This window comes from Emydura macquarii, unplaced genomic scaffold (assembly GCF_026122565.2).
Source record: "Emydura macquarii macquarii isolate MOO-44397 ecotype Brisbane River unplaced genomic scaffold, CSIRO-AGI_Emac_v2 contig_431, whole genome shotgun sequence".
Lineage (NCBI taxonomy): Eukaryota > Metazoa > Chordata > Testudines > Chelidae > Emydura > Emydura macquarii.
This window is the reverse complement of record NW_027130568.1, coordinates 12525331-12590750: the sequence shown is the minus strand read 5'-3', so window position 1 is coordinate 12590750 and position 65420 is coordinate 12525331. Positions and strand designations below refer to the sequence as shown.

Sequence of the window (65420 nt, the reverse complement as noted above, 5' to 3'; positions counted from 1 at the left end):
CAGCAGTGACCTATAACAATCACTATCCTCAAAACCAGAGAAGCCAGATTAGCCAGAAGTTCATCAAAATCTAAAGTGCCACTGCATCAGTTTCTGAGGGGATGGCACATAAGGAATGTAATTTCATTCTCTCTCTGCAGGCTGCTTCCATATTATTTAAAGCCTCCCCCTCCCTGAAATCTTGTAAGCTTTTAAACAGAGAAATACCTAAGGGAAAGCAAAATGCCTATTTCTTGCCTCCCAGACCATTCTGACTGCAGATTTAACACGGGGGGGAAGGGAAGAGCAAACAGAGAAAAATCCTGAATTACATAAAAGCAAATCCTTGACACAGGGACAGAACCAAGAGTACCGCAATTAGATTTACAAACAATGTGCTGCAAAGCTTTCACAGTAATTAGAGCAGCAGTCTGCCGGGATGTTTACAATTCTGTTAAAGGGCTCGGGATTGGCTGAGCCTCTCTAATTGGTTCACTGATCTTGATGGTTCACTTGATGGTTCATCTTCAGTTCCCGGGTTGCCAGGATCCCTGTTTGTTGCTGATAAGTACGGGGGGGGGAAGTAGATGGATTTGCTTTCTCCCTAATACTCTATTGGGCATTTGGTGACAATCTTTCCCTGCTGCTGTGCTTATACTCTGGGAAGGAAGAAGCTACCTACTCCCCTCATCCCCAGTATCCCCACATAACACTGGGCAGGATTTTGGGAGACATAGGTCCAGTTCTCTGCTCTGTGACTGATTTCCGATGTGACATTAGGTAAATCACTCATGGTCTCTTTGCTTCAGTTTCAGTTTCTTGACTGTAAAATGGGGAATAATGGTACTTCCCTAACCCACACAGTGTTGTGAAGATAACTCCATTGGAGACTGAGAGAGGCTCAGATAACATGATGGTGTTGGGTTGGGTGGGGTGGGATATAAATACCTTAACATAACCTCCTGCCCTCCCACTTTTTTGGTTGACTTGTCAGTAATTCATTCAATTTGAAAGTCACAATATGTCCTTATGGTAGGTGCTGTACAAAACCCACAGACAAAAGGTAGTCACAGCCTAAAAACCCATAGACTAAGAAGACCAATGCTGCAGAGATGGGACTCACTGTGAAATCCAGAGGAGGAAATAGCTTAACATGCAGTTCTGTTCTGAAAAGTGTGCTGCGAACTCACAGCTTGTGGGAATTGCAGGAAGTGTGTTATTAAACAGAGAAAGGGGGATAGCACCTTTGCAAATGGCATTGGGAGGTTGTTAGCCCTTATAACAAAAACACAAAGACAGTTTAATCTCAGAACAAAGTACCACAATGTGAATATGCAGTAGCTTAATACTGCGAGTCAGACACCATAGCACCTCTGAGCTTTATTACACAAGTAGAACTGAAATACAAGAAAATGATTTTGTAAGATCTACTGTGATGCCAGGTTGGAGTATGTGTCTGCAAGTGCACCATATTGAATTTAATCCAATATGTAGCATTGTAAACTAAACTGTTGTATTTATGATGGTAACCAATCCATCCTGTCTTTATCCATCCCCCATTTCAGTTCAGCTGAATGGCATTTTATATTTATATGAGGTATAAATAAATAAAGCCAATTTTGGAATGCATTAGCACAACCACTACTGGTAGTTAGAGTGGTCAGAATAATTTAGACCGCATTCAACACACAATGATTTTATCAATTAATGGATTTATATCAGTAGCATTAGACTATATCATAATAGACTGACACACACATTTAGTGAGATACAAGGAGAAATTATAAGATGCAACTAGAGTTTCATGAAGTCAGTTGACCCAAGCATGGGAGGTGCAAAGTGTCAAAGGCATGACACACTGTGGTGCTCGTAAGACATCGATACTCATTGCCACACCTGGCTCAAGGCTCATTACATTAGTCAGTGTTACATAAGGTCACAGGGCAGAGGTCACAACCCAGTGACCTCAGTGTCTGCTGTTATATGTTCCCCTTAAAAAAAATGCTCTCAACAAAAAAACAGCTACCCCAAAACTAATACAGTCAACTAACAGAACCATCTAGTGTACAGATCAGAGTTGCCCATCTCAAAGCCTTTGACAAAGGAGAGGACAATTCTGCCTCTTTTTTTAGCACCTTCCAATAACTATTCTCTCAACCTCAGTTTCTCAGGTCTCTCTCAAGCATGCTGCATCAAGCCCTTAGCATGCAAAATCAAGTGAGCTAGTGAAAGAGTCAGCACAGATACCAAAGAACTTGATTTAAAAAAATAGCCCTGGAAGACTTGACGAATCCATGCTTAGGAGTCTTAGGAAAATGCACAATTCTTTACTAGGATCACTAGTTCAGAGAATCATGGACAGAAAATCCAAAAACTTTAGCACAAACATTGAACAAGCTTCATGAGCCAAAGACAATCCACCTTGGAAGAGTTACAAAAGGCAGAGGGAGCGTACATTTTCTTGTTACAACAAGCATCTCTTGGAAGATGCTGAACACCCTCCAATTCAACTGGAGTGCACGGCCTCTTACAGAACCACACTCTTACTGAACTGTTTCGGCAGGATATTGATAGAGACAGTGCACCAGTATGTTCTGCCAAAGTAAAAGGAAGTGTGCAGGGAAGAGAAGGGAAACGATCAACATAAAAGGCTGTATGATAACAAAATTCATTCACCCCTAATTTACTGTTTGGAACTACTGCCCTAGAAACAGAAAGGGACTTGGAACATATACCTTAACACGTGAGAGATGAGTAACAGGTTTCTTTTGAAAAAAATTGAGACATGGTAACAAGACAAAAATCAATGAACAAGTCTTTTCAGATGTTATGAAGGACTTTTCGGCCCAGTAATAACTCACTAGAACCATTATTAAACAAATCTATAATTTGGTAACTCTTTTTATGAGCCAAATTCATTATTCCTTAGGCACAAAAGTCTCCCACTGAAATTTTCTTCATCCAAGAGTGTAAGTATGGGCCATGCATCAGGACTTCAAATATGGCTCAATTAGAATTGACTTCATGAGAAGACACACACATCTACTGTTTACTATACAAAAACAGGCATACCTTCCCCTCAACAGATACATAGTAAGACAGTATTACAAAGGACCATTCTAAATTCACTGCCAAAATATCCTGAGGTTAATACCATCTCATTCCCAAATTCAGCAGTCTTTTTAAATCTAGACATATTAGCAAGAATCTCCCTTATTAAACAGCTAATCCTACTTATACATTAAGAGATTGCTGGAGTCCAAATAATTCTCTATGAAGTTACTGAATTCCAATAAAATAGATTCTGCTAGTATCTCCATAGCCATAATTCCAACACTGTTTGTCCACTGGCAAAATAAAGCCTTAGTATGTGCATTTTACCTTTGTTCTGTTGTGTCTGTCTTAACACTGCCAACATTAGAGTTAAAACTACTGATGATAAACAGGTGGTATTGAGAATCTATACCATTTGTCATTTGCTTGCTAAGAGTTTAAAAAAAAAGTCTCCTGTGATGGTTGGGGGAGGGAGAGAATTGGTGGCATTTGTCTTTGAAAAGAAATTCTACTTGCCTGAAAAAAAAGCATTTTTATTTTCCATACGCTAGTGGTTTGATCAAGCCACAGCTGTGATGCCTGGAAGCACTCATCCTTCAAAGTACTATGCCTTTCAAAGGCACCTGTAAGGACCTGCTCCACTTAAACAACAGGTGCAGTCAGTGCTTTTCTCTACCACAGTGCTGCTGGTGCACATGAGCCTGCCCCTACGCAGAGATGCTTCCTATAGTGTTCCATTCCCTTTGCATTCCCCAGCACCTGTAGCTAAATGGCTAACCCAGAATAGATAAGATAGGGACAAGGAAGGGTTTCTTGGAACATTTCCTCCACTCCCATCTGCTCCATGCACTCTATCCGGCGTGGCCATAATTTGGTCCTACAGAAATCTGTTTTGAAAAGCCCCTGTATAAAGTCCTCTTTTTGCTATCTATCAGTTACAGAGTTGTTATGTTAGAAGAACTCCTCTTAGTGAGGAACAGCCACAGTCTCCTTTTCAAAGCCTACTCCTATTACAAAATCAGTAACATTTGCTTCATTCTCTGTGCATGACTCAGATATTAATGCAACAAGTAAACTCCTACCTGTTATTGCCCACAGCAACAAGAACAGAGCACGGAGTCCAAATGCCATTCTACACCAGGCAGGCAGCGACAACCACGCTTCTGAGCAGCTGTTTGGAGATGATATGACCTTAATGTAGCTTTCCTCTAATACTGTTTAGTATCTAGCTGGAGCCTTGAAGGGCTGTAATAGACAGCAGAGGAAGAAATAGATCAGACGTTGGCATTCACTAGAATGTCACCGCACAAGCAGATAGGATAAATGTAGGCTACACAATTACTTCCCCAGCTTCTGTGTAATGGATGAAACAGGAGATTGGGCAAAATGAAGATAAAGAACAAATTACTTACCTGTAACTGTTGTGCTTTGAAGGTACAGAAATATCCTATACTCTTGGGTTCCTTTATCTACAAAATACCAGTAACCCCTCTATGCACTTATTTAACAAAGGGAGTTTATTTCTGTTTAAGTGGAAAGTGAAATGCAACCTGAACTGCAGAGTCATAAAAAAACACCTTCAATATTAAAATTCCAGGTTTCAAAGATATATCAGTTAATTTATGGGACTACTTGTGTGAGTAAGGCAAACAAGTGCCTCTTTGGAATTTTCAGGAAGAGACCTTTCTTCTCAGGATAGTCAAAGTTCCCCAACGAAACCCGAGCAACTAACATATAGGTTTAATGGGGAAGAACTAATTCAAACATCCCCTGCTTGAGAAGGAAAAGCAAGTTTTATTTAGCTAACTACTTAGCTACAGTCTACCATGCTTACAAGAGATACGCAGGCATACCCCTTTAGGAAAGGGAGCTGAACCTTTGGCTTGGGTATAGCCCTTTCAGTATAGAGAATCACAGCTTCCTTTGATACTCAGTGAATGACTGGAGTTCATTACATTACAAGTCATTCACTGAGCTGGTTACTGTTGCTGATGCGCCCCCTCCCTTATAACATGGCCTTTTATATGACAAGTGACTGGCCAGCTACAAAACAAGGAGACATACAGGAAGAAGAGAGCTGTTTTAACATGGTTCTTTTACGTAGGCTGATCTAAACAGAGTAGATATTGAAAAGGCTCCAGATTCCAGCTGGACTTCATCTGTTCAATACACAATCCAAGAAACCATGCTGCGCCAATTCATTAGGAAAGGAAGAATCTCCAGGGTCCCTACACACAACCTGCAGTTTTGGAGATGCCTTAAATGGGAAGGTAAAAGTAGAAAAATATTTTGCTGAGAATCTCAAGTTCCAAATGTGAAAAGCAGTGAATTTGGCAAGCTGCCTGCAAAACAGTGAAAATGTACTCACTTTTCAGAAGCCTGACACTCATTTTAAAATATAATTTGACAGTCATAAAACTAATCCTACCAAACAAGCAATAAAATCCCTTTTTGAGACTCGCCATTACAGAGAATCCAGGACACCATGCAGCAAAATGGTTATCTTGATTTATTCAAATGATACAAAACCAAGGAAAGAACAATTATCTGACTGTCACAAAACAAGCAACACTACTTTCTGCTTGAGAGTGTTTTGATATTTGCAATTACAGATCCCCCTCAAAAATAAATTCCTAGAAACAGGATGAAAAAATGTATTAATCCATTTCTTCTTCCCACTTTTACCCTACTTTGATAAGCATCAACAAAAAAAATCTTTAGTTTAATCTAGCACTGCAAAGCTGGGGTGGTTTGGGTTTTTTGTAACTATTCAAATAGACTAAATTCAACTCAGGTGTAGCTCCACATAGCTCAATGAAGTTACGTTAAGAATAAATCAGGTCCAACATGCTTAACTGAGAAGGAAAATAAAGATACTTTGTTCTTATGCAGCACCTTTCCCAAAGGATCTCCAAACTCTTACAAGCATTAGTTAATTCTCATAAGACACCTGTAAATTAAGCAAATATTATATTATTAAATCCATTTTACAGTTTAGGAGCTGGTGGTAGAGACTCCTATTATTAAAGTTGCCAACCACTTCCTATTATAACCTCAAAATTCAACTACTTATAACTTTGTCACACTTCAGTTGTTTGGTGTGAAACTCTCCATGTTTGGTCTCTATTTCAGGTTGAAGTTCTTAGGAATGTTTCAGCTGTTTTTCAGAATAACGTTAGGGAAAAACCAGGAAGTTTTCGTCATCCATTTTTTTCATCCATTTTTCTAACTTAAAAAAAACCCCAGCACCTCATGTTTGAAACAGGAACTTGAAATGTGGCAGAGGGACAGGCTCCTACAGCCAGAGAAATGTGCCTTTTCCTGTGCCTGTAAAAATCCATTCAGAACTGGACGAGTCGTAAGCCACTGAAAGCATCCATTTGCACATGTACAGAAGAACTTACTAGGGGCTTGATCCTAAAATCTCTTAACATCTGCACTGGGCATGCTCTCCAACCCTCAATGATTTCCTGAAGCAGTCCTGCAAACCAAATGGGTCTCCTTAGGATGGACCACACACATATACTCCTCTAGCCTAAGGGAAGGTGCATTGGATTGGGAACCAAAACAGTATGAGGTCAAGTTTCACCTCTTCTTCTGACTGGAGTTAATAATAAGGATTGTGAAAGCATACACAGTTATTGAGCAAGGCCTTATATCCTTGCCACTAAGGGGAGGCAAGTATCAGCCCCTTCATTTTTACAGAAGAAGTAAGTAAAGACTCCACAAAATCATATCTGGCAGAATCGGGAACAGAATTCAGGTCTCTAATACAGAAGACCCAAGACTCGGCCACTTAATTACACTGCCTCTCATAAATAATATGCCAATTCTAAGAGGGCTTCAAAATGGAGGTTCTCCTGTATACATAACCCATTGTTTCATTGTCTTAATATGTCCCCCTTTAGCGGTTGGTTCACACAGGTTAACAGACTGATACTGATGCCAACTAATATTGCTTTAGTAAAAATGTGGTTAATTTCTTTGTACTGTTGAATATCTCGGGTTCAAACGCCTACTGATGATGCCCCTGTAGAACAAGGGGCTGTTACAGTCATACGTGATAGCATTTGTATTTTTCTAGAAAATTAGGTTTTTATAAACCTGCATTAAAAGAATGCAAGTAGGATGTCAAAGATAAGCATTAAAAAAGCAACTAAAGCCTGCACAAGCTTAATTTCACCCTAGTTCCATATGCATTATGATACCGACTATTTTTACCCTACAGGACCCCTGCCTCATTCAATGTTTTTTTCTGATGACACGTAACTGTTTTTATTTACTTTCTATGTAACAAAAGGCCAAAGCCTGCTCCCACTGAAGGCAATTGTGAAACTACCTTTGATGTCAGTCGGAGCAATATCAGATCCAAAATAAGTATGCTAATCCTAAACGTGCAGCCTTTCCTCCGTTAAAAAAATATAAAACCTGTTTAAAAATAATTATGACATTAAACGTCTAAAGAATTGGGTCCATGAACACTCTCCAGAGGGAGGCAGGGTGTATCCCTGGGGAAGAATTCCGAGAATAAGCAAGTTCTGCAGACATTTGCCACCAAAATGTAACATTTGCCACTAAAATGTAACTATTTCCTTTCATAGCAATGTCATGTATCCTCCCCCTGTCTGATTTATCCCACTATATTGCACTGTTTACATACACAGGTGACATCAGACACATTATATCAGAACCCGCTTACCTTGATGTAGTTAAATCAATAAATACATATGTTTAAAAAATTACGTAGATAAAAGGTCTGGTTTAAATCAACCAAGCCAGGAGATCTGGTATTCTAGCTGAATCTCTGTCCTTCACTCACATTACTGAGCCTTTTTATTTTCATCATGACAGAGGAGATAATGCTGCTGGCATTAACTTTGAGTTTTCTTGGCTTTCATCAGTTGAAGGCAGACCTGTAATCTTATTCACATTTCAGAGGAAGAGCTGCTTAGAATGGACTGTATGCAGGTTTATATGACAGTAAAAATATATATTGCCGTACATTGAAAACTGCTTTTCTTCCCCCTGAGCCAGCTGTCAGCTTTGCTTGAGCCAAATGGAATTCTCTATCTGGCAGCCAGAGACAAATATTTCCACTTCGTGATTTTTAACATGCTCAGCAGCTGGGCAGACCCCCAGCACCGGACTGCGCAGAGGACAAAAAATAATAACTGCATTTCCCTCAGAACCTTTCTCTGTATTTCAGTCCACCTGGGTTTTAATATAGACTAAAGTCATTTTCCTTGTGAGAGAGAGAAAGGGGCCAGCCAAGCAGTAATACATTAAGATTCTGAACACATAAAAGTTAGCCCAGGGTTAGACTAATACAAAATTGTACAGACTGGTTTACCTAGATTAGGGACTACATCTAAATCCTTCGTCTTCAGAGCGGTGAATATAGCATAAAATAGCACATCAGGGTCTTCTCTTCCTCCCATTGACATTAGTGGCAAAAACACTCCCACAGGGCTCAGTCAGGCCCATGTAGGAAAGCTCAGAAAAAACCTTCAAATGTAGCTCAATCTTGGTACCGATGGTACTTGCATCAGCTGCAAGAGCAATTCACCTTTGAGGTAAAATAATCAAAAGCTCGAAAGGATGTGTGGTTAGGATAGCCAGAGAGCAGTTGTGGACAGCTGCAGACCACCAGTGCAGTGAGAGGATTCTGAATACTTTGCCCTTTAGCAACATCACCTCAGGGAGGATATTCCACTGCCAGGAACCCTGCACACTTTGGATTATGCTGCCAGGAGAAGAACTGGTAGGGGTAATATCTGAAATGCTTTTTTTTTTTTTTAACTAACTAGATTTCTTGTTGATGGTGTCCTGATTTATTTTAAATAACAACAACAACAAAATTAAAACTCAATTTTTCCATTAAATACAGCATTAAACAACCCTTCAAAAAAGATTATCCCAAACAGAGCTTCTCCAGCAATTGCACTAACACAGAAGGGACGGAAGAAAAACCATGACAGTGCATTTGCCACTAGTATCACCAGGAAACTATAAGGGGCACTGTAATTCTAATGCCAAAGGATGGTGTAACGGTGGTAAACATTTCCAAACTTAGGTGTCTAATATTAAGCATCTAAATAAAGGAGCTAATTTTCAGACTATCCACAACAGTTGTTGAAGACAATGAGATTTATTGGTGCTCAAAACCTTTGAAAATCAGCTCCCTTACGTAGGTACCTAACAATAGGCTCCCACTTTTGAAAATGGAGACCCATGGTAATAGACAAAACCTTCTTTATTGCAATTCCAACATATTTCTGTGATTCTGATCCTTTCTCTATTCACTTTGTATGGTGTTCTGGATGCTTTGTTCAATAACTGCTGCAAGTAGTCATCTCTTTTGGTCTTATAGCCTAATTCTAGTCAACTTCATCAGTCAACTTCAGAACACAAACAAAAAATACTTATTAGAAAACAACCAACTATCCAATTAAAAAAACCATTACGTTATACTGAAGGACTGCAGAGCCACCTGTCTGTGTGATACACCACATGCTCATCACTGCTAAACAATACAAGTAACACTGCTAAAGCAGAAAAGTCATGATTCATGTAAACGGTCATTTTACTATAAAATATTTAAGCAGATATGATAGCTGCCTGAATAAGAAATGACTCTGTTATGATTGCTGCAGATACAGCGAACAACAAAGGAATTCCTAGCAATGAGACGCTTTAAAAGATTAAATACTCCCAAGAGCAGTTTACGGTACCAAAAAAATAAATAAATAAAAATCAATGAACGGTGTAATTGTTCTACTGAAAAATTAAAGTGCCATTATCAGCACCAGAATTTACACCATATTGTGACATAAATAGTGACTGGAAACAAGTTGAAATTATTCAAGATTACTGCCACTTAAATTGCAATACAGAAATCATTTGCATAGCACTTAGCGTATCCACATGCCAAAGCACTTCATGCAATGTGGTAAAAATGAGCTGAACTCAATAAATGCATCAATGTAAGACTCAAAAATGCCATATATCTCAGCACTTTGAATTCTCACTTGGCAGATGGGATCTTAAAAAGGAGAAATCCTAGTCTTAGAAGGGATGCACCTGAAGACCAAACCAGTGGATTATTCCTGTAATTAACAGATACTTTGGTTTCCACACATTCTTGATTTTTTTGTATGAAAGTGGTATCTCCTATTAGTTCTATCATTGCTGACTATCCATTCTGAAGGGGAATACAGTTGTCAATTTTCAAAATATAGTGTCAATATCAAACTAAAAGAAAAGGACAGATTTCAGTGGATTGCTAATGGGATAGACAGCTTCAAAGATGTTGGTATGAATCCAGCTCATATTTGCAGTGCTGAAAGCCATTAGTGTCTGATGGCTGATCAGTGGCTTCTCTTATGAGGCTGCATGGTCTCAGTCCAATTCTTAGTGGATGTGTCTTTAGCACACAAAAAAAAAAATAGCCACAACTGGCTGCTTCTCTCAGCATAGAGACCAAAATCTGAATGAGGCTGGAGAATGAAATACCCTTTCATATTAGAGGTCAGATAGGGACACTTTGAAGGTCAGATAGGGACACTTTGATGGGGCGGGGCAGGGCAAGGGATTTTATATATTAAACACTACCTCTGATCAGAAGAGTTCAGATTATATATAATCTCACCTAAAGATATATATATAATCTCACCTAAAAGCAGCAGTGCAAGCTTCCCTTGCTCTGTCCCACTAAAGTATTCCAATCTGACCTGCAAGACCTCTGATATGAAAGGTTAGTTCACTCTCCAGCCTCATTCATACTTTGGTCTCCATAATATAGAGATATATATATAAACACAACACCAATTAGATTAGTTTAGATTATTAATTTTAACGGTGTTTTAATATATATTTGATTAGTGTTATATCGCTATTAAGAAACACTACCTCTGATCAGATTAGTTTAGATTATTTTTGCACTACTTTTGTTGTGCTTTTATAATGTCAAAATGGCTTTCATGGTCTTTTATTTAATGCAATCAAAACTTCACTTTTAGGGGGACAGACTAAGTTGCAGCTAAAATCATATTTTTACAATCAAGTTTTAAAACCTTAAAAATAAAAGCAAATTACTCGATGATGCCAACTCTCATGATTTGATCACGAGCCTCATGATTTTTGCTATTTTTCTTAAAGTCCTAGCTCCTGAAGTCAAGTGATCTTGTGAGAATCTTAGCTTTCATTCAAAAGAGAAAGAAAAAGAAGAAGAAAGTTTCTAGTTCCCCTGGTGGCAGAGAAAAGTTTGCAAACATGCACCCTAAAGGCTCAAAATCTAGAAAACAAATAAAAAGAACCCAATATTTAATGTCTTTTCAAAAAAATCTCAGGGGAAGAAATCCTGGCCCTATTCAATCAAACAAGTGGCAAAACTCCTATTGACTTCAATAGGACAGGATTTAACCCATGATGTTTAAGCCAATGTCATGATTTTTTGAGGCCTGAATCATTTGAACACTTAGGGCTGGTAATACTTTTATATAATGTCTGATTGTGACCTCAAGAACCACTTAATGCCAATTGGCAAAGGGTTCACTGATCTGTAACAGTATCTTCTGACAGGCTTGACAAACTCACTACATCTAACACATTGTTTTTATAGTATTTATCCAAAGAAGGTCAAGAAAGGTCTCTAATAAAAGCTTATTGTAGTATTTATCCTCATAATTGTTATGAGATGGGTGTATAGGTGATATTTAAGGAGTTGTGTGTATATATACCAGAAAATATATTTTAAAGTCTGAATCAAAGCAGGGTTGTCCAGCAGGTTTTGACCAGACAAAGAATGTATATTCACCTGTCTGCCTCGGTTCACATGTGAAATAGGCCTGGTAAGCCAACACAATGAAAGTCTGTTTGCATACGAAGTCAGCATGAGCACGTGAAGGCAACATGGAGGCAGCACACCAAGGAATAAACCATCCTGACTCTGGGGACAAAACAATGAAATTTGGGGGATATAAGAAGAAGGCAAAAAGACACCTCTTGATCCTTCACTGAGGAAGCAAAAAGGACAGCATATTGTGCATTCATGAAAGGGGGATCCCAGCCATGTTGGTTGGAGATGCTGGGAGATTGCTCTAGGGGAGATAAGCTACTTTAGATGAGGGTTTATCCTGTTAAAGTTAAGTTTAGACTCTAGGAACAGTGTTATACTTTTTGTTGATATGTAACCATTTCTGTTTCCATTTTTATCCTTACTCACTATCTCAGCTTAAATCTTTGCCATTGATAATAAATGAATGGTTGTTTTCACTATAAATGTATCTCAGTGCTGTGATGGTGCTGGTCCTCAAATGAATCACAGAAGCTGGTGTGTGTGCACTTTTCCTTTGGGGACAGCTTACCTTGTAATTTCTGTGAGTGTACAGGCAGAGCATTAAGGGTGGACACTGCAGGGGTTCGGAGGCTGGGGTGCGACTATTGTTAACCTGCAAGGCAAAGTAAGGGCTGGCAGAGTCCTGAGGAGATGGTTAGGGTATCTAACTGACTGGTGGCATCAGGGAGCTCACACCCAGTAAAGATGGAGCAAATATTTCTCTCACTTAAGGCAGGGGAGAGTTACAAGGTGACTCACCATCCTGGGCATGCTGAGAAAGCATCACGCCAATCAACTACTTATCTCAAACCTACTTTTTGACTGGCGCTCATTATTACCTGGCAAGGCCAACATTTTCAAAAGCAGTCACCGCTTTTGGATTACCAAGATTGTGATCACCCTGTTTGAGACTCCTAGACCCTGATTTGCAGAAGTGCTGAGCACCCAGAAAACCAGAGGGCGAGTGCCCCAAAATTGAAGCACCCAAAATCACACACTTTTAATGTTTTAGCCTGAGAGATAGTGATCACAAAGCCAAAAAGCAAACAGTTTTATTTATTTTATTTATTTATTTTAAGATGTCTGGTTCAGTTTGCAGGGTCAGCAATTAAAGCAAATTCTGGCTTTTAGTTTAAAATTGTATTGGTAATAATGCTGCAATCATTGATGGGATTTACATAAGAAACACTTAATGTTAAAATGTCGGTTTTACTGCAGAAGTTTTCTAGCAATTATCTCATTTTAAATGTAAAAGTGAGGTTCCCCTTTTTTATGGGCATAAGATGATTTATGTGATTTTTATTATTTGACAGCATATCGGACAACATATAGCTTGCTCAACAAATAGAAACAACAGCTATTTGGTATTCAAGGTCATATGCACCTGACAACTAATGACTACTTTAGGGAATATTTTAGGGAACCGATCTTTTTATATTAAGGGAGTGCACTGAAGGATTCATGTTGTAAAAAATAGACTCTGAAGTTATATAAGTACTTTAATACACATATTTATTATAGCCTTCAATGGTCAGGCACAATCTGACAGGCTCATGTGACCAAGGTCGGGTTAGGTACTATTGCCTGCATAGCTGATTAATTATTTTTTATGCTAAAAATATGGACTATCTTGCCATTGAGTGAGATTGAGTCAAATGATCTGGAAGAGAAAAGCCTCAGTACAGGACTGCTTTGATATTGCAGGGTATTGCCAGCAAAAACAAAATCCTGTAGCTGAGACATATATACTTATACCATCCATAGTTCCTTGCAGCTGCTTTTAGATATGACTCCTGTCTCAGGGGGACTTCATATATACCTTTCGAGCTCTGAGTCTGTGTTTGAGTTTGTATATGGACAGAGGGAGAGAGATTAGATACATTATCTTGGCAAAAAAACTTTTATTCACCCATTTGACCAGGGCAAGTATCTTTTGTTTCCTTCTGTTGTAAGTAAGTAAAATATCACTATGATATTCATTATATCGCCAGTCATCTTGGTAAAGGCCAGAAAAGTGTATCTCCTGCCTGAGCTAGTAAATTTTCTGACAATTTTTCAGGGCTAAGATAGACAGTATTCCCCATTATCCCAAATCTGGAACATGAAACACAACATGGAAAATGTTATATGCAATGTGATCCACAATCATATTGCCTGAAAGAGTAAATCACATCATGTGCAGTTAATAGAGGGGTGGGCAACTGGCATGGAGCTTGCTGGTCCTAGGACGTTCTGCAATTTATTAAAAGGCTGCAAAAGCTACAATAAATGTGGCCAACGGGGACTATCAGAAAGAGCACATGAAGGGTTTGATTGACAGGCTAGACATAAAGCATCATCCACTACCGATAAGTAACACAGCACAGCAAAAGAAAATGTTCTCCATATGTAGTTAATAAGCAGTTCCAAGAGTGGCCTTAGAGAGGTGGTAACATACCAGTGGGTTTTGGGAGGTGCTGTAGAATGATCTGAATGATTGACTCCACTGGCATTGGTCTTGCACGTCAGGAGATGCACATCAAAACAGCATTTAGAGAAGCAAAATGTAGAATATGTGGTGTTCTGAGGTTAGGCAAGGAAGAAGTTGATCCATATAGTCAAACAACTGAAGCAAAAACGACATTCACTGCACAAATAGCCACAGATACGAATGATTAACAGATGTGCTTATTTGAAGACAATTTGAAGACAGATGTGCTTATTTGAAGAAGTTAAAGGAAGGGCTATATACAGGTACAGATCACACAGCACCAAACACCACAGCTGGGTGTGCCCTTGGCAGGAATTTTAAAAAGAAATTTTTTTACTTAACACCTAATTAACCTGTGGAATTCATCGCCACTTTATATAACTGGGGCAAAAATGTCAGTAGTGTTCAGAAAGCGATTAGACATTTGAATGAATAACAGGAATATATATGCAATTAAACTAGATAAAGATACAAATGTATTAAGGAATATGCATCAGGACATAAACCAACCACTACTTGCCTCAGCTGAGGAAGGAACTTTCTCCATGGACTATTATGGGGGCTCTGTACTTTCCTCTAAAGCAGTGTTTCTCAACAACTGGTCTATGGACCAGCACCAGTCCCTGAGATCTCCCTGACACAGTACAGGAAGCCTGAGATCTCCCGGATACAGTATAGGAAGCTGGTCCCTGGTATCAAAAAGATTGAGAAACACTGCTCTGAAGCATTTAGTACTGGACACTGTGGGATGCAGGATATTGGACTGTTGTCCTGATCCAGCATGGCAATCCTTATGATCCTAGTAAGGACGTACATGCAGTAACAATACCAAAACAATCAACCCCACCATGCCAACTAATGGCAACACATACCTTCAGAAAATAACTTCCTCCAAGCAATGCCATACAGCGAACATGCAATGGAACCAGCCACAATGCCCAGCATAACCAACAGCTGGGCCCTCCAGGTTGTCCAAATGGACAGCCGCTCTCCACAGATGAGACAGGCCAGGACAAGAATTCCACTGGATACATAGCAACATTAAGTCACACACAATAGCACCGGTAAAGTCACCAGTAGATATGCACCCCACACAGTTGATTAGGGAACACACACAACCAACAAAGGTAAGATAGAATCACATCCAAGCATGTTCCCTGTGGAAATCAGAGCATCAAGTGGCTGTTGCTTTATTCGCTGCTTGCATGTCCAACACTCATTGTTGGGGGAGGATGGGGAAGAATAAACTGCAAGGGTGCTTTCCAGAAGACACCCCTCTTCCTACATACACCTTGCAGGGTTGATCCTATGCTCACTGAAGTCTATGGCAAAACTCCCATTAACTTTAATGGTGTAGAATTAGGGCCTTACTATGTCTCTTCCGTTGCACTCAGGGACAGCACATCAGCTAAGGGCTTTGCGTGTATACTCTCCACCTCTCACTTACACCACCCTGTCACACAATTTGCCCCAAATCCCATCCTTTGTGAGGTGCGCAGCTCTACACACCTTGTCTAAACTACTAAATTAATCTAAACTTGTTACAGGGATATTGGGTATGAAAGACCAGTGTGGTACAAGGTTAATAAGAGATTACAGTTGTCCTGAGGGAGGTAAAAAATTATGGAATATCCACTTGAATATTCAACCTCCAAAATAAAAAGGCTAATAAAAATTAATTGGCATTATGCAAGGAAGAGGAATATATGTGTGCTAGAAGCTGAAAGCTGATGCTGTTGCATGGGTGTCATTCATAAAGTCGTGTAAAAAAGCCAAAAATAGCGGAGAACTTAAAAACTGAACATTAACAGACCTTGAATCTCAGTGATGACTGAATCTCAGTGATATTCTAAACAAAACAAGCTGTCCTCCATGCTTATAGCTATTTCCATTGCTTAAAACTGACTCTACAGACCTTGTAGGCTTCAGAGTGATATTTGGGGTTATTGTGTTTGCTGGTTGTGTTGATTTGTGTCTGGGGAGGATTGTGCTGAGAGATTTGTGTTGATTTGTGTACGTGACATTTGGGCACATGGGTGTGACAGCTGGGTCAAGTTATTCATCATCTGGACAGTCTCTCATATACCCACTGAAACGTTGCATGTAAATTAGCTCTAGAGTAAGGCTGGTAATTGGTTAAATTACATCGGATATCACAATGGTCTAGGACTCTGGGCACACATAGATACCTGCCTTACTGTAGCAGAACAATGCACAGATATAATTTGTAAAATCAAAATGGCTGAGAACTTAAAAGTTGGACTGTAAAAGATGGTGAATCAGAGTGATGGTTCAACCTGGTGATATTCTGAACAAAAGCTGCTCTCAGCCATCACTTCACACTGACTGTACAGACATCATTGGCTCCAAAGTGACACACAGAGTAACAATCCTGGATTCCTATTACATGGACTACACTTATGCTGCTCAGGGTCAGGCCTCTTGTGCTAGATGTTGTACAAAGACAGGACAGGAGAGATTACAATCCATAAACGGACTTGATTGTAAATTTTTCAGGACAGGATCAGGGACTATATATACCTCTGTGTTTGTATAGCATCTAGTAGAAAGGACCTGATCAGCACTACTGTAATATAAATCATGTGCATATACATGGATTGGGAGAAAAAATAGGCTTGTTTGCATTTTAATTTCCTTTTCATATATAGGTTGCTGATTTAGACTAAGTGCTTTGGGGCAGGAAAATGTCTTCTATGTTTGTAAACCAATTAGTATTTACACAACACCCAAAACTCTGCTAATAATGAAATCATTGAGAATGCGGTTTTTCCTTTTATTGAAAAAGGATAAAATATTTCACTTAGCAAATATGTAAGTGCCATGCTCACCAACAGCACATAACTTAAATAAATATTTATAACAAAAGCAAGCACTTCAGTAGCAAATTACTAATTTCCAGAGAATCTGTAACTGTAAAATTTGCAGATTTCTTAACTTCGTCACATCTGTATACTTCCAAAGCAACACTTGGAAGAGACTTTTCCCTTTTTTGACCTTTTTTAACCTACATGGAAATTGAAAAGAAATGCCTTCACTACACCGTGAATCCATATTGATTGTTTTTCTTCCTAGTCCAACAGGTTATACACACGTCCCACATACATTATGGAAATAAAACAATACTAATATTGAACAATTTATATAGCATTTCCATTTTTTTTTAAATGACCCTCATGATCATATAATAAAACTGTTTTGTCCAGTATTTCTTTACACCTGAAAACTGAACTTTGTGACTTTGTCCTGACCCACAACTACTTCAGATTTGGAGGCAATCTATATCTTCAAGTCACTGGCACAGCTATGAGCACCCGCATGGCCCCACAGTATGCCAACATTTTTATGGATGACCTAGAACACCACTTCCTCAAAACTCATCCCCAAGCACCTCTCCTTTACCTACGCTACACTGGACCCACGGGAAAGAGTCCCTCAAAGAATTCCACTGGGATTTCAATCATTTCCAACCCACCATCAATCTCAGCCTGGACCAGTCCACACAAGAAATCCATTTCCTGGACACTACAATACAAATAAAGGATGGTCACATTAAAACCACCCTATACCAAAAACCAACTGACTGCAATACATATCTTCATACTTCCAGCTTCCACCCTGGACACATTACACGATCCATTGTCTACAGCCAAGCCCTAAGATACAACCGGATTTGCTCCGATCCCTCAGACAGAGACAAACACCTAGAGGATCTCCATAAAACATTCTTCAAACTATAATACCCACCTGGAGAGGTGAAGAAACAAATTGACAGAGCCAGATGGGTACCCAGAAGTCACCTACTACAGGACAGACCCAACAAAGAAAACAACAGAACATCACTGGCCATCAGCTACAGCCCCCAGCTAAAATCTCTCCAACACATCATTAAGGATCTACAACCTATCCTAGCAGATGATCCCTCAGTTGCTCAAGCCGTGGGAGGCAGACCTATCCTTGCTTACAGATAGCCCCCCCAAGCAAATACTCACCAGCAACCGTACACCATTCAAGAACACTAACCCAGGAACCTATCCCTGCAACAAACCCCATTGCCAGCTCTGCTCACACATCGACTCTAGTAACAACATCACAGGTCCTACTATCCACATCAGCCACACCATCAGGAGCTCATTCACCTGCACATCTACTAATGTAATAAATGCCATTATGTGCCAGCAATGCCTCTCTGCCATGTACATTGGCCAAACCGGACTGTCACTACGCAAAAGAATAAATGGACACAAGACAGACATAAAAAATGGTAACATCCATAAACCAGTCAGAGAGTGCTTCAACCTCCCAAGACACTCTGTAGCTTACTTGAAAGTTGCCATACTTCTACAAAAAAGACTTCAAAAACAGACTTCAGTGAGAAACTGCACAGCTGGAACTCATATGCAAACTTAACACAATCAAACTGGGTCTGAAAGAGACTTAGAATGGTTATCTCATTACAAGAATTGTCACTGTTCACACATTCTTACCTTCTAATCAATGGTTGTGAATAGGCCTCATCTACTCTAACTGAATGGACTTTGCTAACACCTACCCCCCATTGTTGTTCCTTACCCTTGGATGTATATATACCCCCCAACTGATTTCTATTTCTTGCATCTGTCAAAGTGGGTTGCAGCCCACAAAAGCTCATGCCTGCAGAAATTAAATATGTTAGTCTTTAAAGTGCTACAGGACTCTCGTGGGGGTTTTTTTTGTTTGTTTGTTTTTTCTTTATATGTAGGCATTATACTGCTGTGTGCTAATTCAGCAGGAGGAAGCGGTAATTTCCTAAGAACAGAGAGTGAAAATGTATTTGCTAAGGAGCATGTATTTCCTTCCTTGTTGCTGTGAGATGCATGCAGCAGGGGCAATGGTTCTTGGTTTTTGAGATTTAGCCCAATGATATATTTGTGAAATTCCTGGAAGATGCAGACCATAAAATCACCTGAAGCTCTGAATCCATGTATACTGAATGTCAATATATGTAACAAGTAATGCACATTTCCAGGGAAGATACAGAGCAGGGGAGAACATCCATTCTCTGGCTGAGAAGTTATTGACTGTTTACAGCCAAAGGTGGAAAGGTGGGGGGGGGGGGGGAAGAGAATCCATAGCTTCCCACCCCTTTCAAATAAAGAGAGGATCTATGCAGCAATTGGCTTGTGCAGGATGAGGTACTTATTGCACAGCACCAACACACACCCAAACAACACTGAACGCCCCAGCTTCCAAGCTCAAAGCATTGCTTGCATCATTGGTGCTGCCACACCCCCTGGCTGGAAGGGGTTCCCATCATATTCAGGGTTTACAGTCTGGGTAAGTGGCTCTCAGCATCCCCCCCTCCCACTACATCAATTGTTCCAGCGCCCCTGCTAGCATCTAAAGCATCCTTTGTTTGATCTATACCATAGCCACATGCACTGCACGTAGGGTTAACTCGCCACGCAGTGCTCACAGGGACCAGGGGCAGGTATGAAGATGCCCGTACCTGAGCTTGTCCACGGAGAGGCTGCTGCTGCTGCTGCCGCCGCTGCCGTTTCCCAGGGCCTGGCAGCATCCTTCACCGCCCCATCGATCCGCTGGAAGGCAGCCGGGAGGAGAGGCGTGCGCGCGGGGCGTTAGCAAGGCACCAGGCCACGATGCCTAGTGTCTTGTTCCTGCTGCTGCTGCTCCCCGGATCCCCAGCGCGGGGGGCTGCAGGAGCACGAGCGAGCCAGCAGCGGCTGTTCCTCCCTTTCCCCCTCCAGCAGCAGCTGCTGAATGATGGGAACGCAGCATCACCGCCCGGAGACGCCCCCTCCCCCCTCCGGCGCTGTATCCCGGCCCCGCCAGGCGGGGGGGTGCGCGCTGCAGGTTGCACAGCCAGCCCAGCCCTCTGCCGCGGGGGGAGGGGGCTGTCCCGAGGCGGGCAGAGCTCCAGGCCAGGAGAGCGCGCGCGGGCGGCGGGGCGTTGCCTGGCAGCGGGAAGATGGAAGCTGCTGCCCTGGGCTCCGGCAATAGCGTGTCACACTCCCCCCTCCCTCCGCGACTGGCCTCCGGGCCGGGCAAAGAGCCGGTGGTGAGCGTCCAGCCGCGGTGCAAAGGTTTGGGTGGCTGCACGGTGCAAGAAGAGGAGGAGGAGGAGGAGGGGCGGGAAGGGGGAGGGTCTGGGGGTTGTGTGGAGGGCATTTCAGCAAAGGTTTTAGCTACAACATCGATGCTAGGCCACGTGGATGCAGATTCTGAGCTCCCCGCGGGAGGGGGGGGGTTGGTCCCCCCCAAGAACCTCTCAAAGTCGGGGTCCTTCAGACCTGGGATCTTGATTCAGATGCATGGCTGCTGGCAACTGCGCTCCGGCTAACAGGCACATTGCACTTTTCCTCCCTGGAGCTCAACCCCCGCTGTCAAAGGCGGACACGTTATTGTTCTTCCCGTTGTACAGATGGGGAAACTGAGGCCCACGGCAGTGCGATGGCATGACCAAGGCAAAGCTGGGAGTAATAGCCGGGAGCCTGGTTTCCCAGTCCCCTGCTCTAAATGGATGTGTTGGTGTGACAAAGATGTGCTTTAAACAGTGCTTGCAACAGAGCACAGGGCGTCTTCACTGACGGCGGCAGAGTCGGCGCCGCCGGATCAACTCTTCCAGATCAATTGAACGGCAGCAGAGACCCGCTCCATTGATCCAGAAGTCGACCACATTAATCCATCCCGCCAAAAAAGATTAACGCTGCGTAGCTTGAGTATCTCCCATCGACTGCCGCTGAATTTCGCAGCAAGCCTAGACCAGGCCTCAGTCTGCAGCAGACAACAATCAAAGCAGTTGTAGGGAGGGGAACTGTAATGGGGACCATCCCCTATCTGCAAGATGGGGTCAGTAATCCCAGGGAGTTGTGTGAGCAGAGGGGGGCCAACCCTACTGCAGAGTTCAGTTCCATAGGGAGTGGCAGTGAAATGAGCACTGTCGGTTGTTTGCTTGGAAGCTTGAATACAAGGGACTCAAAGCTCAAGTGGGCCCCTAGTTCTACATCCACTTTCCCCACAGCCGGCCTAGCAATGCCTCTTTACCACTGTTTTCTTCAAGGAGGCCTCCTCTCTGGGTCTTCAGGGACTGGGAAGGAAGTGGGAGAGGGGGTAGTGGCTGTGGTCCTCCACCTTGTATCTACTGCTAGTATCAGCCAGGCAGAACAATGTCTTCCTCCATGCCCAGGATATTTTGGGGGATAGAGGGACGAGAAAATGTCCTGACCTCAACACACACTCTCTTCCTCCCCCATTGCACTGCTATACTACAAGCCCAAGGCAAAATGCATCATTTCTTCTAATACAGTTGTCAGGAATCCCCAGGGGTTCCTACAGTTTGCTTAGTGTAGCAAGAACTACAAGAGGAAATTGCCTTCCTCTAGTGCTGCAATTTGTGAGGTCCAGGGAAGACAGGTTTTTCGGAGGAGAGGCAGGAAGCAGCCTGAGCATTTAGGGGTGGGGCAAGGCAGTGGCTCTGTCAGTGGTAACTGAAACTACAGTGGGAGGGGCAGGGGGAATGGGTCCCCATTTGAAATCCCTGTTTTGTACATGTAAAATCTCAATCTTAACACTATTTTAGTTATTTCATTGTCCAATAACGTACATGGGGCTAAATGCACTCTGGGAGCAGCTATAGGTAAAAGGCAGTATTACCAACCTCAAGCATTCAAAAAGCATGAGCCAGCCCCCTTTCCCCCAAATCATTGGATTAAAAATACATTTGGGGATTCTTTTTATTTATCTTCAAGCTTTTTTCCACAGTTCTGAGAGCTAGAAACTTATTTATTTCTATGAAATGAAAGCTGAAATTCTCACCAATTAACATGATTCCAGGAGCTGGAGCTTTAAGAAAACCACCAGCTAGCACAAGACTTGTGATAAAATTTGCAAGAGATGGCAACGCTTGAAATTGTCACATTAAATAATTAATACAACCAATAATATAGCAAATTTCATCCCAAACACTTCACAAACTATATATACAACACCAACATTGAAATATAGCTACTTCAGGGGTAAAGCATGATAGCCATCTAGCACATGGTACCCTGCAGAAAAGAGTTGTGGTGAGAGAAAGCTTATCCAATGACAGCAGAGCAAACTTTGTTCACCATAGCAGACAGGACTTTGGTTTTAAGGTCACATCCAGAGAACATAGATACAGTAAACTGCTTGGAAGATATACACACATTACATAGGTAGAAAAATATATATATGCATACCTAAAATGATGAAGGTTCAAGCTGACCTTGCTGGGATTTGAACTTTTGGTTCTAAGGAAGATGGAGTGTGGAAACAAGAGGGTTAAAATTTAGTATTATAGAGTCTTTACATTTCGTATTATATGATTATCAGCACCAGTAATACTCTGGTCCAAGACAAGCTTCAACTGGGCTATTTTATCCCATATAGGATTATCATAAGAAGAGTTTTATCTTTCCACAGACTTGACTGGACCCAGCTTCTGCAGCTGCAGATAAAATGGCAGGAAGCACATGCAGCAAAAATCTTAAGGTACTGAGCCTCTGAGTTTTAAGTCTGTAATAATGATTCAGATTCATTAATTTAGAATAGAAGTAGAATAGAAGAAGAGCATCTGACTGAAATTTCCAATGTGGCTGTGGGGAAAGAGGAAGTTATTAACTTAACTTTGCCACAGATTGAAAAAACAATGGGCATGACCAACTGGAAAGGTGCTAGGGTGTCAAATCCAACATCTCCATAGATCTGTCAGATAGTCTGAGCCTATCAGAACAAGAGATAGCTCAAGAGCCAGATAGGATCCCATCTAACACAACATGGAGGTCTCTAGGCATGTGTCACATATATTGCTGTCTGAAGTCCAAGACTTTGGGGGACTGGTCTGTCAATGTATGACTTCTAGCATGCCCTTACAACCTCCCACATCCTGGAAAGCTGAATTTGGGGCCCAGATCTTTCTAGTCCTCAAGGATGACCACCCTGATTCAAACCTCCCACACCAGCTGCCAAAATTCTCCCAATTCCAGGGATTAGAGACTGTTCCCTCCTATCTGACAAATCTCTGTGCCCCATGGACAAGTGCCTCCAACTAATACCTATGTAAAAATCACAATTTTGTTTTTGCAGTGTCTCACTAAAACAGTCAACATTTTTTTCATGAGATTTCACACTCCCTAAATGTTGCTTCATTTGCATTTTCAGCTCAATGGCTGTGGCCTGTATGCATTGAAAATGTGCAGCAATATGAATTTTCACAGATTGTGCTCCAAAATAATTGATCCATTTCTGCCCAACGCCAGTTCTTACAGAAAACACATCTGGTTTTGCTCAAAGAAATCCACATACCTTAACGTTTTAAGCAGGTAGCTTCCCTTTCAAGTAACACAGTGCAGAGACTTGAATTTCAAGTGTTTAATTATAAATATAACTGTGCTCCAACCCACATAGGTGCCAAATCTTTGCTTCACCTCCCAGTTACCTAGCTCCATAGCTATAGTTTCTCTAACGCACTTGTAACTGCTCACTCTTATTAAGTTCTGTGGAACAGTTAAAAAGAGTCCCCCAAAAGGCAAACAAATTTTCATCTTTTTGCCTTTTTTCTTTCCATCTACCTCCTCCCTTTGTTTTCCCAGCTGTAGGGTGGTCCTGGAAAGATGCCATTTCCTGGGGCTTATGTCTACTTTTCAGGGGACCAACTAAGGCTGGTGCCTGCTCTGTGAGACAGTTAAGAAAACAATGTAATAATGAATTATTCTTAGATGCATCTGAGTGGGCCTATGGGGATTAACCAATTAGCATTCCTAGAAATAAAATTATAAACTATACAGAATATGTTGTTGTGCTGCTGGTTTTGCTTCCTAGCTCTGTGATTCACTTTCTTGGCTGTGTTTTTCAGACTCTTGTAGTTGACAACCCCTTATTCTAAATCAAAAATTGTCATGACCCCCGGCTATTTACTGAAAAAGTAAGAATAAAAAATGTATTACTGATAAGTCTTTATAATTTATTGTGTGTTTTAAAAGGTTGACAGGGAATACTTGCCAGGTAAGGGCATGTGGGGGAAATGAGATTTTATTGGATTTAGAGTGTTACAAAATTTTCAATGCCTCACATCTCTCCTGATTGCTTTGGTTGCTACACATTGATTGAGAAACACTGGTCTCCTTGCTTTACATAGTTATGGAACTGGTCTTTATCACCTAAAACAGCTTGGTCCACCCTCTAATAGATGTGTCAGACATATTTGAGCAAATTCTACCTTATTCTGTGAGAGTAGATTTTCAGTGATGTGCTCAACCTCTTTCTGCATGGCGGAGGCAGCTGTGCTTAGTATTCCCAAGACATCCAAGGGTTGGAGGGGAGACAACCCTCTGCTCATCCTTCAAGGGGGCAAATCCCACCCACGTAATGAAACAAGAAAGAGGAAAATTCCCAAGCTTCCTGCTGCTGTGTGTTCTCTTTCTCCAGAGAGGGGAATCTAGTTCAATGTGATTAACTTTTCCACAAACTGTATTTTGTCACTATTGCAGGAACAAGTTGCTTCTGGATACATTCAGATTCAAAGGTGTCAGAGAAAACAGTTCTGATTGCACAGATCCAGTGACAGCAGTTACTGCCCACTCACATTTTGTAGCACCAGAAATGCTGTGAAATGGAAGAATAGGACTGGAAAGCAATTTTGATGTAGATGATAGAAGTAGACATTTCCTTACTGAGCAAGGTCCTGTCTTGCATAACAGTGACAAAATAAGAGGCTCTGTATGCAGTAATAGTATCTGAGGACTGCTAGAGCTTCAAAATGTAGAAGTCTGTGTAAAATGGTGCTCAGGTTACCTCTGCTCAGTTCTCCACAATGAATTAATTAATTTAATCAGACAAAAGACCTAAGGACATGGCATCAATACAGTTCACTCTGCAAAACATTCAGAGTTACTCTGGAAGCTTGGTTCTAATACACACCTCTCATCACAACTAAGTGGCATTGCTGGGCAGTGTTGCTTTGAGTTAGGAAAAATGTGATTTTTTGAATGGAGGGAGCAGTTTCATCATAGTTTTGTTTGTGATTAGCCTGATTTTGTCACTTTCCTCTTAACTTGGCCACAACTAAACCAGACAACCTGAAATATCTCCTGTGATTTCTTTACCAGTGGAGAATTAGTTTCGGAAAATTTGGGGGTAATCTCCTATCTCAGTTTGTGAGATCTGACAGTTTGACTACTCAAAGGTGTTTTATTTGTTAGATTGTTCTATTTTTATTTATTTTAAGAACACCGTATCTCAAAAACAGCAGTGTAAAATCCCTGCATTGTGCATAATCTGTTGGGTTCAGCAAGGAAAGATACCTAAGAGCATTATGGGAGAAGTTGGTGGTTAATTTTTTACGTTATTTGATATCATCTTATTTTGACTTTCCAGTAGTTGTGGAAACTTTTGAAAGGCATTGGCAGTATTTTAGGTGGTCTAATTTGATTTTTCCAAACTTATGCTGTTTTGATTGAGGGAATTGTAGTCACTTGCTGCTCTTATTCTAAGTTCAGATGAAGCATCTACTGTAACAAGTGTTTTCTGAATACGTACCATAGGCAACTTCGTGTCCATTCCTCCTGCTGCAATAACATCAAAGAAGTCTAATAATATGCTAGGTTAGAATGACATAGTACATTCGTTCCTTCCTTTCATAAAATCATATTATCCTTCATTAAGGCAATTAGATCATTTTCAATGGTTTTTTCCCCCTTAGTTAAAATAATTGGCATATAATATCTCTATTTTAATAGGCTATTTCTTTTTTCATTTAGACAGGAAGATATTGCATAAATACAGATGCACTAGTAACTTTACTGTGTGTCTTGATACAGCTCTTGCTGATGAAGTATTATTGTAACTTTGGGTGTTGTACTCTAATAACATTTCAGCATAGTTTGTCTTCAACTTTTATAGCTTGTCTATACCAGAAGTTATTCTAGAATAGCTGGGACACTCTTATTCCAAAATAAAAGTGCCTTATTCTGAATTACTTTCATCCATTTTTGAATATTCTGGAATAAGAGCATCACATGTAGATATTCCAGAACAAATTCATACTTTACCTTACTCCAGAATATCTTTTACATACAGATAAATCCTAAATCTTCTGTTATTCTCAAGCACTTTCTGAAATGACTATGTTGATCATTTCCTTATCTTCAGAGTTCTAGCCTTTTTAGAACTAATGCTTTTTCAGTATCTCCTTATCTTCACTAGGGAAAAAAATCTATTTTTAATCTGTTAATTAACAGTTGTTTATTTTCCTGTATGCTGGTCTACACATGGAGTTAGTCAGGAATAGTTATTGCACTTTAAATTTACACTTTACGTTAATCTGAATTAACTTTCATGTCTAGACAAGCCCTAACAATCCTAGTGAAGACAAGGGAATTCTAGTTTTATGTTAGCTGACCATGTAAACCCTAGGCTCCCCCTTAATATGGTCATCTTCTCCATGACTGTTTCTCATTCTAGGTTCTCCTTAAGATAAAACCATGTTAGCTGATTATGTTGTAAGTATTAGGCCTGGTCTACACTAGGAAATTAGGTCAGTATAACATCACTCAGAGGTGTGAAAAATCCACACTTTGAGTGACACAGAGAAACTGACCTAACCACTAGCATAGACAGCATCAACCTTGCTACCGCCTCTCAGGAAGTTGGATTACCCATGCAGATGGGAGAACCCGTCCCACTGGCATAGGTAGCATCTTCACTGTCCAGTAAATGATATTGCCTCACTCACCTTGTCTAATATCCTGGGACCAACACAGCTACAGCTACACTGCATATAGCATTAATGTTCTCATTCTTCTAAAGGTATGGTTATTTTCGCTACAATTTGAGAGGAAAAGTTTAGTAGACTGTATACATACTTGCCTCATTTTGATGGAAGTGTTATTTACCAGTAATTGCATTGAACCTAATCTTCTTCTTCTATCATAACTAGAAAAATAATTTGTCCCTAACATAAAATGGTTATGTCTCCACCTACCAGTAACTTCAGGAGTCAAAAAGGCTGCCAACAAAAGTGAGGATCCATCAATCAGTAATAAACATCCAATCCTGAGTTACTGGTTTGGTTCTACTTTTGCAACGCTTTGTTACAGGCTTAACTGAACACCAAAAGATTTCAATTTGAATTTTGAAGCTCTTTTTCTCCCCTCTCCCTTATACCCTAGTTCAAAGATCTCATCACAGGGGATCAGCTGGTTGTCTTTTATGTGCCCATAATGGTTCAGAAAGTGCTGCACACAAGGGAGAGCAGCCAGAGCCCAGTAATCTGGGTACATAGTGCCAACCACAATAAAGGAGAAGCAGTTTGATATCCCCTCCCTTTCTCAAGATTTTAAGGAAGGGTTAGCCCAACCACCACATACCCTTACCACAAGCACCCAAAATGGAGAAAAAAAATGAAATTATAAAAGCAAACCACTTAGCATTTCTTTAGATTTAGTGATGAGGGAATGACAGGAACTGAGAGTGTAAAAATAATTAACAGGGCGGGTGCAAGAAGCCAGCACTATTTTATGCTAAGAAGGAAAAACTAGGCAATAGTGGGCTTTGTTTTTAGAAAGTATTCCTCTGTGAGCCAGAAGCAGGTCATGTTCACCGAACGAGGGGAAGAAAACGGGCAGATGCGTTAGTGACTTTTCCTGTCTATTTTTGGAAGGCAGGCAGGCAGAACCACCCTCTCCTCCCCACTCCCGAGAAGATTATTAAAAATAAAGTAGGATGAACTGAGAGTGATCAGTACACTGATGTTCCAAGAGCACATCTCCTCCCCATGGACAAAACAGCCACTTCTCCACCTCTGAGCATAAAAACCAACTTTCAGATTCTTCTATTAAAGAAGTCACTTTCCAGCTCTAGCACACAATACTCACCTTCTCTTGGTATAGAGTGATTTTTTTTTTTTTTTTTATAAAGGTGTTGGGCACCTACAGCTTCTCTGGAATCAATTGGAGATGCATATACTTGCATATTAGGCCCTGCTCCTCTCAGGGTATGTTTACTGTAGTTAGCCACCAACTGCTGGCCCATGCCAGTAACTCCAGTTCTTAGGGCTCAGACTAAGGTGCTATTTAATTGCAGTGCCTTGCAGGGTCCTAGAGCCCAGGCTGCAGGCCAAGCCTGAACATCTGCACTGTTAAATAGCCCCTTAACTCAAGCCCCATGAGTCCGAGTCAGCTGGCACAGGCTAGCCCTCGATGTCTAATTACGGTGTAGACATACCCTCAAAGCTCATGGATGAGACTCTCAAACGGAATCTGGGTCCTGAACATCAAAGGTCAAATCCAGGGCAGAGACTAAGGCCCCAATCATGCAAACGCACCTGCATTTGAAAATCTGGCCCTTGCTTCTTGTCCCCTCACGGTATGTAACACTGAATTAAGATTCCTTTACATCCCCTTTTCTGAGGTTTGCTTGTATTTGCCACCTCTGAAGTTTGCCTTCTATCTTTGGAATGATGTACATTACCCAAAAATGCAGCTAAAAGTGATTCAATAAAAGGCTTCTGCACCGAAGTCCATAGCTCCAAAGTGTTCTCCAGCTTCACTCAGTATTCTGAACTTTAGCCTTCAGTTATCACACAGCTTGATACTTTGTACTTCCATAAAATGTCCACAAAGTGGTTAATTACACACACCCTAAAAACTCCTCCTGTTTGCTCTTTCTCATGGAGAGCAGAAAATGAAACTGAGTTTTACTTCATGACTGCTCCAGCTTTTCATAGAGAACATACTGTTGATGAAAACGTGGCAGCAGAAGTGCATTAGATGAAGAAAGAATGCTCAAAAAGATTAACTCACTCCAGGAGATTTAAGACATAAAAAGTTACCCAAACATTTGTTCCCATGTTTTACAACGTGCATATCTCATATCTAAATTGATAAAGTGAGCTATTTAATAGCCCAACACCATAACTTCCATATAGCCATTTAAAGATGGATGACTGAAGAAGTTTCTTATCCGATATCCTCTATTCTTCTTCAAGCCATTCTGTAATATTTCAGTTGTTCATTGAACTCTGTTTAGTTATGTTAATATCTGTTCATCCTTTTGAAAATGCCACTGCTATCCTTTAAGATTGAACTCTTAATTACATGTATATGTCCTGAGTTACATAAGATGATCCTAGGTCCCTCATGAGAAATAAGACAATGATTATGGCAAAAGCCAGTAAAAGAAGACATTTAAACTACAAAAATTTACAAACCAATATTTATTGAGACTATTACAACAAAAGTGATAAAAGAAAAAGACAGTTTGAATGACAATGTTTTAATTATTGGATGGATTATATCTGAGATTGCTTTGTAGCTTCCATTTAAAAATGAACTTTGTTTTCTATTTCTGTACTTCATTGCCACAATAAAATATATTTGTTAAAAGTCTCTTAGAACACAAGAGAAAATAAAGAGGTTTTGGCTTTTTACTAAGAAAGATGATGTTAAATGAGCAGATATCCCCTTCATAAGAAACCTTAAGTAAGTTTAGAATTTAATTTTTGTAATATCTAAATGTTAAAAGTATTTAAAAGCTTTTGCAACAATATAAGACTTTAAAAGCTTTGTTTTCTCTATAGTATCACATCAAAATCACAAAGAAGACCCCAGTGATCACTGGGAAATCTGCCACAGTCTAATTTTTCTAGCCCAATTAAGTCCAAACTCCGTGGAATAAGCTGTCCGCCTTCTGCTGCAGTTCGCAAGAATATGCGATCAAATCGGAACTTACATTTGTAACTCGCATCCAAATTAGTATTGCAGTTTGTGTCCCATGTATAACGGCAGTGACCTGGTTTGCCCAAAAACTCCCATATGTCCAAAATATTGTTAGGTAAGCCACCTACTTCAGTAACCTGAAGAGAAAAATGCAACAACATTATACTCACTAATGCATTTAATGTAATATACATGACAATCATTTGCTGAACCTAGAATTTAGATATTACAACATATTGTTTTTCTGCAAAGCACCAGCCAAGAGAGAAAATGACAAATATTAAAGCACTATTTAAAAGATGATAGCCTCTGAAGAATTTCAGAAATATAAAAATCTAAACCACTTAAGACACTGACAGTTCTTGTTGCACTTTCCAAATCAGAGTGTGTGGAAGAAACCATTTCATTTTTAAGTGATTGAACCTGATACTGCATTCCTTGCACGTACAACTCTTGTTCATTTCAATAGAAGTTTTGGTGTGAGGAGTGCAGGACTGGGCCTTTAGTAATATGTAATTCAGTTGGAACACTGGTAACCAAATTTTCAAAAATGACCTAATATTCAGTCCCTCCATATTTGGGTGCTCAAATTTAAACACACAGGACCTGATTTTCCAATGAGCATCAACTGCTCTCACTAATTTCAACTGGACATGTCGGTGCTCAGCATCTCTGAAAATTGAGCACTAGGTTTCCAAAATTCAGCAATTTAAAATGTGGCACCCGAAATTAGGATACTTCTGAAAGTTGCAGCCTAAGCAGTAGACTCTGTGCATTTCTTCTTTGGAGCAATGTTACAGCTGAAGTGACTTCAAAATTAAAAGAGATGGCGGCTTTTCCTCCCCAATGAACTTTGTGTTGCTCCTCTAAAGAAATACAATCAGGTATACACTTTACTTGGCAGCATCCTCACTTGTCCTAGTTTCACTTAAAGGATGGGAATACTAGGGGTCTGTCTACACAGCAACTAGACACTCGTGGCTGGCCCATGCCAGCCAACTCAGGATCATGGGGTTTGGGCCTGTTTCATTGCTGTGTAGATGTCTGGGATGTGGCTGAAGCCCAGGCTATAGGACCCTACGAGGTGGGAGGGTCCCAGAGCCTGGGTTGCAGCCTGAGCCCAGAGGTCTACACAGCAATAAAACAGCCCCACAGCCTGAGCCCCATCAGCTCAAGTCAGCTGGCACAGGGCAGCTACAGTTTTTCTTTGCTGTGTAGACATATCCTAGGAGGCACACCTGTGCATGTATGAAGGTAGAAAGCCCAACATCTCTGTTGTGCATAACTGATTCATGGGAAAAAGCCACTGTATCCTATAAAAAGAAAGGAAAAACCCCAGTGGAGTTCACCATGCTGGTTTGTCCTCAAAATAATTCTAAGTGGTTTACTGCTATTCACCTCATGGTCTCTTAGGTTTGTATCCCCTCCAAATATAACAGTAGTTGACTCTGATGCCTCCTGCATTGTCTTTAACACCTGTCTCAGTTGGTTTAGGCGTTCCTTCGCATGATTTCTTGTGCTCTCTAGATGGGAAGTCATAAGGCAGAGTTCATTACCACATATATTCACCTGTTAGACAAACAGACAAGCATTAAAACAGACTGTGGAATACAGCTGAAGGCTAAAGACAAAACATACTGTTCAAATATTGAACAGGAAAGTTCTTCTGCTCATTAAAACTGCTATTAAATAGGATGAAAGTGATTTACAACTTGATATTGAGCATCTTTAATTCTTCTGTCATAAGTGATGTTTTTTGACAGTGAAGGTACTGCCAGCAGCAGGCTTAAAAGTTGATTTTTAACTAAGAATTTAAATCCAGTTCAGTTCACAGCTTATATATGGTAAGAAATACTCCTCACCCTAAAATCTTTCAGGACATTTTGCTGAGCAAGACAAGGAGTTCCTTTTTTTAGAGTTCCTTTATGAGGGCAGAATTCTCAACTTTTTATTCAATAGCCATGCTAACCACTTCATGCTTAAGGCTGAAGGTGGCTTTAAGTTAAAAAGCCAATGCTGATCTCTTCTCCAACCCTGTGTTTCCCAAAGTGAAATAAGTCTGCCCAAAATTTCACATGCATTATCTTATGCTAAGGTAGAATATTTTTCTGAAAAGTTTGATGTGTATCTTCAACTGTGAAAGATATAAGGATTGTAAATATGCATCAGTAACTGAAGGGGAAAAAATTAACAGGATATTATATTTCTAAAAAAACCAACACACACCCCTGGGTATCAGAAAATTCAAAAGTTTTGGTTATAGTTTACACGATCTGGGTATTTTTGGTTTTCTTCAAGTATATAAATGCAGAGATAATGAATCCCAAATAAACTTTACCCTTCTCCTACCATCCTATGCTCTCCCTGTGTAAAAAAACTCATGTCTGGGAAGTATCACAGCTAAACTCTTCACTTTGGTGGTTTGGTAAATACCTCTGCAGCATAACTTTGCTAGACACTAAAAATCATGAACTGAAGAGACACTGGATTTATGACTCATTACAACTATCTATAACCCACCAACAACCCCTTCCCCCCCTCCCAGCTGCCTTTTCCCCTTCCCTATGACTGAAAGGGTATTAACAGGCCACTTCACTGTGAATGGTCCCTTGAAATATATGTGAATTACTTAAGATAACAATCTCCTCCACCTTGTATTTAGCTATGACACCAGGTCCCTGCTGGCCTGTCTCAGCTGACTTGGGCTCAGGCTAAGAGACTGTTTAATTGTGATGTAGACATTCAGGCTCAGGCCCAAGCTCTGGGATCCTCCCACCTTGCAGGGTCTTAGAGCCATATCCCAGTCTGAGCCAAAATATCTACACCTCAACTAAACAGCCTCATAGCCCAAGCTCTGAGAGTCCAAGTCAGCTAGCATGGGACAGCCATAGGTTTTTACTTGCAGTGCAGACATACCCTATGAGTACATTTGCCAGACCTGAAGAGCTCTGTGTAAGCCTGAAAACCTGTCTCTCACCAACAGAAATTGGTCCAACAACAAATATTACCTTAGCCACCTTGTCTCTAATATCCTGGGACCAGCACAGCTACAACAACATTGCATACTGCAGCTGGGGACATATCAGACCTTCTGTACTTTGCAGTTTTACCAGCAGTTGTGGACAATTTAATCCAGACACACTATAGCTTACTCAGAGTAAACACAGCCCTGGTCTACACTTACCTGGAGATTCGGCGGCAGTCAACAGGAGTTACGCAAACTACGCAGAGTAGCTTGCGTAACTCACCTTGACTGCTCTGCTTCCCTTCTGCGCGCTGTCTACACTGCACTGTGCCGACGGGAACAGTGTTCCCATCGACGCATCGTTATGCTACTTGAGGGGGTGGTTTACCAGCGTCAACTTCCTGATCGATTGAGCAGGTCTACACTGACCACTCAATCGATCCAGAAACATCGATCTGGCCGCGGCGAATTTGCCGCCGTCAGTATAGACATGGCCACAGACTAACAGCAAGAGTATCTGAGATTTAAGAAACCTGCAGCAGAACAGACTTGCCACCAGATAGAAGTTTAATCATTTAAATGGCTAAATATCGATCAGTATCTGATGTCAGGGAAAATTTACTGAGAAAGTGGAGTGGAACTCCAGAGATCTTTGGTATGTGTATGAAACCAAAGAGGCCAAATACTGGAGGTCTCTCTTGTTGAGGGAGGGTGAAGTTAGCGATAATCTGAGTCGGAAACACATGGTGCATTGAGAAGGGTACATGAGAGTGGAGTAATGTGACTTATGTATAAAACATTTGTTTGGGGGTAGCATGATTTGGGAAAAGCATGGGTATGTGTAAGAGTACAGTTAAAGTTTTTTGATGCATCCTTTCTAGTGTTTTTATTAGATACTTCAAATCTGAATGTCCTGCTTTTCATATTTATTTTCTCTCTTAAATTATAATGTTCGGTTGATGTTTTCCCCCCTCAAATTATTACCCATATTTACAACCTTAACTCCAAACTAAAAGATCTGTGTCCCTAAATTAGGGCATACAACTGCTTTGTAATACATAATGACCCACTTACATGCACAACTAACAGGTTTCTCATCATGGAGGTTGTTGGGAAAGGTATTATTTCTTGCCTTAAAAACTTCACTCTTGAGTTTTTTAGCATTATGGCAGTGAAATAACCATCTATATTACCTAAAGAAGAATAAGGAAAGGAATGAAAAGTTCAGTGCTGCATACACCGTATCTATCTATATCCCTTCATACAGAAGAATTAAATATTTTCACAGAGACCTTTTCAGGGTGCACATTTTTTTATCCTAATCCATACATGTATCTATTTTCAATAATAGTGAAGGATTGGAAAAATGAATTAATTTTGACTCTGTATTTAATCTTAAAATCGGTCTTTCTAAAAGAAAAAAAAGTCAGAAGAAAGTGACAGTAAAGTGCGTCTTTCATTTATAATTTACATCAAACTAAATTCCAGAGATTAAAAGCCAGGGAAATATTTAACTGATTTGTTCCCCTCCTTTTTTCCCTTTCTGCTTCTACCAGTGGTCAGAGGGGTATTAGCAAGTTAGTGAGTACAAAATGACAACATTTCTTGCTGCTTCTATCCATTTGAAGCAGATTTCTCAAATTTTTAGGCCTTCCTTTTTTTTACCTGGAATAATTGTGTAATTAAGTGCCCTCTTCTGTAGGTATGTGAAGTATGGTGGAATCACCTCCTGTAAAAACACCACATCTGGACTGTATCTGAAATCAGCAAGACAAGTTATAAGTCTTAAAGCAGACACAATTTTTTACATTGTAATGCCAAATGTAAACAGAGTAAGGTTTTGGGTGTGGGTTTTTTGTTTTTAAATATGTGAAATGGCTATGATGGTTTCCAATGAAGCTTTGTCATGTTTGTTGGCATGTAAACATGCCACCATATTTGGAGGAAAAATAAGTTTCAAATCTGTATTTTACCAACAAGTTACTAATGTGGGGTCTAATTTCATCATGTAGGTCTGAATCTCACAAACATCTATGCATGTGTCTAATTTTATTTTGGAGGATTTTAAGTGATTGAAAATATAGCTTCAGAGCATGTTTTGAAGAACCTAAAATTTCTAGGAGCCCAATTGTGACGTTGTGTAAAAAGGAAGGTGGCTATATATACCATTACTATCACCACTGTTACATGACACATTTTGTGCAAGATTTAGTGCAGTTGTGTAAGGTATCACTGGAAAAGTTATAATCTGCTAAGTATTATTATCTTGTTTAAAGGTGTATCACCACTGTGTATGAAGTATACTTGTCAACATGTTGTGTTCCTGGGAAACACCCATAAGACAGATTTACATAACGACTAGCCAACCATGTGTTGATGGGGATTAAGAAGAATCAACTCTTCCAGTGCGCCCCTCCTGAGGATACCTCAGAAAGCATATGGCCATGACTCAGCAGGACAGATAAAACATGTGATCCATGACTCCATGTATGAGCCAGTATGTTTCCATGCACATGAACTGGGGCATAAGCTGGAGACTGTGACATCACCTCCTTTCCTCATTCCTGCCCCACATTTCTGGACTGTGTTTTCTAACAAAAGGGAGCTTTGAACAATGGACTGAGGACCCCAATATTCGGGATGAATCAGAGAGACTTACTGCAAGTTAGCAGAACTGCTATTATCTTGAACTAGACTCTGAAATCAACTGTAATGTATAAGATTAACTTTAACCCTTTAAGAACTTTTTTTTTTTTTTTAAATTCTTAATAAACCTTTAGTTTACTAAAGACTGGCTATCAGCATGGTTTTTGTGAGAAACCCTGAAATACATATTGACCTGGGGTAAATGGCTGGCTCTCTGGAGCTGGAAAAACCTGATGTATAGGATTTCTGGTTTGAATAATAATTTATAAGGATCCGATTTTGTCACAGAAGTCACAGATTCCGTGACATCTTTGGCTTCAGCCCACTGTAGTAGTGGGGCTGAAGCAGTTGTCAGTCCCCACGCAGGAGCAGCGGCAGGGCCAGAGCAGCAGCCAGGGGCCACCGGAGCACCGGTAGCCAGGCACCAGCAGTCAGCCCCCGCCACAGAAGCAGCAGCTGACAGTCAGCCCCCGGTGGGGCTCTGACTGTTTGTGTGTCCCATCCCTTCCCCCCAGGGTATTTTTTAGTAAAAGTCAAGGAGAGTTCATGGGCTTCTGTTAATTTTTGTTTATTGATCATGACCTGTCCAAGACTTCTAAAAATACCTGTGACAAAATCTTAACTGTAATCATTTATCACAGAAGTCTGGTTTGTCTGGGTGGTGCACAAAGGACTAGAGGTCCTGAAGAGGACTATCTGTGGCTTCATAATAGATAGTATGGTATTTTGGAAGCAATTTGTTACTGGCTTGCTAAAGTCTTATGATACCACCCAGTTTGGGGTACACACCCTGTCTTCTGGCAGTCAGACCTAAGATTGGTGCTCTTAGCTCTGTACCATACCAGGCAACATGATACCAATTAAGACCCATCACCTTTGTGATATCAACACCCATTCTCCCAGCCCAGATTGACAGGTAAAAGGCAGCTGCTCTCCTGGGCCCTGTCTACACTAGACCTTTTTTACTCTCCTGCTGTTGCACTACTATCAGAATGGCTCCACTGCTGCTAGCAATAGTGAGAGCATTCATGTAGACAGGACTCAGGCAGCTGTCACTATTTTTACATAAACATGTTCTGAGCAGGTCAGCCTTGTCTATCCCAGAAAAACTGCACCAGTTTAGTTATCAATTTAAAATTGATCTGATAATCTTTCAGATGCATTTAAATTGGTTTAACATTTGTTTAAATCAGTTTAGTTTGTGCTTCTACATTACAATATTAAGTTAAACCAATAGAGGCAAGTATTACACCTGTTTAAATGTAATCCATCCATATTAGGGGTCTGCACTAATTGAACTAAAAAAAGTCATCAACTCTGCAATTTTAGTGCGTCTTAATTTTTACTGCATTCTAGCTATCCTGCAATTTAGGTGTTCATTTTACACAAATGGTTCTAAAGTTATCCACTGCAAAGCCATCACAATACACAAACTGAAGACTGCTCACCTTTAACAATGCTGTTGTTCAGAACTCCCTGTTCCCAACCTCACTCACCTCAGCAAAGAATAAGTGTCACTGCTGCAATGGAACTATTTAACTGCTAACATTTTAAAAAGAATATGAAAAATAAATGCGACCCCCATGTTCGTTACCATGTTCAGATTGCACAGTTCAAATTACAAGTATGGAAACAAATGTCAAGAAAACAATAACGTCAACTCAGCTATTTTATAAGTAATCAGGATTTTGTATTCCTGTTTTTCCTTTTTTGAGTGCACCTTTTTATGCTTTGTCTTGTATTATTTTATGGTAGGTGTTCTAAGTTGCACAATGTGGTTGAGTTAATATTGTTCCTGGAAGCAGAACATTTGCATTTCCTGACATAATCTATTATTTCAATTCCACGACACTCTGGCTCATTACTATAGCTGGACATTTAGTATCAATTATGCTTATTTTTAAAATGTTATGTTGCAGTGACTAGCTAGCAAAAAGGCTTTTAGTTCCAAAGCCCGATTATATTGGGAGATTAGGTTCAGAACTTCCTTTGGCTAAACAAATAGCAGCTTTTAGTCAAGCTAATTTAAGATTACACACATCATGACATTTCTGTATTAGGTGCTTGGATATTTTGGGGCTGTGCATCCTATAGAATGATACTTAAAATAAGATATGATACTTGAGAGTCTAAATGTTAAAGTGATTTATAAAAAGAGATAAGAATTCTTACAATGCTAAATAAGAGCAGACTCCTCTAGCTCTGTCTTGTTGATTTCCTAGATCCAGACCATCAATATTCCAGGTAATTAAAGAGAACCTGCTGTCATCTTCTTGTTGCCTGCAGTCTGTGTTGTTGACAACAGCACTACTAGTAGTAATATCAGCAGTCAGGTCAATACTAAAAAGAACATTTAAAATTTTGCTTATAGTAAACAAAGCATTTCCCCTGTAGTAACTTCCACCTTCCAAAGCAAAAACATTTTTAGACCTCCCCAACTAAAAACCTATTATTGAACATACTGTAAAGTTAACATAAATTAACCTCTAATTTAAAAACATCTAAAATAAATACACTGACTGAAAATAGGTGTCAATCACATGGTACGTTTAGTATATTGCTGTAATTAATGTTTTTCTTTGTCATCGGAGACACAAGAGAAAGGCTTCTGATTCTGATTTAAGTTAAACCATCTTAACACAATTAACTTAAATTCTCTCCATATCTTTTAATCACCAAGGAGACTGTGAGGCTATATGAAAGTATTTGAGCAGATTTAACATGAGAAACAAACATATAAAGAAATAATGGCCACTTAGTTTTATCTGCCTATGTTGTACTACAATTCTGAAACTACTTTGACTTCTCCGTGTGTGTACACCTACTCTAAAATATTGACTCTCCATTTTGCCAGATTTCTGGGGAAGAAGTACCCCAGTATTCAGTGTTTCAAAAATTACAGCTCTGTCTAAAATTAAGGCTTCTACTAAGATTAACCAGCATGCTTCTACAAGATAGTACTCAGATTGTACTGCCATATCAGATAACTTGAGTTTTCCTGTGTGGATGGGAGCAAACTATGCTCAAAATCTGTGAGGCAGCTGACATGGGCCAGCTGTGGATTTTTAATTCCTGTGTAGATATACCCTAAATTAGCATGTGATTTAATTATCCATTAGCCCAAGTACATATAGCACAGATAGCAATTTTTTTTTAAGTCAGACCATTGACAGGACAAATTGTACTATGACCTAGTTGAACAAGACACTTAGGCATGCTATGAACCATGGATGGCAATGTTGCCTCAGGTTGATCTCAGTGAGTTTACCTCATGGTAAAACTAAAGTACCTTATCTTCCCTATGTTTTTACATACTCCTCTGCTAGGTGTAAAGATTTCACAAAAAAGTCTGGAGTTTGCAGATGAATAGACATACACTAAGGAATGGTATGACTGCATAGTTACATTCATTCAACTTAGTTATGATTATATGAAACAAGTGCATACAGTCAGTTGTCACAGCCACCCCTGTAAACTTATGATTAGGTTATCATACAGCTTCATGAATGCACATACATCAGTGTGTGCACAAAAGTGTAATACCCATTCCCTTCTTAGGGGTGATTTCCCTCCTTCAGTGCAGGTGAGCATCCCTCACTTCCACACACCGCAAAGCACGCGCATGAACTGGTTGTGGGCAGAGGGGCGTAGTATGGATACTACACTAATGAGGGGAAGGCGGTTTAAGGGAGTTTCAAAACTGGTTTAAGCTGTGCGCTCCTGCAGACAGGGGGTGACTCTGCTGGTGTCGAGCCCTTCCCTCATAAGGAGGCACCTCGGCTACCTTTATTATTGCTCCTTTACACAGGGGAGTCCGCACAGATGTGCCGTGCAGGGAGAGCTCGACAGCAAACAAGCAGGGCCTACAGTCAGGCAGCACAAGGACAGACAGAGGCTGCAGAGAGCGGGGGGGGAGGGCAGGCAGAGTCGTGGGGGGGAAGGGTCTCTCACACAGCGGTGGCGTCGGGAACTTGAGGTGCTTTGCAGCAGGGAAGGGGCAGCATCAGCACCGTGGGTGAAGTGCCGCAGCTCTTGGCTGCGGAGCCCCCAGCAGCTGCAAGGCGCTGGCCAAGGGGGAAGCGAGGCAGAGGGGACAGGGACGGGAGGGACGCCGCTGGCTCCCGGCGGCCGCGCTCACGTTACTTTAGTCCCCGGCCCGGGGGCCGCCGCTCCGCTCACCAGGGCTCCGGCGGGGCGCGGGCCCGGCGCTCCCCGTCCACGTCTCGCTGCGGCTCCACGGGCGGCTCGAAGTAGGAGTTCAGCGCCCTCTGGGAAGCAAAGGAGCGGGAGTCAGGGCCCGGCGGAGCGGCAGCCCCCGGCCCGCGACCGGCCCGCGACCCGGCCCTACCTGCAGGTGCCAGTCGCTGTCCGCCAGGTAGCGCCGAGCCAGGGCCGGGTCGCTGCTGGTGATGGAGGCGAACTCGGCGCACAGGAGCTTCCGGCGCTTCGCCAGGGGCTGCGCCGCCGCCTCCTCCTCCTCCGGCCCCGTCTCCTGCTGCGGCTGGGACGGCCGCTCCTCCTCGAGCTGCTGCTGCTGCTGCTGCTGCTGCTGCTCCGCGTCGCGCCCCCCCTCCATAGCGCCGGCCCAACCGCCGGCTCTTCGGCCCAACCGCCCGCACAGCACAGCACAGCAGTCCACGGGACGTAACGCGCCTGCGCAGCGCGGACATAGACCCACCCCCCAGCTAGGAGATGCGCGTTTCCGAATCCGACCGAACTCGCTCGCCGGCGCTGTAGCGTCAGGCCGAGATCAGGCCCCGCCCCCACGGGGAGGGGCCCTCGCGTGAGGGGGGCGGATCACATGACGTGTGCGTGTATGTGTGTGACGGCGCCAAATAAGGGGCCTGCAGGGCTGAGACGAAGGTTCCAGTCTGCGTGGAACGCTGGGGGAGGAGCGCTCGGCACGTGGGGAAGCGGGGAGGGGGCGTTAGGCGGGGCTGGCCCAGAGTCGACCCGCCCCTTTCTCGTGCTGCGCGCATAGAGGTCATTAGCCGAGGCGGCTGCCCCTTGCTGCTGCAGCGCTAGCTGCTGCCCCGGACCCAGAGGGCCGGGGACTCTCCTTCCCTGCCGGTAGGAGCAGGTTGCCCCTGGTCCGCCTCTCTGCAGGAGAAGGACATCGCTACCAGGCTTTAAAGCATGAGCTCCCTCACCATCCACTCCTTCCGGGAGTTGATGAAAAACCTGCTGAACGCCTCCAACTTCGATCGGGTGTTAAATAAGGTAGAGTTGTAGGATTGGTGCTTTGCACTTGCATAGCTTTTGTCATCTGAGCAGTGTATTCTCCAAAGTGTATCAGCAGTTTGGGGGGGGGGGGATGTGAGAGAGAGAGAGAGAGAGGGGATAAAGGTAGGTTTGGCAGAATATGATATTTGTGTATAATTTTGACAGATAGTATCAGTGTTTATTTTAACGTATTTTTTCTATATTTATCTATTTACATTTTCACACTTGTGGGAAATTATGGGGACTGTTTGGCAATCATTATTTGCTGCTGAGATTAAAAAAGTTAAAAGCAGGGATTGTCAACAACGCATGTCAAAGAATGGAAAGTAAATAGCCTTAAACCAAACTCTTACATTCTCAAGCAGCATTTTCATTACTTTACTTATCTGTAAATTTTGATTATTATGGATGAAAATGTTGTGTGTATATATAGTGAAATTGACATTCACCAATAAAAATCCAATCCTCAAGCCTATATATATGCAGCACCATAGTGCTATAGATCATTAAAGATTAAGATACAGTCACTTGAGAAGCTTACAAACTAAAATCCCAATCAGACCTGCTCAATTTAAATCCACAGAGTTGTAGCAGGGGCTTGTCCATGCTAGCCAATGCAGTTGCAAAATCGAGGCCACAGAGTATGATCCTTCAAGCTCTCACATGAGTAACCCCTTCCTCACATGAGAATTCAGGGGGATGATTTGCATCATTTAGGCCTCCTCTTGTGCATAAAGATTTGCAGGATCTAGTCCTGATTAGCTAGTATACAGAATAAGGAGGTGGGATGTGATGAAGTAATGTTTAGGCAGAAGCCTCACTTTCTAAACCCTGGATGTCTGAATCTGCATTATCCAGAATTTGTATTTAGGCCTCCATCTGCTACTTGTACTAAATGTAAAATTCTTTTTCTAGAACCCTGACTTTCTAAAACATGAGTTGTCCCCTGAGGCTTTTATAAAGATCAGGATTGACTTATGGTTTGGATTGTTCAGGTTAGGGTTTTTAATAATTGGTATTCTTCTCCTCTTCATGCTACATATTAACAGACTAGGGCTTGTCTACACTAGAAAAATAAGTCGACCTAACATAAGTCAACTTACAGCCACAGCAATAATTACTGCAGTGGCTGATGTCCACATTACCCTCCTTGCATGGGTGGAGTGTGTCCTCACCGGGAGAACTTCCACCAACCTAAGAGGGGCAGTGTTGGCAGCTGAAAGCCTGGTTTCTCAGCTCCCTACCGGGAGCCCCACAAGCTCCCCTTGGGCTGCCGCCCTGTGCTCCCTGTTGCCTGCCTGGAGCCAGCCCCAGGCTTCTCCCCTAGCTGTTCCTTGCTGGGAGCCAGGGAAAGCCACCCAGGGGTTCCCCCCTGCCTGTTCCCAGGGTGAAGCTGCTTGGGGCTTCTCAGCCCTGGGGAGTGGAGTCTCCCCCCTCAGGCCCACCCCCCCATTCTCTCCCTGCTGAGAGCTGCAGCCTTGTCAATTTCACCGATAAGCCCTGAAATTGACAATGCTGCCCTGGCTCCCTTCCAGGAGCAGGTGGAGAAGCACCCAGGCTTCTCATCCTGTTTGCAACCAGAAGTGGGGTCCAGGCACCCAGACTTCTTGGCCCTCTTGCAGACAGGAGCGGGGTCCAGGCACCCAAGCTTCTCCTCAGAGGTGCAGCCAGGAGCGGAGACCAGCTGCTCAACTATCAGCAGGGCTTTCTTGTCAATTTCATCTCTCCACAAATTGACAAGAATGACAAGCCCACAGCCAATGCAAGGGGGGTGCAGTGTCTACATTGACACTGCATCGCCCTAAGTAAGCCAACATGAGCCCTATGCCTCTCATGGAAGTAGTTTTATTTTGTCAAAAAAAAAAGGAGGGGGGGGAGTTTTGTTGGCCAGGGAGTGATTGTAGGGTGTACACCAGCACTGTTGTATTGAAAAAAAATGACTTGTCAACAAAACAGTCTGGTGTAGGCCAGGTGATAACACAGGAGAGGTTGTTTAAACTGTTGTTTCACAATAGCTATACCACCCCTCTGCTTTATAAAAAGGGGCTTTATAGTAGTGGCTGAGGCCTGGTCTAGATCTAAAACTTAGGTTGACCTACCTAAACCACTCCGAGGTGTGAGAAATTCACACCCTGAGAGACGTTATTAAACCAACCTAATCCCCAGTGCTAGATCAATGAAAGAATTTTTCTGTCAGTTTAACTTCTGTCTCTCAGAGAGGAGGATTTACTATAGCAACAGAAAAACCCCTTCACTCGCTGTAGTTAACTGTCTTCTCTAGAGTGGTGCAGATGCGCCATTCTAACCTTTCTAGACATATACGGGAGTTTTTAGAGGGGGGGGTTAATCTGTTTCAGTGATACCAATCAATAGTGAACTGAATGTTATGAATTTATTGCTCAAGGAATAGGACATACATATGCCATTTTTAATAATATTACTACTTCCAAATCTATAGTATGTGCTTTTGTCCTTTTTTCTGACTTTGAAACATGCAAAACTTCCAGTTGCTCCAACTGGGATTAGGGGAGTGTAACAACTTCTAGGTATTGGAATCAATTGACTAGCTCTTGGGGCTTGTCTGAATGGGGTAATTTACCCACAATTATTTCACTATAGATATTCAATACAACTCCCCATGTGGGCATTTTTATTCTTGGAATAAGAGTGTCACAGGGAGCTATACTAACTAGTGTAATTATACTGGTCAATTTTCCCATGCTGAAGCCCTGAATATGTTGAGCTAGCATTTTGAAATATTCCCTTCAAAATACTGATTTAGTTCCATTATTTAGCTATTCATTGATGTTGCTTCACTTTACGGATTATTCATATGTTGCTGATTTTCATTCTATAAGAGGCTATGCAACTATGCTAGCCAACTATGTCATATAGGGAAAATCAGAGCAAATACTTAGCAGTAACTTTCCATTAACTTTATGCCAGCTATAAAGTCAGACAAGTCAACTTTCCATTTTTTAAATAAAGTTTTTCTTAAAAACTATTGGATATTCAAGATTATTACGATAAATTGATTGTGCATATTTGAGACAAGATGAGTGAGATATCTTTTATTGCACCAACTTCTGTTGGTGAGTGTGTGACACTGGGTCAGAAAGGGTGAACCTAGCAGGCTGAATGACGCAAACTTTGAGAACACCTTGAAAGAAAATACAAATGACGATTAGGACCATTCGTTGTAAATAGCTAAGATTTTGAGGTTAAATCTTGCAATGTTAAGAGTTTAGAAGTAGATATGTCTGTAATTACCTATGATTTTGCTAGTGATTATCAATGTAACCAAATAGTTCATGTCTGTCACTATATTCTGTTAGTCAAAAATCAAAGCTTTTGAGCTTATACAGAACTCTTCTTTAGGTGAAGTTGGTCCAGTAAAAGATTACTCACCCATCTTGTGTCCAAATAACCTGGGACCGACACAGCTACCACAACACTGTGTGCATATTTGTTTTTATAGGAGGTACATATTTCCCCAGGGAAACAACTTGCAACTGGAGATTTTTAGAAACATCTGATGTTATGCTTAAACCATAATGTTTTAGTCCTTTTTTTCCTCCTCCCCTCATTAGTCTAAAAACTGAAACAAGATTTATTTTCAGCTTCATCTGTTTACTTTGAGAGCACCAATTCACTATGTTTCCCCTTAGTGAAATTTTGAATTAACAGAATTTTGTTCCTCCTTTCTATTTGCTCAGATGACCGTTCTTTCTGCAACTCATGGAAAAGTTGTTTGTGAAATGAAAGTAGAGGAGGAGCACACAAACAGAGGTGGCACGTTACATGGAGGTTTGACTGCTACGCTGGTAGATGTAGTGTCAACAGCAGCATTGTTGTACACAGAAAGAGGAATGCCTGGGGTCAGTGTGGATATGAACATTACGTATGTATTGAACATGGTCACTGTAAAATATTAAATCTTAATTTATGTCTTTTACTAACAGGCCCTGGATTCTGCTAAGCTTATCTTTCATGATCTAACCCCCACTTTGGTGACACACTACATACAGTCTGTTCTGCAAGAACAACATCTAATAAACTCAGTGTAGATCCTGTTTGGCAATATCACATGGTTGAGAGGCAGTCAAACCTTCCTTAAGCTCCCTTTTTTATTACATGTTTGGTTTAATGCCTTAGTTAGTGGGGGGGGGTAACAAAGTCCAAATACTATAATCTTCTCATGCATGGAATTTCAGTAGGCACATCAGTGGCAGTGCAGCATGAGGAGAAGCTGCAAAATTCAGGGCTGTGCAAGGGGTTTATGGCAAACTGATTCTGGTAGCTCCTTAAATTTATTAAGCAGATGAATGCACTCTGATTTGTGACATTGTGTATAAAATGATTCTTGTGTTTTTCATTCAAGCTACATGTCTGCTGCGAAGATTGGAGAAGAGATATTGATCACTGCTCAGGTTTTGAAGCAAGGAAGAAGTATTGCCTTTGCCAGTGTGGATGTAACAAACAAGGCAACAGGAAAGTTTATAGCACAAGGCAGACATACAAAATTCCTAGGACAGTAATAAGAAAATTATCTGTAAAAAGAAATTTATGCGTAAGAAGCTAGTACTGAATGTTTTTTCTGATTTAAACTGTATCAAGTCACCAAAAGTCAAAATGATCTAAAGGCTGTTAAATGGTCTATGTAAAATGAGTTGGTCTCACTCCATAAAGGACAAATGTTCACATCACAGTTGGCACTAATTCTGCGCTTGTTGCAGTCTTGATAGAGAGAGACCAATCCATTTTTTTTTGTGCCTGAAGATAAGGTCAAGGTGTAGGCTCACTGGCAGGACTGTGTGGGGAAGCTTGTCTTTCTGCACCTCTCTTATGAAAACAATTTTCTGGTCTCTGAGGGTGAGGGTTCATAACCTTTAAACATCAAAGCAACGAACAAACTGCATTATTTTTTGTCCTATGCGGTAAAGTGGTATTAAACTAACAGGTATTACAAGTGCATACAAATTATGAATCTGAAATAAGAATATTTTGCAAATGGGGAGTGTAATACACTGAGAACAGAACTGTTAGGCATTTGCCAAATGTAAAGACTTAACGGATTCAAAAAAGTAATAAATTTTTGGAAACTACATAGTTAAAGCTCTCATACTATTGTTTTTAAGTAAGCTCATTCAGCCCAGATGAAGAAGCTGTTTTCTCTGCAGAAAGTTGTATAGTTACTTTGTGCTATAGCAGTGTTTCTCAACCAGTGGCTCATGATTTCTGAGGGTGGGAGTGCATGTCATGTAATGCAGATAGGGGGTTAGGAGGTGTTAAACTTCATACCCATTCACACGTAAAGAACGTTTCCAGAACAACTGTTGGACAGCCAAAACCGCCAAAGTGTGTGTTTGAGGTCACATATAATAGTACTAGTTGTATTATATAGGCTTATCATTGATGATTTTTTATTCTTTTAATATAAAATGTAAAGGGGGTTGGGGGGGGGGGGGTGTCACAAAAAGGGATTTTGAATAAGGGTGGCCAGCCTGAAAAGGCTGAAGTACTGCTAGAACATTTATGTATCATAGGCTAATTGGCCAAATGATTTCCTAAATTAGACACTGATCTTATAATTAGATCCATGCAAGGCCTGCCCACAGAGATCTACTTGCAATATCAGGGCTTTAAATTGTAATAACTCAAAACAACTCTAAAAAGAACTCCGTTGTAGAGTCAGCTGCACAGCTAAGATCCGATCTAAAGCCCACTTGAAGTCAATTCAGTGTGCTTTGGATTAGGCCTTGAATATAAATCAGCATAGCACCAGTGAAGATGAGGGAGCTATGCTAAAACTTTCATCACCTGAGTTTCTGGCCTGTAACATTTTGTGAGGGACAATTTTTAGTAGCTTTTTTTTAATCAAAGGGGAATATGATTTTTGCAATATTTTGTAGGAGAAGTGGCTCTACTTTTCAACTCACCAATATGCATATACAGTGTGATTTTATATAACCTTGGCTCTGACTTCTGTTGAAGAACAATATCTCAGTTGTTCACTGTGCAATCTTAAAAAGGAGCATACAAAAGCAGGGCCCAATCCCAAAACCCTTAAATCACATGTCTGATACTAACCACATGAGTGAAGCCCATTCTCTTCAGTGAGACAATCTTGTGATCAAATATAAAAGGAGGCTATCAAAAGCATCTGTCTTCATTCAGAATTGGAGAAGGCACTGCATAAGGAAAAGGGTTGGATGCAGGCTCAAACATTTGATCATTTATAAAGATGTCAAGTTTACTACTACTTTAAAACTTTTCCAAAATGACCATTACTTTTTTTTAATTAATGTATTTAAATATGGCATGGCTCTGTATTTTAAAAAGTCTGTCTGAGGTTCTTGCCAAGTACTTGCTTCTTATATACAGTAAAATAGATAAAACTATCTATTTTTTCCCATTAATTCAACATGCATTAACTATTGAATGAAAATCAATTTAGTTATTAGTATTGCATCCACCTTTTTAACTGATTAAAGGAAAATCTACCATTCTGCAGTTATATACCTTTGTCTTAAGTAGGCTATTGCCTCATCTGTGCACTGAAGCAAATCAAGATGTCTATCATGCTATTTAATAAAAACCTAGACCTACACGGTTATCACTAATGAGTGAATAAGGGGGAATGATTGATTGATTTTGTAAACTTTTTCAAATAAAATATTCAGTTAATTCCATGACTAGAGTTAGAAAAATCAGTGAAACATGAACTATTTTCATGCACATTGCATTCAGTCGGTGTTGAATAATTAAGAAAGTGGGACATTATTGTTTTGGATGAATCCATTATAGCTGATTATTTTAAAGCATCTTTGAATGTTTAACATCCCTCAGTTTATAGTTTGATAAATTAAAAGGATGAGGGAACTGTTACTTAAACCTTGAATGGTGCTTGCACTTGATAGGTTCTTTATTCAGATATCTTTCATCTGGGTCTATAGATTAAAATCAGACCCTTACACTGCACTGCCTTACAAGATAATCAGTTGTGTTTTAAGGATCTGGGACTTGTGGTGGACCACCATCTCAACACGAGTCAGCAATGCGATGCTGTTGTGCCAAAACAAAATTTCATTGAGAGGCCACTCTACTCAGCGGTGGTTAAGCTTCAGTTGGAGTACTGTGTCCAATTTTGGTCACCAATGTATAGAAAGGACGTGGAGAAACTGGAAAGGATTCAGAGGCGAGCAACAAAGATGAGCAAAGCGATGGAATGCAAGCTATACAAGCAAAGGTTGAAGAAACTGGGATTGTTATGTTCCCCATCAGTCTTCAAATACTTGAGAGGTTACCATAAAAAGGATGGAGAAAAGTTTCTCATGTCAGAGGGCAGGACAAGAAGCAATGGATTCAAACTACAGCACAGCAGCTTTAGAGTAAATCTCAGGAAACACTTCCTAACTGTAAGAACAGTACAACAATGGGACAGACTGATGGAGATTGTGGAAGCTCCTTCTCTGGAGGTTTTCAAAAGGAGGGTGGATAGCTATCTATTTTGGATGGTTTAGATACAATAAATCCTGCATCTTGGCAGGGGGTTAGACTAGATGACCCTTGCGGTCTCTTTTAACCTTATGATGCTATGGAGAAACTCATCTGCCCTAGTGTTCTTTTTATGCTTGTCTGACTGTCTTGTTATTACTCCTACCCAAGCCCTCTGGCTGTGCTGATGAGAGCGAAGGAAGTGATGAAAACAAAAGAAGCTTCATTAGCCTACACTAGATTCACTTGATCTGATCATTTTTATTCACTTACCTGCTTTCTTCCTTTATTAAATATTCACAGATGTTATTTTTATGGGATTTGTGACAAAATTCAGAATTATTTTCTAGGCGATAGATGCTACATGTATAATGTCAAATTATCTAAAATATGACATTCAAATTTTATACATGTGACCTGTTCAATAAAATAGACCTTGCATTTATTTATATTGCACTCTGAGGGCCAGATTTTGATATCCTTATTCAAAATGAGTTTCCCCCATTGAAATGAGGGCCTATTTAAAAGAAGGGACTAATCAGTGTGAGTGAAGAGATCAGAAACTGTTTGCAGGTTAGTCATACACCTAAATATAATAGCAGTAAGAGATACCAGATCAACTGTCAATAAAAATGACAAATCAGGAAGTCTGATATGCTAGATCTGAACAGGTCAAGTTCATTTTGAACGTTAATATAAAAGCTTATTCTCAAACTATAAACACACCAAAAGATTCAAAGTTATGTTTTTGGACTTCCCCAACATCTAGCTACATAAAGTTAGGTCAAACATAAGACTTAGCTGCTAAATTGCATGTTACACTTAAGTTTTTTTTCCCTAGTGGTAGAGCTGGTTGGAAACTGGAAAAAACTCAAGATCTCTATTCATTTCTCTTGCGTTCTGTCAATGTTTCGACTAAGTCTGATAACGGCCTTTTAAAAGTCTGAAACCCAATCAATTTGCTAGTGTCTACTTTCTTCCAGTTCAGCTACTCTTGTCTTTGTGAATATACTCATGGTTAAAAGAAACCTACTCATCTTTGATTCAAATAGTCATACAGCATTATCTTTTGTAATATTTCCATATATAATTCTATAGGGTTTCTAGACAGAAAAGGTATGTTAAATTTAAGCTAATCAATCTTGACATTGTCACTTTAAGTAGTAAAAGCTTATCAGCTCAACATCTTAATAGAAATTGCAGTGCATTCTTAAGTATTTACATACTTTAAATGCAGGTAGATTAATCGAGCAAAAACAGCAGCACTCTGGCCTGATCACTCATTTCACAATGTAGGGTTTCCATTCTAAAACCTGTTCTGTACAAGCAGACCCATGCACCATTGACTTCAGTGGGCCTGAGGATATGTCTGCCCTTGCAGAACAAGTTGCAGGACTAGAGCCTAAGTTTGGTACCTGGAAGTGTCCATCATCTCTTAAGATGTGATCACCATACTGTGAAAGTTTAAGAACTTCATACTTAGAGTTTGAGAGCAGTCTAGTGGATAAAATGAGTGTTTGCCTTTCCCTCCAAAGTAGGAACACCTAATTACTATGTAGCATCAGAATAAGCAGATTGGAACCAGCTCTGTCCATCAAGACCTATTTGCTTCTGGTTTGAGGTTCCCTTGCTTGTACAAGTGAATGAATGACTTATCCCACTGCTTCTGATGTTCATTGCATAATCCTGTACTCTTTCCCACAAGACCCTTAATGAAAAAAAATTGTATCAAATGAACTCAGATGATCCTCTGCAGCAGTCATGGATGGATGGGTTTCACACACAATTTTCAAATCCACAGCACAGACCTCAACTATGCTGATTAAAGATTAATTCCATCAGCTGGTAGCAGTACCATCCTGTGTAATGTTCTGAACCAGTAAGTTACATATGCAGCAATAGCCCCATTTTTGGGGACAGCATACCCAAGCACAGAAATAGGACTGTTTCTGAAGCAACTTGACTGTAAATAAGGCTTGCATCTGCCATATTAGAAAACTGAGTAAGCATAAGGCCTTGTTCTGTAATAATGGTTGTGAAAAAACACCCAACTAACACCCGACAGTAGTACTAAAATAGAACTCATGCTCTAGCTCCCAAGCCAGTGCACCATCTGCCAGGCCAAAAGGTTTTGATGGGAAGTGGCAAGATTATTATTTTAGGTCTCTCCCCACCTTATGTGAAGATTTTAGTCTATGTACTTGCTCTGGAATGTGTGTGGTGTAATTGAAACATTCAGAAAATGAAGGAGCAAGCAACAAATAAGCTCTCCCATGCAGTAGAAATTTCTGTAGCTTGTAACTACCAAATCTAGATGGACTGGACTTTCACAAGGCTAGCCAACAGCACATCTCTATTCCCAGCACTAGCTTCCTGCTTAATTTTATTCTTACTCTACACCCCAGAACTACTAGCGCTGTTTAAAAAAAAAAAGTCTGAAAAATTAAAAATTAGCAAAACGTTTTACTTGGTACTAGCCTAGTTAACAGGCTTTAAACTTTCTGCTCAATAAATAAATCAAGCGGTGGCAGAAATGGAGCATAGAAGTTTTCAGCCCAAGCAGTTAGTTTGGTATTGAGCATTTGAAAGCAGAGGCTTAACAAGTGTCATATTACCTTGTTACAAGGTCATCCTTTCCGGCCCGCCACAGCACCTTCCAAAAAAAGGAGGGGGAGGGGGGGAAAGAGAGGGAACAGTTAGCTCTTGGAGGGGGCTTAGCCCAGCCCTCCGGCAGGGCGGGCAAGCAAACAGCCTATTGTTCCACCCTTAGGCAGGGCGAGCAAACCGTGGGTCCGCTCTTGGGAGCGGTCAGGAGGAGGAGGAGGCTCTCCCAGGGTGGCTCAGGAAGGAGGGGAGAGGGGGGGGGGAAAAAGAGACACAGGCCCACCCATCTCCACTGAGTCCCAGCCCGGGGCCCTAGTAGTGGCAAAGGCGTTGCCACTCAGTCAGTGGGGCTCCCACCACAACACATTGACAGGGCTTGCCCCTGTCCTAGCCACTCACTGTAGCTGTCCCTGGGCCACTTCCTCCCCGTATCCCCTGATACCTGACTCCTCAGGGTTGCTGGAGCACTCCATCCAGGGTAGACCAGTCAGTCCCTCCTCATCCACAGGTGGTAATGCAGGGAGCTCCTCAGCGAGGGGCAGCTCCTCTAGATCACAGGGCTGGGGGAATGGCCCAGCCTCAGGCAGCTCATCCAGGTCCTGCCCTGATTCTGGGGGTTCAGCGGCAGGCAGCTCATCCAGGTCCCATCTGGCCTCAGGGGATCTCCCACCTGGGTTGCTCCGGGGGCTTGATCCAGTCCCAGGGGACTCAGTCCAGCCCCAGGGATCTGGTATCTCATCCCAGTCTCTTTGGCTGGGTTGCCTGGTCCAGCTACGGGAAGGCCCTACCCAGTCTCTAGGCCCAGGTTGGTCAGAGTCTTTGCTCCAGCCTCAGCCAGCAGCAGTCTCTCTCTCCAACTGAGCTCTGGGGCCTGTCCTTTATACCACCCCTTCCTGTCGGGGCTCCGCCCCACAGTGGCTGATTGGGATGGCCAGGCGGTCCTATCACAGCCCAGCCCTTCTGTTGCCGGGCAGACTTATCCACTATACCTGGTTCGGTCCACTCAAGCTGCTGGGGCCCTCCCTCGGGTCCAGACTGTGAGGGAGGCCACAGCGCCTTCCTACATACCTAAATGTGTTACATCTTCTTGATCTACAATGTATCATTTATTATAGCAATTCAGGTGTAATCTAGTAAAGATCTGGGGAAGGGATTTTATTTAAAGTATAAAGGAGGAATAAAGAAGTGCCAGTTATTCAGTGGATAGAGAAGATGTAAAAATCTAGTTAAAATTTCAGTAAGCTCCTGGCTCCAGCTCCTTCTCTGACCCTTTCCATCCCCAATGCAACATTTCCTCATGCTTTCTCCATTATCTTCAGCAGCTAGCTGATGTGCCACAATAACTACTTACAGGTTTCCTCAGATGGATGAAAAACTACAACAGATTAGGCATGCAAATTTGGCATTTTGAAGCTGAAGAACAGCAGATGCTTGCCCCATAAACTAATATACTCTGTAATTGGTAAGCATCCTCTTCTGCAAGCCTCCCCTTTTCCCCTGGCCAAGATACATGGAAAACTTGGATGAACCACAAATGCTCCCAACCAGTCTACTTTGTTGTACCCAAATCACTACACAGGTTTCACTTCCTACCACATTCCGACTTAAGAGCCACAAAGAGAACTCTTACCAAGAATTGAGTAGGACTCCCACTTCAACATACAGGGCAGATAGTGAAAACAGCTTTGAAGAATTTTGTATTTTGCCTATCAGAGTGCTTATAGGCATACAAGTGTCAAAGAATATTAGCCAAACAGCTTAACTTATTTTTTTTTTTAAAGGTGTTTTTGGTGTTTATGTAGAGCTGCTACAAACACTTAAGTTTAAGTTAGCATAATTATGCTTCATAAAAGATTTAATAAAATGAACCCTAGTGTTTAGCATTGTGAAGAAAGCCTGCTGGAGATATGTGAGCTGATGCAATGACTCACAAGAGGGCCTAAAATAATAGCTCAATGACAAACTGCTCCCATAGGATGGGAACTTTATTAATAACAGACTACTCAATATTTTCCATAGTTGGTGATGCATTGACAAAAGGGGGCACAGTGAGAAATTTAACATCCTTCCTAAATGTGTGAGGTCACTTGTGCCTTTCCTAAAAGGAGAGGAAAGATGGTGAATGCCCTCAGGAACAAGAGATTTAAGTCTCCTAAATATTGGGGGGAGGGAAGCCAACCTCCTATACCTTCCCTGGAAGTCAGAAGGCTCCCCAGCATCCCAACCCACCTAATTAAAACCTCCTTTCCTGACAAACTTCTACAATTCTGTTACTTGTCAATTCAACATCCTCAGGAAGTTGAAAGTTTGGTAGTGATATAGAATAGATATAACTAGAACTCTGCACTATGATTCTGATCATGACAAATACATCGCGGCTTATCATGGAGTACTTTAGAAATAGAGCAAGAAGGCAAAGCAGGTACTACACCTATGCCAGCATGGCTGCCCTGCTACAGGCCATCGAGCAGAACAAGTCCCGCTTGCTGCAGGCTGTAACATGTCATCTGTAGTCCGTGGACCGCAGGTTCTGGTGCAGGGAAACAAGCACAGACTGGTGGGACCACATCGTTATGCAGCTGTGGGATGATGATCAGTGGCTGCAAAACTTTCGTATGCAAAAGGCAACATTCCTAGAACTGTGCTTGGAGCTGGCCGTCCCTGAAGTGCATGAATACTCGCTGGAGACAAGCCATGATGGCAGAGAAGAGTCACCATCACTCTCTGGAAGCTGGCAACCCCCAACTGTTACCGCTCGGTTGGGAATCAATTTGGAGTCAGTAAATCTGCAGTGGGCAACGCTGTGAATCAAGTGTGCAGTGCCATAAATAGACTTCTTCTATGAAGGCTAGTGACTGAGAAATGTGCAGAACATAGTGGATGGGTTTGCCCTGATGGGCTTCCCAAACTGCAGGGGGGGCCATTGATGGGACACACATCCCCATCTTAGCGCCTGCCCACCTAGCAACCGAGTACATAAACTGCAAGGGGTACTTTTCCACGGTCCTGCAGGGGCTTGTGGATGACAGGGGTCATTTCACAGACATCAGTGTAGGGTGGTCTGGGAAGGTGCATGACACTAGTGTATTTCATAACTCAGGGCTGTTCTCTAATATGCAGGTGGGCACTTTCTTCCCTGACCAAAAAATTGACCTCAAGGGTTTGGAAATGCCCAGAGTGATCCTGCAAGATCCTGCTTACCCCTTGCTCCCTTGGCTAATGAAGCCGTACACTGGTCACCTTGACAGTGACAGGGAGTGTTTTAATAAGAGGTTAAGCAGTTGTAGAATGTGCTTTTGGGCATTTAAAGGGTAGATGGAGGAGTCTCCTCACTAGGCTGGACATGAGTGAGAAGTACCTCTCTTCTGTAATATCTGCGTGCTGTGTTCTTCATAATGTGCATGAAGCAAAGGGTGAGAGGTTCCCCCAGGGTTGGGCTGTGGAGACAGAAAGACTGGCTGCCAATTATGAGCAGCCCACCATGTGGAAAGATAACCATGGATCGCTTTGCAATAGGGAAGCTTTGAAAACCAGGTTCTGCAGTGAGATGCAGGAGTGATTTCTGTTCATGTATGTTGTTTGCCTTTGATGATTCCTCCTCCTCCCCCCCACCCAATCCCCCTTTGATATCTGTGCCCGACAAATCCCTCCTGAACAAGATATAATTTAATAAAGAAACTTTTTGGAATAATGCAAAACTTTATTTTTTAACATTCAAGTCATGGGGGATTGGGGGGGGGGGAGGGGGGAGTGTGAGGGTTCATTCACTGTCTCCAGGGGTAGGGTGGTAGCTTGCTGGGGTGGAGGAGAGCACGTACTGCATCCTGGACAATCTCCTGAGAGACCTCTGGGGGGGAGGGGGAGGGCGGCATAGCCCTAGGATGAGGATCATTATGGAGGGTCTGCAGTGGGACTCTGTCCTGCCTCCGCTCCTTCTGAAGGTCCACAAGATGCTGGAGCATGTCTGACCGGTCCCGCAGGAGTTGCAGCATCTCTTGCGTGGTGCTGCGATCAGTCTCCTGCATTTGTCTGTAAGCGTCCGTGACCCTGTCCATGCTCTGGGACAAGGTCAGCCTCCAAGCTCTTCCCTCTTGTCTCTGCAGCTGATGAGGCATTCATGAGCTCAGAAAACATGTCATCTGATTTTTTGGGGGTTTTTTTTCCTTTTTCGAATCCGAGACAGTCTGTCCACAGCATTTCTTAAGTGTCGGTTCACTGTGGAGGTGTCTACAGAATGAAAGAAAAACAAGGGAGCCAGTTACCATACCAAAGAAACTGATAGAAATGTAACCATTTCAATAATGAGACCATGAAACAACGTAGCAAATGATTTCCTCTTTATGCTTGTAGTTAAAACCCTTACAGAGAGCAACTGCAGACGGCGTGGAGGGGGAAGGGGAGGGGGGGGGGGGAAGAGAGACTGCTTAAAAAAAAACCACAGGAAGCCATGATGCTGGCTACCTTGATTGTAGAGAAGAATCCTACCATGTAGGGAGGAACAAGGCAGCCCTCTCCTGAAAAGTTTTTCCAGGCGAGGGAGGGATAACAGATTACAGACATTAAAATTTCCATGTGATATCAACTGATGATAAACGTAGTGTTTCTCAACACACAAAAAAACTGAGCCTTGGGTTACCACCCAGTACAGCCAACGAAACGCCTGAGATCCCCCCTCGTGCTCCCACACCCAATGTACAAGGACAGAAATGCTAATAAGACAGAAAACTCACCAGATGTTCCTTCCACAGGACAATTTGTGCTGTCCTGTGTGCCGGTGGACTGCTCGGGGGTCAGGAATAAGTCCTGAATTTGTGGGGAATGGACACCCCACTCTCCTGCACCCTGCTCTCCACAGCTTCCTCCTCCTCCTCTTCGTCCACAGAGTCCTCCTCATTGATCATGGACTGTGAACTAGCAGAGGTATTGATGCTGCGGGGAGGCACTATGGTGGGACAGCCACCTAGAATTGCATGCACCTCATCATAGAACCTGCATATTTTGGGAGAGGAGCCAGTGTGGTTGTTAGCTTCCCTGGCTTTCTGATACGACTGGCGCAGCTCCTTGAGCTTCACTCGGCACTGCTGAGCATCCCTCTGGTGTCCCTTCTCCAGCATACCTGGGATATCTTCCCATAAATGTCCACAGATTCCTTTTGCTGCCTCTTGAGCTGAGCCAGAACGGACTCCTCGTCCCACAGCCCGATGAGGTCTAAGACCTCTGGTCGACTCCATGCTGGAGCGCGTTTGGGCTTTACAGTAGCCATGCTGAGAACTGTGGCAAATCTCTCCCCACGCTGGCAGCAAGCACAGGAAATGAGAATTCAAATCTTCCCAGGACTTGAGGGGAGGGGACTTTTCCTGCTAGTGTAACCACAGAGCAGCCCAGCGCGACTGTCCAGAGCGGTCAAAATGGGGCATCATGGGATATATTCCGGAGGTCAATTAATTCGACTTAAGTCACATTGCATCTACACTGACACTAATTCAATTTACCAAATTCGAATTAGGCGCTACGCCACTTGCAGAGGTGGTCTTATTAAGTCGATTTTACAGGCACCTTAATTCGAACTAACAGTGGTGCCAGTGTAGACGCGGTGTAATTAACTCAAATTAAGAGACTTTAAATCGACCTAAGACACCAGTGTAGACCAGGCTTGAAGTAGGGAAGAGAGGTAGCAATGTTTTCTTCATAAACTAAAATTATGTAATTTCACTTTGGTAGCCCTTAAATAGCCCTTCAGTTTGTTTTGAGGGCCTTGCCACGGCAAAAGAAAAAAACCAGTAGAACTCAGTCTTCTGGCACAAGAGCATGCTCTTATAAGTGAATTCAGCCGCTTTTAGTAGCTAGTTTAAATATTAACATTGTCACACACTGTATTTAATTGCCAAACTATTACCACAACATCAGAGATGCTGAGAACATGTCTTTGCCACTAATTTACACTTGAGACTACACTTAGACTGTTGTATGAGCTTTAAGTCTGAAATTTGAGCTAAGTAATAAATTAAACCCATGGGTTTTGTATAAAATGAGCATTGTCATCTTTCACCTAATTTATTTAATTTCCAATTTTTTCAATTCCAAACAAAAGCTAAATACAAATTTAAACAGGTAAGCACTAATTTTACCCAAAGGGAGCAGGCTTATACAGATTTACTCCAGTAAAGTACTCAACCCTTAAGCAAAGCCTTCTTTGTCATCAAAACTATACAGTAGTCTTCCTTATTTCATTGCACAGTCTTAAAATGTTCTGCCAGAACCAACTTTTGACACTCCAAACACTATTTTACAGTGAAGTTTACAACTGCTTTATAACATCTATTTCAAAAACCCTCAATGGGTTTTCCATAAGAAATGTTTTAGAAACCAGTATTTCCTGCAGTTCACCAGCAAGTTTACAAGTCTCAACCCTCAAGAAAAAATAATCCTCTACCAACATGGTTTCTGCAGCTACAATTTACTTTAATTTTAGCTGCTTTAGCTACTTCAGACTCCAGGTCTGCCTCAATCTGTTTACATGTATCCAACTCAACAGAATACTCTTTTATACAGTTATACAGCAACTTGGGGAAAGATCCAAAAGTGAAAGTGCCAGTAAACAAACATGGCCCAGCAAAATAAGAAAAAAAAAGGCAAGAAATGCCTACATTAAATGAAAAGCTTTTCTCCTTGCAAGAATTCTTTCCCACATTTACTTTTCTATGTAAAAGCCACTTTTCTGTTCATTAGAATGAATCGGATAGTGCTCTTTGATACAATCATATTAACAGCAAAGCTATAAGGCTTTTATACCCATTACATTCACTTCTCACCCTCCAAATACTGATGACTAAACAGATGTTAGGGGGCATGATCAGCACAAATGGGAACACCACCACATATGATCACCTTGTGCTTTCAAATACATTTGTTTCAGTGTACAACAGTCCTTTCATTTCACATTTTAGTAAGATGCTGATGCAATGCAAAAATATGCAGAGCATTCTCTCTTTCACAAGGTCCATGCAGAAAACATCTAAAAAAAATTGTAAAGTTCTGATACACAAATGATTAAAAAATAATCCAGGATGATCAAGTTTCACAATGTATAGAGTTCTGAACATGAGTCCATTTTCTTCTAAATTCTGAAGAATGAAGTGGTGAGGAAAGTGAGAATTCACTGCTGCATTCTGTGATCTTCCCCATTTTGCTGGCCAGTACCCTATTCTGGCATGTAAGGACGGAGGTGATCCTCTATGGTACCAACCGCCCAGTGGGTGAGCTGCTCCTGTGGCAGGTACAGGCAGATGCTGCATAACTTGAAGATTGTAGCTTTGTTTTTTGGAGTCTGGGGAAAAAAAATTTTTAAGCATTTAGTTTGTTCAAACCTAACGTATTCCAAACAAAAAGTTACATTTGCACAGGTCTAATATTATCCCTTCCCCACCTAACTGCTAAAAATAAAAATGCAGATTCTTACAACCACTCTGCTTCAACCCTTCTGTGTATGCATCAGAATCTGATCAAAATATTGGACAATGTCAAAATATTTAACAAATTTACACAACCATGAGTGGGATGTGACAAGTAGCAGTTTCTCTTAGTAGGAGGGAATACAAATTTGACTTCTGGTGCAAAGATTTAATGTTAGCTGTATAACAATGAAGAGATTCGCCACAATATATTTTCATACAAAAAATAAGTTATTCAGTTCTACATGGGGACACTACATCTCACATCAGTCACACCATCTCAGGCTGAGATCTCAGCTCTCAAACCAAGTTGGATAGAATCTGTTCAGTGTACAGAATGGAGAGACAGCACTGTATTCTCTGCTTCGGTATCAAATCAATGCCCCAATATTAAGACATACTGGTGTTTGAGTCAGGATCTGCTGAAGATCACTTGGCATTTTGAGACTATAGGTGTTAGCTGCAGTGTGTCTTAGCCAGAAAACAATTTGGATAATAGAGTTCAATTTGCTCCAATAGTTTCAAATAGATATTGTACTCTTCCTGTTCCATCAGTTGCAATTAACAAGCTATTAAAATAAGCTACTGTTTTTTCCTCCCTCAGGTTGCTGAGTTTGCCTCATTTACACAAAACAGATGTTCTAAATTAAGGGGGGGGGGGGGCCCGAGAAATTGATGGTCAGATGGGTATAGAGGTAAACTTCTGCAGCCTTTTGAGGCTCATATGGTTATGCATTGTGAATCTGGTCCAAAACCATGGAGAGCTTGTCCAGAACTAACAGCTTTCTTTAGTTGTTTTAGATTCCCCCAAATATTTGCAAGCATTTATATAGGAAACACTATGACATAAACCCAAGGATTTCAAGGGCATCCTGGCAAGAAGTCACATTTGGAACAGTAGGTGTATTGTTCAGTAACTTTAAACTCAGATTCTTTTCTGCCACGGTTATGCCACTCTGATAGTTTTAAAAGAAAACCTGTTTCAAGTATGAGTCATTTAAATGTAAAACATTTCTAAATTGATATACATTTTCAAAGTTCCACATGTGATTTCTGCTGTAGGAAAATGGGAATATTAGGTATTTCCAAGTCATCAGCAGGGCACTGAGGGCTTCCTGGAACACTGGAAGATCCTCCTCAATTTCACTATTGTGTTGACCAAAGGCAACATTTAGGATGGCAAGGGAAACAGCATTAAGGAGGACAGAAGAGAGTTTGTAGTCAAAAAGACATTTACAGATCACAGCAATCCTAGAACTACTGGTGCAGGGAACCGAGATAGGTTATACCATCATGGACGCACTAATTTAAAGTGTTTGCTTTCATGTGTTCTGAGCAAAGCTTCTGGTGAATCAATGACTCATTAGATTGTTTACTTGCCAGGTATCTTAAATATGAACGGTCCCAGAAAGCTAAAGATTCCAAGATAAGGGAGGGTGGGAACTCTTCCCTTCCTTGAAATTCTGCATCAAGGTGGGTGTGTTGAGCAAAGAAAGAAAACTTAGTGAAAGCTCCTCCATCCTGAGATTAATTGGAAGAGGAGACAGATTAGGTTATACTGCTGGATATACACCTCACCTGAAAATTTTACTTCAGAAAACCTAGAGACTCTCCCTTCCAAGTCCTGCATCATAGTCTTATCAAAGACAAGAGACAATCTGAATCACTGTTTCCTGCTAGATACTGTATATGGAGATCAGACATGGACAGTCATTGGCTTCCTATTCCATGAGGTTTTCCATAACGGCTCAAAAAACTTGTTTAGAACAAGGGATTGTTCTAAAAAAGGAGGAGCTATGGCAGTAAGAGGAGTTGAGTGAGTGAGCAAAGACTTAAGTTTACACAAAGCTTGTTGTCCCTGCTTATATAAAGTCAACATCTACTTTCTCAAGTGATACGAAAAAAGTTCATCTCAAAACAGCCTCACTATTGATGGCAAGCATTTGTTAATACGAACTCTTGCTTCTAGCTAAGTTTACATAAATGGCAAAATATAAACAATGATGTTTAGTTTAGCTACAGACTGATGAAGAAATTGCTTACCACAGACAACTGTGGAAGGTGTTCTCTTCCAGCCATAGTAACCCTACTTTTAACGGTTGCTGTTCATAAAGTTGTAAAAATATCATTACCTGACTTTTGGACAAAATTATCAGTTTTCAACCTTCAAGAATGGGGGCTGTTGCAGTGGAAGAAAACCTATGTAGAACAGAACCTTATACCATCTCACTGTAGTATTTGAGAGCCTTCCAGTACAGTATGACTATTATGTCACATGCTTGTTCTCTTAACCTCTTCCCAGGGGGACACGTGTGCGCAGCAGTTTTCAAATACATGAGTATATTAGAGAAGGCAAGGTCAAAGAACTGCTTCAAGTTCAAGGTGCATAAGGTGATTAGGTTCATTCCCAGGTTCTGGCTAGCCCCAGAGAAAGCTCAGTCTCCTAGCTTTACCCTTACTACAGAATGTTCCACGGCCCCACAGGAGCTAAGTTATCAAAACCATACTAAAGCTCTGGCATGAGAGCTATCTTAAACATACTGAGTCCAGGCAACTGAACACCCTGAACATTGTTAGATGTTTCGAAAGAAGATGCCATTTAGGCTACTACTCCTATCTAATAGAGATTTTTTTCTGTAGTTTGATAGGGGAAACAGGGCAGAACACCTAATAGATTTCTGATTGATTAGTAGCCCATGAGCAGGAGGGGTATTTGATAATAACCATTTTATATATATATATATATATATATATATATATATATATATATATATATATATATATATATATATAGAATTAAGTTTTCAACTGTAGATCTCCAATGTTTAGAAAATGAAAGTGTTTGGAAACCTTTCAATTGTTCATCCAATAATTTGAACTGTAGTTTCTAAGTTATTCAACTCAGAAAAATATTAAGCCAAAATAGCTTTGACTTGCCAAAACATAAGAAATCTGTTTTAGCAGTTATTTCCAATAGATTCCATAACATACACCCTGAACCAATCTTGCATAGCAACATATTTTTTGCTCAAATACAGCTGTTGCATTTTTAAGTCTTCTGAATGGTGCAGGTTTCTTGTGACACCACTTAACTGCAAGCATAAGACCATGGCAATTTTGCTCATTTAAACTTAAATACTTACAACTGGATCAGTCATAAACCTTTGGACAATTATTCTCCTTTCACGTGCTTACAAAAGATAAAGTGTTCTCTCATAAGCTAAGACTTAATATTCCAGGTCCTTAAAACGATGCTCTGCAAAATGAGAAGAGGACAAGCCTACCTGCAAGTGCTGTCTGTCAATGAAGAGAAACACTGACTGGTTAGGATTGTTGATAACAATTCCAGTCTTGTCCTTTCGGCTCAGAACATGCAGAAACTGTTTTTCATAGTCACCATGATGAAATTCAAACTTGGCCTGTACAGGAATAAAGCAAGTGTTTACAAACAAAGCTTACAACATTAAATTAACAACATTCTGGGTTTGAGCTAAGTCAAGTCAGACTGCTACAACAAAGAGCAGATCAAACAGAAGCTTGGGGGAAAACAGACACATGATCATCAGTTTCAATGCTCCCCATAAAGTTTTTTTACAGTGAAGAACATGACCAGAGATGTACATTTCATTTTGCTGCTGGACAGAGACACAAGTAGTGCAGAGGCACGTGAGTTATCTGCATTATAACAAAAAAGCTCTAGGTTTATTTATTTTGAACACTTGACAGCATTTAAGAGTATAGTCAATTTTTCCTGTGGTATGGGTATCAAATAGGAAAAAGGGAGAGCAAAACCATTTGAAAAAGTTGAAGTTCAATTGATAAAACCTGAGGTGGCATCTGAAAGCCAAGTGTGTAGTACTTAAAAGTAACTGTTTGAAATTGACTTTCAAATTGACTGAGTCCTTGTAAAGAACCCAAAACTCCTAATGGAGTAATTATCTGCTTCACAGGTGTTTCTCCTTAACTCTTAGGCTTTATTTACAGCAAACTTACACCCATTTAGCTATATCAGTTTAAACATGCACCTATAGCTAAAGTAGTGCAAGTCTGCTCAGACAAGACCATAAGAGTTAACTTTTTGCAGCATGTAGCTAGTAAGAGCAGTAGGGATAAAAATTACCAATTTCAAGGGCATCAAGTTATATCAAGAATGGAAAGGCTCTTTACAAATGCAAAAAACAGACATTAGCACTGTTTTAGAGACAGTCAGATTAAGAAACATTTTAACAAAAGCAGCTTTTTTTTTTGGTTAAACACCCTGAACTACTAAAACTGCTATTTTAGTAGAGTTAAATTATCAAAAGCAGTATTTTTTGCATTTACTCAGCTTGGACAAGACAGCATCTCTGCTTTGCTTTCTGGTTCTCATGAAGTAGCACTACTAGTGCATTTAGGCTGCAGTCAACAGGAAATTTAAACGCACAAAAACTTTTAAGTTAAAATAAATCTTGGAAGTTTTATAAACTAACAAAACCTAGAAGGCTTAAAAAAACCAAACCCATGTCAGCACCTCTTTGAAGGTGACGTGCAGAGCACAGTACATCGTGCACTGCAGAGCAGACTTCTAAAGCTTGTCAATGTTCATTGTTTTTTTGTTTTTAATATTAGAATTAAGTCCTTACCTTCCTCGGTTTGTTTGTTTGTAGGTGGAAAACAGTCAGGGCAGTGACTTAGAGAGTTATATACCTGAGCAACCTTCCCAGCCCTCAGTTGAAGGAGGGGATATTTGAGTATTCTGCTGAAACACTTGCAAAGAAATTTTATAAACACCTGGGAGAAAACTTCAGGAAATATATTCATCATCTCTCCTTCAACAGAGAACTGGGAAAGCAACAACTTATGATTCTACTCATTGTGAGTGGGCCAGTTAAAAACTGGGTCAAAGTCTTCTTGGGGCACATCCCTCACTAGCGTGAAATGTCACGGTACTTCTGAAGTAAAATATAAGCTGAAAGATTTTAAGACCATTTACACATTGTTAAGCAGCACTACAGGGCACAAGTATTTTCCTCTGCAGTTCATTTTAGTTGAAGGGGAATTCAGTTTTAAGAAATATCACTTATTCTTTGCAGTATACCAGTGGCCACCATTTATGCTGCACAGTGAAGTCCTTACCACTGTTTTCCAAATCTAAAACTATTCAGATTTTATAGGAAATAATATTTAACAAAAGCTCACTACACGACTTGAAGCAAGTTCTGTGCTAAAATTTGTTCGTCTTTCATTAGGGAACACCAATCCTGATCTCTGGTGTTTCAAATGTAGCTGAAATGAAGACAGCTGGCTGCTTAAATAAGGAGTGGAGTTACAAGTAGTTTCAGATACTCTGCCAGCTAATGAGTTTCCTTTCCAGTTTGCAGCTTTACAAATCAAGTTTTCCTTTTGCTTTTCCCCTCTGCTTATTTGTGAAACACAAAAAACAGGGGAAGTGATGCTGACTATATACTAAAAGTGTTGACAAACAAATTAGCAAACTGAACAAATTATCTAGTCTTTCACTCAGACATTGTAGGTGTTAACCATAACAATGACACATTAAAGTGCAATTTCTCTAACAGGAACTTCATCTTGTATTGCTAGAACATCCTTGCATCACTGATGGCAGCACACTTGTAATAGCTTATTACTAGTAGTAAGCAGTATACAACAAAATATTTTCAATATCCAAATATAGTAAGTTAAGGCTGGCTGTGGAACAATCTAATTTAACTCATTACTTCAAGTCAAGAAAAGAAAGAAGAGATAGCATCTAAATTTAAGTCACTCCCCTCTTCCATTTATCAAACATTAATAATTCGACTTATCAAGAGAACTTTCATGATTAGCTCAATCTCCTTCAAATAATGAAGTTTTGACTGTACTGAGCACAAGGATGTCTAATTGCAACTTCTAATTTATATATCTGTCCTTTGTTAAGATCTTTCAGATGCTAATAAAGTCTGCCAATACCAATACTAGAATGAGTAAGGCCCTACTTAACTTTTGATATTGCGGATTCTGCAATATTAGCTTCCACCGCAATTTTGACAGCAGAAGTCCTCCACTCTCAGCCCCAGGCAGCCAACACCAGAAATAATTATTTCCGCAAACAATAAAGTCCATTATTACTTTTTCACAATTTTCCATGGCTTGTCCACAACTCAGCTGCAATTTTTTGACAATCATCCCACAATTCAAGTAGGGCCTTAAGAATGAGTAACCAAAGAAAACTAGTTTGCATTCAAGATTTTTAACTGCTTCATAACAGAAGTGGCCAATACATTCTCAAGCATTTATAGAGTACCTATTACGAATATCCTGACACCAACTTACTGCTTATGAAAATGAAGACACTTTCACAAGCAATACATACAGTACGTTCACCATCATTCACTCTAATTCAAAGAAGAATGAATTAGGGCCTGGCTCCTGCACCACTGAAGTCAATGGGAACTTTACCATGGACTTCAACGAGCACAAGATCAGGACCAAACAAAGAGGAGCAGTTTGACAATACTTGAACTAAAACAATCCTTTTCCATTCCCTATGGTGATCCAGAACTTCTTGCACATTTACCTACCTGCTACAACTCGTCCTGCATTATGTTTGTAATAGCATTAAACTGACAGCTCACTAGACACTGCTACAACCAGCATAATAAACAAGCTGCATTTCATGAGAAATATTAAAATCTTAAGATTTAAAAAAAAATTAATGTTGGTTTTTTTTTAAATGTACAAAATACCTGAACAGGCCTAAAGGGCTCGTCATCTGATCCCTTCCACCGAGAAAACAGGAGACAGACTATCTTCTCAATATCATTCCGAGGCCAAAGAATGAAGTCCATCTCCTGGGTACAGCCAATCACATCCTGTAAGAAGAAGTTCAGTGGTTCGCTTGTAATCACCCTTACAGCAAATAAGTACGAGAGTGGATACAATTTTTTTTTTTTTACATAAA

The 65420-nt window shown here is 41.0% G+C and overlaps 3 protein-coding genes and 1 long non-coding RNA gene across 6 annotated transcripts in view; 2 read left to right on the top strand and 2 right to left on the bottom strand.

Moving 5' to 3' along the window:
• The first annotated feature begins 20212 nt into the window (after nt 1-20212).
• On the top strand, nt 20213-24053 carry LOC137146268 (uncharacterized). The gene is made up of 3 exons (XR_010917886.1): nt 20213-20415; nt 22803-22871; nt 23972-24053. It is a non-coding gene; the product is annotated as an uncharacterized lncRNA (long non-coding RNA).
• A 5521-nt stretch (nt 24054-29574) lies between these two features.
• Nucleotides 29575-40397, bottom strand: TDP2 (tyrosyl-DNA phosphodiesterase 2). Of its 3 annotated transcripts, none has more exons than XM_067537574.1 (7): nt 40054-40395; nt 39885-39973; nt 37878-38045; nt 34725-34816; nt 34134-34252; nt 31493-31663; nt 29575-30231 (listed from the first exon to the last, which is right to left on the bottom strand). In XM_067537574.1, exons 1-7 carry the CDS (start codon nt 40279-40281, stop codon nt 29950-29952), a joined length of 1149 nt encoding a protein of 382 aa, XP_067393675.1. In that variant the 5' UTR covers nt 40282-40395; the 3' UTR covers nt 29575-29949. The 3 variants fall into 3 exon arrangements, with proteins under 3 accessions (XP_067393675.1, XP_067393676.1, XP_067393677.1); XM_067537575.1 differs by having other exon boundaries at nt 37878-38012; XM_067537576.1 differs by lacking the exon at nt 34134-34252 and having other exon boundaries at nt 31493-31617; nt 40054-40397.
• Nucleotides 40398-40626: 229 nt separating this feature from the next.
• On the top strand, nt 40627-46037 carry ACOT13 (acyl-CoA thioesterase 13). The gene is made up of 3 exons (XM_067537449.1): nt 40627-40925; nt 44645-44829; nt 45310-46037. The coding sequence occupies exons 1-3, from the start codon at nt 40842-40844 to the stop codon at nt 45464-45466; spliced, it is 426 nt and encodes a 141-aa protein (XP_067393550.1). The 5' UTR covers nt 40627-40841; the 3' UTR covers nt 45467-46037.
• An 11027-nt stretch (nt 46038-57064) lies between these two features.
• The window catches only part of CUNH6orf62 (chromosome unknown C6orf62 homolog), a 13615-nt gene continuing 5259 nt past the window's right edge, over nt 57065-65420 (bottom strand). Inside the window, exons 3-5 of the mRNA XM_067537573.1 lie at nt 65206-65331; nt 61765-61899; nt 57065-58356 (exon numbers count right to left, since the gene is read on the bottom strand). Of these exons, the coding sequence (XP_067393674.1) occupies nt 58231-58356; nt 61765-61899; nt 65206-65331 (387 nt within the window). The 3' untranslated portion in view covers nt 57065-58230. The remainder of the gene's footprint in view (nt 58357-61764; nt 61900-65205; nt 65332-65420) is intronic.

Coding starts and splice junctions, on each gene's coding strand:
- TDP2 (XM_067537574.1), bottom strand. CDS start 40,281: ATGGAGGGGGGGCGCGACGCGGAGCAGCAGCAGCAGCAGCAGCAGCAG. Junction 38,046..39,884: donor CGCGCCCCGCCGGAGCCCTG/GTGAGCGGAGCG, acceptor TGTTCTTTTTAG/TATTGACCTGACTGCTGATA. Junction 31,664..34,133: donor GAAACCTGTTAGTTGTGCAT/GTAAGTGGGTCA, acceptor TTTGTCTAACAG/GTGAATATATGTGGTAATGA.
- ACOT13 (XM_067537449.1), top strand. CDS start 40,842: ATGAGCTCCCTCACCATCCACTCCTTCCGGGAGTTGATGAAAAACCTG. Junction 40,926..44,644: donor TCGATCGGGTGTTAAATAAG/GTAGAGTTGTAG, acceptor CTATTTGCTCAG/ATGACCGTTCTTTCTGCAAC. Junction 44,830..45,309: donor AGTGTGGATATGAACATTAC/GTATGTATTGAA, acceptor TTTTCATTCAAG/CTACATGTCTGCTGCGAAGA.